The sequence below is a fragment of the Acomys minous genome (genome assembly GCF_964271855.1).
Source record: "Acomys minous genome assembly, chromosome: 12".
NCBI classification, from domain to species: Eukaryota; Metazoa; Chordata; class Mammalia; order Rodentia; family Muridae; genus Acomys; species Acomys minous.
In genome coordinates, this window is record NC_140493.1 from 92,074,759 (window position 1) to 92,146,024 (window position 71,266).

Here is a 71,266-nt window from a genome sequence, read left to right on the forward strand (position 1 = left end):
ACTCTTCAGAATAGCCTGCTGAGTATAGAAATCCATTGATCTACATGTGGTCCACTTGATTCTTCAAAAGAGAAGAATGGTGAGAACACTCAAGAACATGAACTTGGAGAGCAGGCTATCCAGGAACAGGTGTCTATGGCAGCAGGTTCTTGCAGTAGGTTGCCTAGCAACAGCCAGAGTGGCAGCAGTTGGACCCACAACAGCAGGGTGAGCAGCAGCTGGGGCGGCAGCAGGTGGTCCTGCAGCAGGTGGTCTGGCAGCAGCATGGCTGGCAACAGCATGGCTGGCAGCAGCATGGGCCACAACAGCACTGCATGGTGTCAGAGACTGGAGGGTTGGTCTGGGTTGTCAAGGAGGTGGGTTGAATGGTTTGGAGGCCTCCATTCCCAGATGTGCTTTTATACCCTGCTGATGGGAGTCTGTCCTCACATGCAGCATTCCTACATCCTGATGCTTTGCTAGTAATTCAATTATCAAATGAGGCTAGAGTCTCCACCTGGGTCATTATTTGAGGTGAATACAAAACATACCTTCCTACAAGTGATGTGTTCGTAATCAATGCTAATGGACTTGGAGGCCTATCAGAAGTACTTTCCTGTGTTATTTTATAGCATGGGTGCAGTCAGCTGATCTTCTCTAGGCTTACATCCTATGCTTCTGAGTCGGTTTGGTGGCCTATCTTCCCTCCCTTTAGGAGTGTTGTCATGTCTCATTAGTCTTATGGCTCACACGTAATGGTTCATGCGGGAATAGAGATTTGAATGGGAAAGGCCATTGGCATGAGAACACAGAGGCCTTCAGGACCTTTCCCTGTCCAGAGTGGCCACTCCCAATGCCAATGCTGTGTGTTATAGCTCTGTTGGTGTAGTGGTAATGAGGAGATTGTAGAGAGACAGAATCCACGTGAGGCCTGTTAATCCTAAAATGTGATCCCAGGCGAAGCTGAAGGAACATGGCAGGCTACTGGAGATGACTTCAGACATTCATTTTCCTACTATGTGAATGATATACAATCTGGATGTAGACAAGGTTTTCAGTCAGCTGAGTGAATTGTAAAAACTAATAAGTCACAAAGAAAGTCTCGAAGTTCTTGATCAATGAATAGACCCAGTGAATCTATCAGGTGTCTCTCTATCAGAAGTATAACCTGGCCAATTCCTCTCAAGGAGATGATATTTGTCTACTTCCCCTATTTGAAATGCATGATATCATGTCCCTAACTTTACAACAGATAAAAGTCATTTGAATGAGGAATGACCATGGCCACTTGGTTTCCCTAATTTCTGTGAAACAAAGAGGTAGAGACCTATCTGTATGATGTACTTGTGGAGGAAGACATGGCACACAAATCTATCAGAGTATCTCAGGACTGTCCCACCTCTGTTATGCTAAAGAGTCCAGGCAAGGAAACCAGTGCACTCTCTGTGCCCTGCAGTGTTTGCCATCAATGAACAAACAATGCATCTCCAAGGAATTGTCATTTCTCAAGAGCATTAACCAGACACTTGCTTCAACATGAGATGACATTATATCTTTGGAAGGATCTGTCCTCTTAGCTCTGAAGTCTGCTATACAGCCTCATTAAACAAGATCTCTCCAGTACTAGAGTTCGATGTTTAAAAGACTTTATTACAAACATATTGCAAGCACAGAAAATCTGGGCATGGTATCCAGTGGGGCTTCTAAAAAACACCATCCCGAACACAGACAATTCAAGAATATGTTAATGACCAGTCTTTGAATCCTTGGTGATGGGTGTTTGCACAGGATGTGTTTGCATGCTGGAGAATGGTTTGAACCCACTATACCTTATGTTGGCCACTAGGTATGTGCAAGTCCTGCTCACAGAACCCATGTCTTATTCTCAAAATTGCACATAAATCTCCCTCAAGTTCTTTGCACCCTCACAACTAGACTCTGTACACTATTATACTCAGTTGAGTACACAAACACACACATGGGCACACACACACACACACACACACACACACACACACACACACGCACGCACAGACATTTTAGAAATGGATCTAGGACAAGGTTGACCTCCTCTCCCTAAAGGACAATACTCTAATACCAGAATTTAAGCTGTTCAATAATGAGGGACAATCCTAGGCAAGTCTCTCTCTCTCTCTCTCTCTCTCTCTCTCTCTCTCTCTCTCTCTCTCTCTCTCTCTCTCATCCACAATGTAAATCAAGTTTCTGAGGACATGGTGTTTGGCTTTCCACATGAGGAGTCTCTACTACTATTCTGCCCTGAATGTATATTTTCCTTGCTATCCTCACACCAAGCATTGGGTGATCAGAGTTGGTGTTTAAAATACGTAGATAAATAACCCAAAGTCTTCCATTGGTGCATGTGATATGAGGATGAAAAGGGGGAGATCCAAGATGGCAGCGAGCAGTGTGGACTGTGTTTAGAAGCTCCAGTAAACAATTCAGGGAACTGCACAGATTTCTGAACCAGGAACACCGAGGTCCCCACACCACTGCAACAGGAGTGCTCCATGGTTTGAAGGGAACAAGGTGCAGAGGACCTGTGTGCCCCTGCACAAAAAAGGAGCATGGATTTTCTCAGATCAGAGCAGCAGCGGCGGCAGCAGCGGCAGCAGCAGCAGCAGCAATGGTTGAGGTTTGCAGCTCGGAACCTTCCGGCAGAGGTGATTGGAGTGGTGGCTGGTGGGAGTTGCTGCAGGAGAGGGGAGTCTGGGCAGGATTTGGGTCGCTCAGTTTCCTGAGACCCAAACTGGACTCAGCAGATAGTTCAGCCCCTGAATCCCAAGTTCAGCTCAGTGTGCAGTTCCTCATGGAGATGCTAGCTCACCTCAGCACGCAGTTCTGCCTGAGGAGCAAGCTCAGCTCAGCCACAGTTCCCCTGCTGTGATGCAGGCTGAGCTCAGCTTGCAGTTCCTTCCGAGGTGCTAGCTCAGCGCAGCAAGCAGTTCTGCCCAAGACACTAGCTCAGCTCAGCATGCAGTTCTGCTGCTCTGATGCAGGCTGAGGTCAGCATGCAGATTCGGCCCAGAGTCCCTAACTGGACTTGCCGGACAAGTTGGTCCCAGAGACTCTAGCTGAGCTTTGCACACAATCACGGCCTTGAGACTCTGGCTGGACTCTCCACGCAGTTTGGGCCCAGAATCCTGGGATGAATTTAGCACACAGTGTGGGTCCAGAGTCCCTGGCTGAGCTCGATATGCAATTCCACCCTGGAGCCTCTGGTGGAGCTCAGTGTGCAGTTTGGGGCCAGAATCCCTAACTGTGCTTGGAGTACAGGTTGGGTCCAGAGACTCTAGCTGAGCTTTTGGCATAGTCCCAGCTCTAAGACTCTGGTTGGACACGGTGCACAGTTTGAATCCAGAATTCCTGGCTGAGCTTGGTGGACAGTTCGGGCCCTGAGATGATAACTGAACATGACACATGCTTTGTCACAAAGCCCCTAGCTGAGCTTGGTGCACAGTTCCAGCCCAAAAACTCTGGCTGGACTCTGTGTGCATTTTGGGACCACAGTCCCTAGCTGAGCTCGGCAGACGGTTCAGGCCCTGAGAATCTAGCTGAGCTCAGAGCATGGTTAGGGCCCAGTGTTCCTGGGTGGACTTGGCAGGGGACCCAGAAGGCTGTGGATACTTTGGCCTGACCCAACGCTCATTCAGAGACCCAAAGAGATTGCAGGACCCACAGCACAGGGGAGCTGAGGATCATTGGCTGTGAGAGTCCAAAACGACAGGGCTAACCTCCTGCCATCCACACCAGTGAAGCATCAGAGCTTCTGGCCTACAGAAATGATGAGAAAACAAGTGAATCTATCATCAGACTTCCTCCACCCAACTCTGGAAGCTACCCAACAAAAACAGAGATGGCAAGATGTCTAATGGACAGCATAAAAGCATACGCAAAAAAAAAAACAAACAATATGGCATCTCCAGTTTCCAGCTATCCCAAAGAAAACAACCCAAGGAACTCAAACACAATGGAAATACAAGAAAATGACATCAAATCCTTGGTAATGAGGTTGATAATGGAGGAACAAATAGAATTTGTAATCAAATGCAGGAAGACGCAGCCAAACAAATGAGAGACCGTGGCATTGTGGCTCTACCTTGTTCCTGGGGTCATTGGTCATTGGTCATTGGTCTTTGGTTTGCACAAACAAGGGAGACAAAGTGATAAAATGTGATTCAGACGACCCACAATTAGGATTGAATAATCTAGGGAGACACTTCCACAGATAGCTCAACTTTATTCTGGGTGAACAGGGTCTGTACAGCCCTTGAAGCATGGGTCAGGGTTTCACAGGATAGGTGTACATTATTGGTTGAGGCTAGCTATTCCAGGATACTTTATTTTAATTTGGCAGCATGGACCACTCATATGGATGGGGACACAATAACTAATTATCCTGTGTGAACAAGGAGAGTGATAGCAGCGAACAGTGCCAAAGGTCATATTTCAGATAAGGTTAGAGACAGTTATGCATAAAGATTCCCTCCAGATCAGATGAGACAGAGACTTGGAGTTCCAGCTGAGAAGATGGTGTCCTCTAACTTGGGCTGAGGTCAGGATTCATGGACATAGAAGTTTGCAACCTCAGTCATCCGTTTCCTCCAACATGACATCCTGGATTTTTTTGCATCCTTGGGAGTACACGCGGGACTGGGGATTGATATTAAATCTACACTGGAGGAAAGGACCTTGGAAGTGGTTGAAGTGCAATAAAGAAAGACCTGAGAGTGCAAAGCTGCTCTACCTGACATAGAAATAATAATAGATTATCCCAGGGAGCTGAGAGGTTCCAATCCTCTCACAATTTGGGAGACAGTACATAGTAACACAACTGCATTCATGGAGAAGGGAAGAAAACTAGATGCTGTTTTAATGCCCCTCTTAGCTTGAGTTTTATGTTCTAATGGTTTAAACTCTCCCCCAGAAGACTTCCTCTATGGTAAGAACATAGCATCGAGGGGTGATTATGTGCAAGCTCCTTATATCACAAACTCCCACATGCACATTTCTATTCCTGAGATGAGACCTCATCACAAAAACACTGAAGAGCAGAAGTCATTTATTGGGGCTTACAGATTCAGAGGATTAGAAGGTGTGTCCCTGTGGTGGTGGCAGTGGATGCACGCAGCCGAGCATGGCTCTGGAGCAAGGACTGAGGCTGCAAATCTGAGCCATCTCTATGAGGCAGGGCACCAATTGAGACTGTCCTGGACTTCTGAAATCCCAAAGCCTGTCTCAAAAATATACTCAATTAGTGCAATCCTTCCTCTTAATCATTCCCAGACAATTCCAGCACTTGAGATCAAGGCTTCCCACATATGTCTGTTCTGGCACGTTGTTCATTCAAATGAAAGAAGTGGTGTTGTGGGAAAGGCTGTACAGTTCTACTTCGAAAGGAGAGATGTAAGAGTTTCACATATTTAGGGCAACTAAATAAGGAGAAATGGCTGGTAGTGGTGGCACATGCCTTTAATCCCATCACTCAGGAGGCAGAGGCAGGTGGATCACTGTTGAGTTCAAGGCTAGCCTGGTCTACAAAGTAAGTCCAGGACATCCAAGGCTACACAGAAAAACCCTGTTTCAAAAAACCAAAACACCAAGCCAAAACAAAAAGGAGAAATGAAGATTCATAACACTCATAGCTGTGTGTTTGTTCCAAGGTCACATTTATTTAAGAATTACAAGATTTCCACTTCTCAAAATCATCACAAATGTCATAAGGTTTCATAGTTCCCAGATGAGTTTTTCCAGTGCAGAGAAACATTCTGGGATGTGTAGGAAACAACTGGAAACTAAGTTGTGGGGCAGCATATTTGTTTCACCAAAGAATATTAGTTAGAACAGACTCCTTGCAACAGCCTACAGGTTATAAGCAACAATTTATCTACATGAGGTCTATTTGATGCTTTAGGACAGAAGAGTGGGAAAGAACACTCAAGATCATGAACTAGTAGAGCAGTCCGGTCTTAAGCAGGTGGATCCATGGCAGCTGGTCTTGCCGCAATTTGTCTAGCATCATCCAGATTAGCAGCATTTGGACCCACAGCAGCAAGGTTGGCAGCAGCAGGGGCAGCAGCAGGTGGTCCTGCAGCACGTGGTCCTGCAGCAGGTGTTCTGGCAGCAGCATGGCTGGCAACAGCATGGCTGGCAATAGCACTGCATGGTGTGAGAGGCTGGAGAGGTCTGGGTTGTCAAGAAGGTGAGTTGAATGGTTTGGAAGCCTCCATTCCTAAACGTGCTTTTATACCCAGCTGAGGGGACTCTGTCCTCACGTGCAGCATTCCTACCTCCTGGTGGTTTGTTAGGCATTCAATTATCAAATGAAGTGAGAGTCTCTGCCTGAGTCAATGTTCAAGGTGAGTGTAAATCATGCCTTCCCAATATGATGTATTTTGAACCAATGGCAATGGCCATTGAGACTTAGGGGAAGTGCTTTCCAGTGTTGTTTCCTTCCAAGAAAGTAGTCAGGTGATAATCTCTAGGCTCATACTCTGTGCTTCAGAGTCTGTTTTGTGGCTCTGTTTTTCCTTCTTTTGGGAGTGTCCATTCTCATTTGTCCTAATGGTGTCATGTGGGTACTGAGAATGTGAATGAGAAAAGCTATTGACATCAGAACACAAAGGTCTTCAGGACCTTTCCCATTCCTGTTTAGCTGCTCTTAATGCACCAGAGTGTATATGTAGCTCTACTGGGATTGTGGTAATGACAAGACAGTAGAGAAACTGAATCAATGTGAGATCTGTTGTTAACCATGAGAATCTGTCCCTACTTATGCTGAGGGAATATGACAGGATAGGATCGATAACTACAGACATTCATTTTCTCTTTCACCACCACCTCCATACAAATGACATACAATCTTGGCATAGGCCAGACTTTTAGTCTGTTGAGTAAGGATAAAAATGAAATCACAATTAAAGCCCTGAAGATCCTTGATCAATGAGTAAACCGGGTGTAATTTTAGTGTGACCTTCCTGCAGAAGTATAAAGTAGCCATTTCCTCTCAGATATGTGCCATATCTCCTCTAGTTCCTCCATTTGCAATGCATTACATCATGATTCTAACCTTAATATATTTAAAGACTATTGCCTAAAGGAGTTGTCCTGAGCACATGGTTTTCCTCAGTTCTGTGAAACGAGAAGCTACAGAGCCATGTGTAAGAAGCACTTTCTGAGGAAGACATGGTAGGCAAATCTGTTAGAGAATCTCAGAACTGTCCCACCCCTGTCATGCTGAAGGGTCCAGCCAAGGGTAACCAGAATGTTCTCTGTGGATTGCAATATCTACCATCAACAAACCAACACTGGATCTTCAAGGGCTTATCAAATCTCAAGGGCATTAACCAGATACATCCTTTGAAGTGTGATGACATTATGTCTCTGAAAGGATCTGTCTGCTTAGCTCAGAAGTCTGCTATCCAGCAACGTTAAACGAGATCTCTCCAGTACTGGAGTTCACTTTTTAAAAGACCTAAGTACAGACAAAGATGAGGCATGGAAAATCTGAAATGGTATTCAATGTGCCCCCTCAAATCCTGCATTCTAAGCACAGGTGATTCAACAGAGTGTTGACATCCTGCCTTTGAGTCTTTGGTGATGGATTTTTTGGACAGGATATTTTTGGGTGCTGGAGAGTGGGTTGTACCCATTTAAGTTTATGCAGGTCTCCCCAAACATGAACCCGTATCTGTTTCTCAAAAGTTCCTGTGACTGTCTTTTAAGTTCTCTAGACCCTCACATTTGGACTCTACACATGTTTATACCCATGTGGGTAAACACACACACACACACACACACAGAGAGAGAGAGAGAGAGAGAGAGAGAGAGAGAGAGAGAGAGAGAGAGAGAGAGAGACAACCATTTTTGAAGATAGACATGACACCATGACACCATTTGTGGCACGTTTGACCTCCTGTCCCTGAAGTACAATACTCTAATACCAGAACCTAAGGTGTCCAATGAAGAGGGAAACTCCTGAGTGCCTCTCTCTCTCTCTCTCTCTCTCTCTCTCTCTCTCTCTCTCTCTCTGATTCACATGTAAACCAAGGTTCTGAGAACATGGCTGTCTGGCTTTGCATGTGAGGAGTCTTTATTGCTATTCTGCATGTCCCCCTGAATGGATATTTTCCTTGCTCTCCTCACACCAGGCACTGGGTTATCAGAAGGATAGGGTTTTAAAAATCTGGATAGATAACACAAAGCCTTCCATTGGTGTATGTGATGTGATGGTGAAAAGGGATATTCTGTCATTTGAATTCATATTCCCAATGAAAATATTTCTAATTAAGAAGTACAAGGTAGCAAAAACAAGTTGCTCTAAGTATATTGTGGACATACTTTAAGATAGAAAGATGGCCAGTGCTCTTCCACTATATGAATGGACAGAAAATTCAGATGTGGAAATTTGGGGCTATGGCTCTTTAAAAATAATGGGTTGAATGGCACTAATGCATAAATGAAGAACATGGCTTGGTGGGTCTCCCTCTTTCCTTTGGTCATTGACCACTGATGCTATTAACTTGGAAGCAGAAGCAATGAGCTGGTGAGTCCTATGGGTCACAAGTAGGATGGAATGCCAAATGGACCCACTTCAGCAAGATAGCTCAACTTTATTCAGGGGGAGCAAAAGCTATATAGTCCTTGGGGGATGGGGGTAGGTGTTCAAAGGATGGGTATACATCATTGGTGAGGCTAGAGTTTCCAGGGATGCTTTATTTGATTTTGGAAGCCAAGTCCTTATGATTGGGAACACTGTACCTAACTATTCTTTAGGCTCAGGAGGGGCATGATAGCAGGGAGCTGTGCCAGAAGGCTATTTCTAGTTATGGTTAGAGGCATCTATGCCTAAAGACACTCTCCAGAAGGGGTCAGGCCAAGAGCCCCAGGGCCAGGTGTGGGGAGGGAGTACACCATCTAGTGCTGAGGTCAGAAAGGCTTTGTGGACATAGAGAACTGCAACCTCCAACAGCAGGCTCCTCCAATATGGCCCCATGGATTTTTGCATTCTTGGGAGTACACACAGGACTGAGGGTTGATGTTACATCTACCCAGGAGAGAGGACTTTGGATATGGTTGAAGGGGGATTAGGAAGAACTTAAGATCAGGAAGGCACTTTACTGAACAGAAGCCAGTATACCAAAGAGGCCAACCCGGGAGGCCACAGTGCTCCAAGCCTCTCACAACTTGAGATGATGGTAGTGACAAGACTGTAGAGAAACAGAATCCATGTGGGACCGTTTAAATAAAGAACTCATTTCAACCAAAACAAGTGGATGGATGGAATATCACAGTGATGGCCACAAGAATTAGCTATGAATCCACGTGATAGCCACATAGTCTAGGCTCACAACTAAATCTCAGTTACGAGATTAGATGTAGAACACAGACATAGGAATGGCACCTTTACATCCTTTAAGACACAGTAGCAGAGGGGTAGCCAGATTGGGGCAAGCCTCTAAAAGTATAAACTCAATGTTGTGCCTGGGACTGTGTCACATCTCCCCTCTTCCACAACATATTTCAATGGGATTTTAACCTCTAGATGACTACAGAGCTCTGTACTGAATGTTATACTGACGAATTGGTTCAGGTCAGATTTACTCTAGAAGATAGCTGCTTAACCTGACAGTGGTTATTATGGGCTGCTCCATGGGTAATATTTTTGAATTGTTCAGTGTAGATAAAGCATGGAATTCTTTTTACAATACATTGGCTGGAATATAGAGGCTAATAGGGAATTCCTAGTAAGGTACATCTCTTCATGACATTTAACGAGTTATCTGTATAGTTACAATTCTATATTAGTTTATATCTTTTTGTGGTGGCCTTCAGTGTCTTTGGAGCATCACTATGGATCCCTAAATATTTACAACTGGTGTAAACAAAACAAGTAGGCAGCAAATTATTTGGGTCATTGAAAACAGGGCCCTAGGATATGCTCTTCAACCTCATACTATACCATTCAAGCACAGATAATCTGGTAATATGATACCATCATCCTCTAAATCCATAGCTGAATTAGGGTTTCAAACTTGGCTTGCTTTTTAGAGTACACAGAAGCTTTAGTTTTCCCACAAAATCCTCGCGGGCATCTCAAATGTATTTGTACTGGTTCCAGAGTATCTGCTCCCTTCTCATTGAATCACCCGAGACCTGTCTTTACATGTACACAAGCCTACACACATGCACAGGCATGCACACATAGTTTAAATAAAAATATATGACACCTTCTAAATAGTTATAACTGGTTTTAGGTACAGATATACTCTGAGCCACTAGCCATTGATCTGTCTTGCCCTCTAGTTATCAGAATACATTAATGTTGAAAACTAAATTGTCAAAAATAAGGGAGGTTTGCTCAACTCCCTTCTCAGTTATTTATTTTGGAGGATGGGTGCTTCTTTGTATAAACTCAGGCTCTATAGATTTGGAGATCTTGGTTTAGGAGGTGATAAGACTCCAGGAGAAGTTCTGTGTGTTTCCTTGGATCAAAAGCTATCATTACTACCACCATGCTATATGCTGGATGTCAGTGGACATTTCTGGTTGTCTAGTCAAAGAAAGGGGATTTTTCAAATGTGACTCACCTCATCTCCATGAGAAAGCTGGAACACTGATGTGTATCAAGGGTGAGATACCACATAAGCATTAGATGGCACACTGCTATAGCCTTGGTGCTTTTGAGTCAGTTTTCTATTGTACAAGGGGAAGTAGCAGGGCATATGGTCCAGTTTGAACTTAGAAGTCAAGAGATCAGAAGTCTCCAGGTGTAAGTGTGCCAGCTGTATTGGCTTCCTTTCTTGTTGCTGTAATAAAATAACCAGAATCTCTCATGGAGTGGGAGGTTCACTTAAGTGTAGTCCTTCAATTCAGGGAAGTCGTGACAGTGGGAACTTGAAGTGGATGTTCATACTGTCAACAGCACAGAATGAGTGTGAGCTATCAGCTACTTTACACCATCTGGGGAATGGTCTTTCCCACAGCTAACTTGAGTCTCCCCAAGTCAATTAACCCAAGGCATGTCCAGAGGTTAAGTCATTCGTCATTGGGTATCCCAATAAGGCTCATCTCCTAGGTAATTCAAGAACCCATCAAGTTGACAATTGACATTAAACATCACAGTGGCCCTTCAAGGCAAGTAACCCAGAACGGCAGACATGTGGCCACTGGCACACCTACGATACTTTCTCTGGTCATGTTGATAAACCAGACAAAATAAAGAGAATTAGAGAAGCAGGAAGGTATGATGGATGATGACACTATACACAAGGACTTTAAACCCTAAAATTTCCTCATTCTTCAGCTAGTGTGAGTGTACAGGGCAGCTAGCACAAACTGGATATGCTGCTCTCTAGATCACCGCCATCAGGCATAGGTGCCACTTCCTGAAGGCATGCCTGTCCTTCCTGCGCCTATTCCTCCCTCCCTGAGTAGCTACCAGCAATGACAACTGAGAAGGCTGCAAAGGTCCTGCTCTTTTGCCTCTAATGGAGGAAGAGCTGTGGTCTCGCTCATACTTACTCTGCGTCTTCCTCCTGGGTCAAACGAAGCAGAGGCCACCTAGCAAGCATCTTAGCCCCTGCTCTCCTACTCCATCATCCTTTATTCAGTGAATCACTGGTTTCACCCTTATCGATCATTTGCACAAAAATCCCTGCCTTAGGTTATTCTTTGAATAATTACAGCTTACCCTTATACAACGTTTCCGTCAATGAATGCCAGGCTTGCATTTCTTCACACTCAGACCCCTTTAGCCCATAGCATTAACCGGTAAAACTTTAGCCTGTTTCACTGACTGCTTCAGGCCAGTCATCACTTAAACAGTGTCCATATGCATACAAAGCCTTTGCCACAGCATTTCTCCCATGCTTCAGACACACGGACACCAAAACTTGATGGCAAAACCCTATGGCCGATGCCACCACCGTACACATTGACCACAAGTTATGGATTAAGGGTTAAGTTCCTTGTTAGGATTAATCTTCCTCCCTCCTGGATGTCTTCAGGGTATTGCAAAGTGTAATGCCAGCTGCTGGGGGGGGGGGGAAGTAATCTTGCTCAGCTGTGAATTTTAATAATGACCAGGGGGTTTGTCCACATGGGTAATAATTCCATGCTTTTAATGGATGTAACCAACCACGTCCAGCTTGAAATAAACTCTTACCTCACTGAGTTGATTTGGGATATTGTGTTCATCACAGCAGCAGAAACCAAACTAGAATACACTGGATCTCCACGTTGTGTGAAAAATATCAAGTGGCAGCAACGTTGAGGTGAGCAGGAGAGTCTTGGGATATACGTTCTAAGCAGTAGACACAATACAGACAGTTACAATGTCACTTGTGTGGGAAATAATCCCAGTGTTTTGGGGGAATTAGAGAAGCCAATAGCGAGAGCTACATTCAGTACGAGATCCCAGGAAGCATCAATGGTCTAAGCTTCTCAAGATCTCGGGGACATTGGGAGGCCAAAGGCATTCTAGGGGAAGGGAGAAGGAACACCTTCTCACCCACTCTCTCACTGCTCCACACAGAGGCTTTGACTCCTAGGTAGGCCTCCTCTTTTGTCAGAGAAAGTCATCAGGAAGTGGGTTTATATGTTCATGGTCTATGGACCCATCTTTCTGTGTTGGGGACAGAACGCAGAGGGAACAGGGTGAGCAAACTAGAAATTACTGCTACAATTCGCTTGTTATTCACAGATGTGCTAACTCGAGGTTGAGCTGTGGGGATGACCACATGAGAAGAAGGAGAAATAAGGAAACATGGTGTCTTTATATCTGCAAACGCAAATTCTATATTTATTTAGCAAGTATGAAAGTCTCCATTTTTAACAAAATGTTCTATTGGGATATGGGTCCACAGATTCCAGAGAAAACACAAACTTGTTTCATGTTGTAAAGTTGCTAAGCAGGTGGCAGCAGAAAAAGCATATTTGAAGGCCAAAACCCAGTATCACTTGGAACAGAGGTTTTGATTGGCCTCTTGGGGTTCAGCTCACACATGGTCTACATCAGGAAAGGTGGATGATGAAGGACAGGAGACTGTGGGTGACAGTGCTCAGCAGCAAGAACCACTAGAGCATGCTGGGCGGCAGCAAGTGGTTCTGCAGCAGGTGGTCTGGCAACAGGTGGGGCGGCAGCAGCTAGAGATGCAGCATTGGGGCCTACAGCAGCTGGACACACAGCAGCTGGGGCGGCAGCAGCTGGAGATGCAGCAAGAGGGTCTGCAGCAGCTGGGGCGGCAACAGCTGGAGATGCAGCAAGAGGGTCTGCAGCAGCTGGGGCGGCAGCAACTAGGGCGGCAGCAGGAAGGCCTGTAGCAGCTAGAAATGCAACAGCTGGGCCGACAGCAACTAGATCCACAGCAGCTGGAACTGCTACAGCAGGGGCGGCAGCAGCTGGAGATGCAGCACTGGGGCCTGCAGCAGCTGGACACACAGCAGCTGGGCCTGCAGCAGGTGGGCTGGCAGCACACAGACTGGCAGCACTGAGGCCTGCAACAGCTGGGTCTGCAACAGCTGGACACACAGCAGCTGGGCCTGCAGCAGGTGGTCCTGCAGCAGGTGGTCTGGCAGCAGCTGGGCTGGCAGCAGCCTTGGCCACAGCCCTCCTCAGAGCAGACAGAGCCACAACAAGAGTTGACCATGGTGTTGGAGGTGGAGGTTCTGGGTGGGTTTACAAGAAGGTGGATTGGAAGGTTTGGAAGTGGGAGTCTCCCTGCAGACATCCCCTTTTATACCTTGCTGAGGGGCTACTGTCCTTACATGCAGCATTCTTTCCTTGTTATTGTTTATGTTAATAAATAGGTGATTATCAAATTATGCATGTTTCTTTTCCTGGATAAATTATCAAGGTAGATGGGAAACACAGTTTCTCTTCCTGTTAAAATTCCTTGTCAGCTCTCGCTGAGCCATCACCTAAATGCCTTTCTTGTCTTAATTTCTTCCAAACAACTGTCACGTGACATCATGTGTTTATTCACTATATGATTCATTCCCATGGTGGATGGCTCTACTGTCTGTCTACCCTTAGATAATCATGACTATTAACATCTCATAATTGTTCCTGGTAACACAGGAGAGAAAAGGTTTGTCACTTGACGGCTCATCCACAATGCATGAGGTGGGTCCTAAGGATTAGAATATCAAGTCACAGGTGACTGTGACTCCTACATTGCCTGGGCCATTATCAAAGTGAAAAAATGGGGAAATGTTGATGTTTATCCACCCTCCTTTTTGCCAGATAACCTCTAACAGTCATTTATAGGGCCTCTCTTTACAGTGGGTTACAGACCTCTACCGGCTTACAAAGCTCAGGTTTCCCAGCTCTGCCTGTGGGATCATTTCTCTGTTTTTGTCAAGCTATCTTTCTGGCTTAACAGAGCATTTTCAGTCATACCCTGACTATTCCAAGATGTGCTTTCCAACAACAGTTGACAGTCAAGTGCCATTGCCTCTTATTCTAACTTAAACCCGAATGTCCTGCTTTCAGCTGATTTCTGAGCCACATAGCCTCCTGTTTCATATTTCAAATGGTGGACTAGAATCCCTTCTTGATGTTCATTTACACATGTGGATATGTGTATATACACACACTTGTGGGTATATATCCCACATACTTACATATGTGATATATATGTAATATGTACATCTGTACATATGCAATAGGTATATATATCACATATATGAATAAAAGGAAATTGGTATGTATCTATTGTGGGACACAGTAAATGCTTAAAAAGCACAAAACAACCATCCAATTAACTAGGTGAGTAATGTTTCAAAAATGAGGGATATTTCAGTCCCTCTGCTATCCTCTGCTGGTCAAGAAACAGACAGACAGAGGTTAACTGTGTGATAACATCATTAAATTTCTTAATTAGGATATTTTAAAACATTAATTTACATATTTTTGCTTTTTTCAATTTTTAATTTATTATAATTTGTTTACATTACATCCACTTCTTATCCCATTCTTATCTTCCCATTCCTATTCTCCTTCTGCCCTCTTCGCCCCCAGACCTCTGACAGGGGGTCCCTCCCCCCCCTCGCACCATCCGATCTCAGCCTATCAGGTCTCATCAGAACAGCCTGCATCCCCTTCCTCTGTGTACCCTCAAGGCGGACCCACCAAGGGGCAGGGAACAAATTGGGGGCTCCAGAGTTCATGCCAGAGGCAGTCTGTGCCCCCCTCCCCCAACCCTCACCAAAGGAGCTGTCCGTGGGCTATATCTGAACACAGGGTCTAGGTTCTCTGCTCACAGTGTCCTTGGTTGATGCATCATTTTGTGCTGGCCCCACTGGGTCCAGATTCACTACCCTTGATGCTTTCCTTGTGGAGTTCCTGATCCCTCTGGGTCCTTCCATCCCCCCAACTCTTCCAGACAAACTCTCAGTACTTTACCCAGAGTCCAGTTGCAGTCCCAGTATCTGTTCTGATCCTCAGATCTGTGGAGTCTTTGAGAGGACATCTATGTTGGACTAATATCCACTTAAAATATCCACTTATAAGCATATACCACGCGTGCCTTTCTGGTTCTGGGTTACCTCACTCAGGATGATCTTTTCTAGTTCCATCCATTTCCTGCAAATTTCAAGATTTCCTTGTTTTTAATAGCTGTATAGTATTCCATTGTGTAAATGTACCACAGTTTGTTTGTTTTTCTATCCATTCTTTGGTTGAGAGACACATAGGTTGTTCTAGATTCTGGCTATTATGAATAAAGCTGCTATGAACATTGTTGAGCAAATGTCCTTATTGTATGGTGGAGCATCTTTCAGGTAACTGCAGGAGTGGTATAGCTGAGTCTTGAGGTAGCACTATTCCTAATTTTCTAAGAAAGTGCCAGATTGATTTCCAAGTGGTTGTGCAAGTTTGCACTCCCACCAACAATGGAGGAGTGCTCCCCTTTCTCCATATCCTAGCCAGCATGTGCTGCCACTTGAGTTTTTGATATTAGCCATTCTGATAGGTGTAAGATGGAATCTCAGAGCCATTTTGATTTGCATTTCCCTGATGACTAAGAACGTTGAGCACTTCTTTAAGTGTTTCTCGGCCATTTGATGTCCCTCTGGTGAGAATTATCTGTATCTCATTCTTTAATCACTTTACAACCCGATCCCAGTCCTCAGTCTCTTCTCCTTCCACTTCCACCCTCATGTCTTCTCCCCCACTACTCCCCCATTTTTCTTTTCATAGAAAGGGTGGCCCTCAATGGATACCAACCCACCTTGGCACCTCAAGTCACAGCAGGACTAAGCACATCTTCTCCCACTGAGGCCAGACAAGGCAGCCCAGCTAGGGGAAAGGGATCAAAAGGCAGGCAACAGAGTCAGAAACAGCTCCTACTCCCATTATTAGGGGACCCACATGATGACCAGGATGCACATCTGTTACACATGCGTAGAGGGCCTAGGTCTGGCCCATGCAAGCTCTTCTATTGGTGGTTCAATCTCCTTTATCCCCCATGGGTCTAGGTTAGTTTACTCTGTAGGTCCTCTTGTGGTGTCCTTGACCCCTCCAGCTCCCTCAAGCCTTCCTCCCGCTCTTCCACAAAACTCCCAGAGCCCAGCCTATTGTCTATGGGTCTCTGCATCTGTTTCCATCAGCTGCTGGATGAAGCCCTTCAGAAGTCAAGTTATGCTTGGTTCCTGTCTGCAAGCACAGCAGAGTGTCATTAATAGTGACCAGGGTTGGTTCTCTCCCATTGGGTAGGGTCTCAAGTTAGGCCAGTCATTGGCTTGCCATTCCCTCAGTCTCTTTTCTGTCTTTATTCCTACACTTCTTGTAGGAAAGACAAATTTTGGGTCGAGGGTTTTATGGGTGGGTTAGTGTTGCCTTCCCTCCACTGGAAGTCCCACCTGGCTGCGGGAGGTGGCAACTTCAGGCTCCATGTCAAAACACTGTTAGGGATCTCAGCTAGGGTCACCCCAATAGACTCCTGGGGGCATTCCCTTGTGCCAGAGATACTCCCCCACTGATTTCAGCTCTCTCTCCAATTCCGTCCCTTTCCACTGCCCCCACCGCCCACCCCTGCTCCTCCCCACACCTGATCCCTGCCCTCATTATCCTCCCCACCCCTCCTCCCACACATCTCCCTCCCTCCGTCTATTTCATATGTCTATTTTTTTCCTCTTCTGCATGAGATTCAAACATCTCCCTTTGGATTTTGGGGGTCTGTGAGTTGTAGCATGGTTATCTTGTACCTTATGGCTGATGTTCACATATAAGTGAATACATACCCTGTATGTCTTTCTGGGTATGGGTTACCTCACTTAAGATGATCTTTTCTAGTTCCATCCATTTGCCCGCAATATGCATGATGTCTTTGTTTTCTAATAGCGGAGTAGTATTCCACTGTGTAAACGTGCCACATTTTCTCTATCCATTCTCTGGTTGAGGGACACTGAGGTTGCCTCCAGTTTCTGGGTATTATGAATAAAGTTGCTATGACCATAATTGAACATGTGTCCTTGCGATATGGTGGAGCATCTTTTGGGTATATGTCCAGGAGTGGTTTAGCTGGGTCTTGACACAGATATATTCCCAGTTTTCTGAGAAACCTCCGGATTGATTTCTGGGGGGCGGAAAAAAAGACCCAAGATAGCTAAAACAATTCTTTACAGTAAGAGAACTTCTGGAGGTATCACCATCCCTGACTTCAAGCTGTACTACAGAACAATAGTAATAAAAGCCACATGGTATTGACATAAAAACAGACGGGTTGATCAGTGGATTGAAGACCCACATATAAACCCACATACCAACTAACACCTTCTTTCTGACAAAGAAGTCAAAACCATACAATGGAAAAAAGAAAGCATCTTCAACAAATGGTGCTTGTTTAACTGGATGTATGCACGTAGAATAATGCCAATAATCCATATTTATCACCCTGCACAAAACTAAAATCCAAGCAGATCAAAGGCTTCAACATAAAACCAGATACACAAAATCTATAAGAAGAGAGAGTGGAGAACAGCCTTGAACTCGTTGGCACAGGAGACAACTTCCTGAACAGCTCAGACTCTAAGATCAACAGTTAATAAATGGAACTTCATGAAACCAAAAAGCTTCTCTAAGGCAAAGAACACTATCAACAGAACAAAATGACAGCCTACAGACTGGGAGAAGATCTTCACCACCCTTACATCTGACAAAGGACTAAAATCTAAAATAGGTAAAGAACTCAAGAAATTAGAATCATTTAATGTCCAAGCCCTTTGCCATAACATTAGTTCACTTAGCAAATACATAGTCTACAGGCTTTTTCTTTTCTTCATAGGCTCATATTTGTAAAGCTTGAAAAGATGAAGGATTTAAATAACTATATATCCTGAATGAGATTAATCTGATCCTCTCTGGATTGCTGCAGCGACAAGGACACCTCTTCTTCCACATGGACATGCGTAGGAAGATTTCTTGATTACTAGAGAGGAGTTTTTGAGCCTGGTCCAAACTGGCACATCTACAGCATGACTCCTGTACCTGAGGCTCAGTGATCGTTGCTGAACAGGGAGTGGAAAGATTGTTACAGCCACAGCATCAGGGACTCTGTATGACTGTGACTCCCAGGAAGGTCAAAAGCTCCACCCATAAATCTCACCAGCATGGGTTGTTTTAAAAGAATAAACCACCAAAGAGAAGGGACAGTACTATATACCTTTTCCTAAAATTTACCTGCTATAAAACAAAATGGATAACTAACATCAGGGCTAGATACACAAATTACGTGGTAGCTATCTGAGCTGTCTTTCTTCTATTATGCATAGCTCAGCTTCCTAGACTCTGTGTTGTGACATACAGGGGTCACATAACTGATAGGGCATTCTCTGGGTATGCAACCCACTCCTAGGGCAGGCCCTGTGCCCACCACTAAAAGGCTAACACAAAAAAATAAGCTCAATAGCATTTGGGGGTGTTTCTTGTCTCATAATGCTTTGTCAGGGTAGTTTTTTCATTATGTTTTTCTTTCCTTTGTCCCTCTATAGGTATTTTGCATATATATTATGGTTTCTAGTATTATGGTTTGTGTTTTTATAGAAAATGTAGTGTGTGCAAATCTCTCTCTTCTCTCTCTCTCTCCTTCTCTCTCTCTCTCTCTCTCTCTCTCTCTCTCTCTCTCTCTCTCTCCTCTCTCTCTCTCTCTCTCTCTCTCTCTCTCTCTCTCTCTGTCTCTCTCTCTCTCTCTCTCTCACACACACACACACACACACACACACACTTTTTTCTTGTGCTTTTTCTGTGGCTGTTTTTCTCCTGTTCGTTTGCACCATCCTATTTCATATTTTATCTTATTTTATTTATATTATTTTTTAGGTTTCTGCTTATATTATTGTCAGAGAGAGTGAAAGAAAGAAAGAAAGAGTAGATTTGAATGGGTAGGGAGCTGGGGAAGAGAGGAGGAGTTAGAGAAGGGAAAACCATAATTGGAATATATTGTATGAAAACATACATTTTTCAATTAAAACAAAATTCCTGCTTCAGGTTTTGCTTTTAGTGACTCTTAACATAACCCCCTTTAAAAGTTAGGGTGCTTCCCTATTAATTTGATTTTCTTACAGATTGTCAATTAAATTTATAAACACCCTGTAGCCCAAGCACTTGATTTGTTTACTCTCAGTGTCCTACCCTGACAGCTTAGATGTAAACTTCCTTAGACACAGCATTTGTAGCCACCACAACTGTCACCATCTTCCCACTCCCTGACCACCAGCTGGACACAGATAAGAAAATGCTGACAGCAGAGCAGAAAGACAAAACTAAGCAAATAGTCTTTCCAATAAAGACTGCTTTAACTGTTCCCTACACTTCTTCTTTCCTTCCTTCCTTCCTTCCTTCCTTCCTTTCCTTTCCTTTCCTTTCCTTTCTGGCAAATTTTAGGGTTGTTTTACAAATGCCCAAAGGACATTTCATTGAAGTTTAAGGAAATCCACAGAGTGTTAGGTGGGAGTTGGTATTTTATTTGGAGGGGACAATATGATGTTGTGTTAATGGGTTTGATTTACTTGGGATTTTTTTCTTAGTTTTGTTGTTGTTGTTGTTGTTGTTGCTGTTGTGTTGTTGTTGTTGTTATTGTTGTTGTGTTGTTGTTGTTGTGTTGTTGTTATTGTTGTTATTGTTGTGTTGTTGTTGTTGTTGTTGTCATTGAATTAGTTGTAGGATGCATCACACACAGCCTCTAGCTGCCTAGTAGAGGTGGGGTAACAGTAACAGCACAGGACAACATAAGAATAGATGAGTATGTAGATCTGTGTAACTGTGGATCCAGAAATAAACCCACACCTTCTGAGCTTTAAAAAAGTTGCTATGAACATATGGAGAGGGGGTCCCTTTAGCAACTTGTGTTAGGAAAAGCAGGATATCCACATGTAAAAGACTGAAACAAACCCTTGCCCTTTCCTCTAGAAAAATACTAACTCAACATGGATAAATTCAAAATTTGAAAAGTTGAAACCACCAGAGGAAAATTATAAGAAGAAAACTTCAAGATGATGATAAGAACTGATGGACCGGGTGGGCCTCATCAAAAAAGACACAACAGGATGAAGAGATAGTCTTGAAGATGAAAAATCTTTACCTGCTGTTCATTTCCCAGAAGATCAATATCCAGAATATTTAAAAAACTCAAAATACTGAAAAGAAATGAAAAATATCAATCAATAGTCAATGTGTTCAGAAGACTGACAGCTCAGTGAGGCAAAAATCAAGGCCAGATCGTCACACCATCAAACTCTCTGCATGATATTAGACTTTTGTGGGAGGGAAGGGGCACTAGGGTTGGAAATGTGAGCCTTAGACGGCTTGTCCTTGAGACCTGCCTTTACACAGGGGGCCGAGACAAAGTAGCTTGCAAGGAAAGTGACTCAGGAAGCACTGGGGTGAACTTAGGGGGTGACGTAAGTCAGCGCAAACACCTCCAGACTCAGCCGGACCCACTTCGTCCCACGGAAGACCCAGAGAAAGCTGTGCGATGCACGGCCACTTAACTGAGTGAGCAAGGGCTTGTGCTCACCCAGTCCCCCTCACTGCGTGAACTCTGTGCCTAGGACCTTCAGCTCTCCTCTCTACTGCTGCTGCCTCAACCAAAGGAAATTCTTGCTATACAGCCCCATACACTTTTTTTTTCTTTGAGAACATCTTCCTCTCTGGGCAGGGAAGAGCAAAGGGGACAGGGCTGGCCACCTGAGTTCACGTGCTCTCTCTGTACTTAGAAATCAGCCTCAGAACTTGACAGATGAAGAAAATGATCTTACAGGAAAAATAAGGAGACATGATATATACATCTATATGTACACCTGCAAATTTTTGGTTTATTTAATACATAAGAGAATTTTCATTTTTAAAGAACATGGTAAAGAACAAGTATTTCTTTGGGAGAAGGAGCAAATTTTACAGGTTTCAGAGAAAATGTAAACTTGTGGTCATTTTAGAGAAAGATAATAAACAGGCAAGAGTAGGGACAGTATTTTGGAGGCTGAAATCAATCTCAGCTGGAACAAAGGCTTTACAAAACAATTGGTCTACATCAGGAAAGGTGGGTAATGAAGAGCAGGAGACTGTGGGTGAGAGTGCTCAGCAGCAAGAACCACTAGAGCATGCTGGGCGGCAGCAGGTGGGGCGGCAGCAGCTGGGGCGGCAGCAGCTGGAGATGCAGCACTGGGGCCTGCAACAGCTGGACACACAGCAGCTGGGTCTGCAGCAGCTGGTCTGGCAACAGCTGGGGCGGCAGCAGCTAGAAATGCAGCAGCTGGGTCTGCAGCAGCTGGTTCCACAACAGCTGGAACTGCTACAGCAGGGGCGGCAGCAGCTGGACACACAGCAGCTGGGCCTGCAGCAGCTTGGGCGACAGCAGCTGGGCTGGCAGCACACAGACTGGCAGCACTGGGGCCGGCAGCAGCTGGACACACAGCAGCTGGGGCGGCAGCAAGAAGGCCTGCAGCAGCTAGAAATGCAACAGGTGGGGCGGCAGCAGCTAGAGATACAACAGCTGGGGCGGCAGCAGCTAGGCTGGCAGCACTGGGGCCTGCAGCAGCTGGACACACAGCAGCTGGGCCTGCAGCAAGTGGTCCTGCAGCAGGTGGTCTGGCAGCAGCTGGGCTGGCAGCAGCCTTGGCCACAGCCCTCCTCAGAGCAGACAGAGCCACAACAGGAGTTGACCATGGTGTCGGAGGTGGAGGTTCTGGGTGGATTCACAAGAAGGTGGGTTGGAAGGTTTGGAAGTGGGAGTCTCCCTGCAGACATCCCCTTTTATACCCTGCTGAGGGGCTGTTGTCCTCACATACAGTATTCGTTCCTTGTTATTGTTTATGTTAATAAACAGGTGATTATCAAATTAGGTTTCTTTTCCTGGCTAAACTATTCAGGTAGATGGAAAACACATCGGGTTTTTTTTTCCTGGTGTTAAGATTCATCATCAGGTCTTGCTGAACCATCTCCCAAGTGTCTTTCTTGCTTTAGTGGATTCCAAACAATTGTCACATGACATTGTGTGTCTAGTCACTGTATGTTTCAGCCTCATAGCAATGGCTCTACTGTCTACCCTTAGATAACCATTGGTATTACATGATTGTTCCTCGTGACCCAGGAGAATACAAATTTATTATGCTGTTGGCTCACACATAAGGGGTCAGGCTGGCACAGGTTTGACCACAAAAACCCCAAATGATATGAAAACTGAAAGCCTATTAAGCCATATCTCCTATTCAATGTGAACTAAGTGATGAAATGTTAATTTTTTTCAGAAACAAAACCTCTATCTAATGTTCAGTTTTAATACCTCTTAGGGGAAATGGGCTGCAGCTCAGTTATTCCTCAAAGTCCAGGTGCCTTATCCCTGCCGTGTGGGCTTCTTGTCCTGTGTCTGCTAGGCAGTCCTTCCTACGTTAGTAGCAACTCCTGACCCAAGCTCTTTCTTTTCTATCATGTAACTTTAGTTAGATGAACAACTTTAGTTTGTCTTATTCTATTTGGCCCCAGACCTTCTGTGCCTGTGGAGTTCCTTGCCCCCGTAGCTTCACCTTAGTCTACTCAGGTAAGTGGACCTTTAGGTCTTCCTGTGGAAAAAAAATGTAAAAAAATGAGTAATTGCTTTAAAACTCAGATGTCTACATGAAAAGTTAACAGTTTATATTGGGGACACATTAATGGGTTAAGGGGTGCAAAATTCCCACCCAGGTAGCCAGGTGACTGGGGTTTCTAAAAATTAAGAATGCCACCAGTCCATTATTCATGGTCTGTTGGTATAGAAACAGGCAGAGGCTTGCTGTAGCTATGTGATGACATAATTAAATGTCTTAATTAGGACCATTTAATGACCAAGCACATTGTAATATTCTTTTATCACACTTACTTGCTTAGCGTGCATTTGATTTACTTGGGTTTTCATTGGCTTGAAGTTGTAAATTAGATGATATGTATACTTTAAACAATGATACACGTAGGAAGTTTGTTGTTGTTTGTTTGTTTCACTGTTATTAGAGGGACCACAGATGAAATAAAGGTATTGCTTAAAGACTGTGTTAATTAGTAAGAAAGTTTTTATTTCCATTTAGGAAGATGAAGAAGGCTCTTTCCCCATAGCTAAATAGATAGTAAGTTCTCACTGCATAGAGAGCTTACATAGGCAGAATCACAAACCTTTGGCCAGCACAAGTCCTTAGTGGCTGCAAGATTGAACCCCCTGAAACCAATACACACACACACACACACACACACACACACACACACACACACACACATATATATATATATATATATATATATATATATATATATATATTCAATAGTGGTTATTTAACTAATAGAAAGCAATTGTCTGTGGCTTAGAACCACTGATCTTTGAACACTGTAGATTGAAAGTCTAATAGTCCTCTTTATTATTTTAGGTCACTCCAGAACTCACAGGACCCAAGCCACATCAATGAGAGTGGAACAATAGGGAATTGAGCTTGGTATGAAATGACTGCATGTGGAACACTGGCTCCCATGATCACATGTATCATTTGACCTCGGGGGTGGGGGAGAATCACTATTATTAATTCCAAATTGCTTTTATATTACTTTTCTTAGCCATGATGCTACCTCATTGGGTGCCTGTCTCCAACAAATGCAGTTTAATTACACAGTAAGTTTGTGGATGTTACATAAAGATAATTTTCCTAAGCACATTTATTTTTATTCCTTTGCCAGCTGGAGCAGGCAATTTTGAAAGAAACCACCAACTGTTGTCGGTTTTCTAGTGTTTAAGATGTATGTAATTTCTTGTCCTCAAGCCCCTTGCTTCTAATCAACAGCATATAGAAACATTCACTGGTGAGATGACGGGAGGTTTGTCGCTTTCCTGTCTGTAGTCCTCTCTGTCCTCCAGGTTTTTACTCCATCCTTGGCTTTTTTTTCATGAACTCATACTAAGTGGGAGAGATTCCTGAAGTGGAAAAAAGCAGACAAAAACAAAACAAAAAACCCTGAGATCAGCCTGAGTTCACCACCTGGCCAGCACTGGGTCTCCCACTCCATCTGCTTCCAAGGATCAAATACTCTTAGCCACCACATAAGTGATCATGGAATCCAATTTTTTTCAGTTGACTCCTTGCACATGACCCCAGTGACAACCTTGTAACACACTAGGAAGTCTGACTGCACCTGACTCTTGAAGCACAGAAACTGTGAAATAATGAGTGTGTTGTGGGTTGGTTGCTACATTTTGAGTAAATATAAGAGATACAGATTATTAATCAATATTTATCTGGTCCCACACAACTCATAGAAAGGTGAAGAAGGGGGTCAAACTCTACAGAGAAATGGGTATGTTGGAATAAGTGTATTCATATGTCCAGAAGACCCAATAGGTGGTTTCCTTGGTGGCATGGAGACACTGCTAGCTAAGATGATATGGGAAAAGCAGGCAGTAAGGTGACCAGTGTCACAGAGAAACTCAGTACAGCCATGTCACTAAAGCTGGAACATTGACAATAAATACTACAGTAGACTGCAGCTCTCCAGGGGTGAACAGACAAGATCCCAGACAGCCTTGGTGAACATCATAATTATCAGAGTTAATGTAGGACAATGTGGAGTACTGTAACTCAAGGGGTTATATAGGGACCATTAAGTGATTTTGGAGTTACTCATAATTCAAGATAGACAACCAAAACTGGCATGGCCACAAATATAGGCTCTAGGGTTCTACATGTATGTGTAACTAACCCTATATATTTTGCTAATCTCTGGACCATCAATTGAAACATTATAATCTTGCCAACAAAAAAGCCACAACGTCCATGTGTGTGTGTGTGTGTGTGTGTGTGTGTGTGTGTGTGTGTGTGTGTGTGTACATGTACATATATACAGATGTGATGCATGGTTATCTATGCGGAAGAAATCGGGATGTCCATATATCTGTATGGTGTTGGATAGCCAAAGAGAATGGACAGTGACAGCTGCATGTGAAAATGCCTGCATGGCCTCCATTAGAATCCAGTAGTGAGAGCAGGAAAATATGTGTGTGTTACTTCAAGCCACTCTTGTGGTTGGTCCATTGGGTCCCACACACACCTGATGTGAAACCCAACCCATTGGTTCCCTGAGATATGAAATATAAGCTCTCAAAGCATAAAAGGGGATGTGAAACCTTTGGTAATTGCTCTTCACCATTCCTACTACCACGCCGTGCAACCTAGTGTGATAACGGGATATCTTGGTTGTCTGATTGGCTAGATTGAAAAAAAAAGCTAAAGGACAAGCCTCTGGACACACCTGTGGGGTGGGGAGGACTACATTAGATGTCAGACACACGGGGGCAGTCCTGGTGTTTTTAGTTGTAATTTCAATTGCCAGTGGAGAAATACAACAGCCACAAACCAATAAGGATATTGTAGCCAAGTCTTCTGAACTCTCGGGTTGTAACTTTGGTAGCTCTATGAGGCAAGTGGCATAACACAGCAGGTGCCCACTAACCGATAGTTTGAAGATAACTTTCTATCGTAATTTTGATTAGCGAGTTGGTGAGTGCAGAGCAAAGGCGGTAAATGTGTGAAGGAGGTGGCAGGGTGGCCTACTCGGGTCATCTTTGAGCGGTGTCAGAGTGACTCACACTGTTCTCCTCCTTATTCCTCAGTAGTTGTGTTTAGCTGTAGATTCCATCTGGAGGTGTCTGCCTTGTGGCCATAGGTACTGAAAGCTTTTGGCCATAACCTTCAACACAGCGCCTTTGTAGTTTTCTCAAAAACTAGTAGAACTCTCAAATGATCCCTCTATCTATGCTACCCCTGGATGTGCACAGAGTGGCACTGAGGGCGACACACCTGTTTATAGAGTTGCTGCTTAGAATAGTCAAGCCCTAAAATAAGCTCAGTGTGCGTCTTCGGATGAGTGAGTGATGAAAACGGCACATGCACACAATGGAGGCCATTGTCACCCATCAGGAAGGATTAAATCCTTGCAGGAAAAAAGAATGGAACACCATGTTAAGTAAAAGAAATGTGGCTCAGGAGGAGACTCATCAAATGTCTCATCTGCGAAACTGACTCAGAAAAGGCTGAAGAAGATGGAGAACTGAGATGAGAAAGGATTAGGGTCTGCAGGAGGGCAGCGATGGGGTGAGTGTCAGGGACGGTAAGCCAGCCGACCAGAGAAAGGATTGCTTTCTATACATATGAAAGTGCCATAAGGAGACCCACTCTATTGTTTAACTATTAAATACTAAATAAAAACATTCTGGCATTAAAAACAGTAACCACAAAAAGACTTAAGGTGTCTAGTGTAACACAATTGTACAAATATTAGGCTAAAGCTGTAGCTATAGGTTCATGAGATAGACAAATATTGGGCTGAAGCTGTAGCTACAGGTTCATGAGATAGATCACTGCAGTGAGCAGCAATTCTGGGATTAGGAGTAACCCACCCTGTCTCAGTGTCAGGTGACACATGATTAGGGATGCAGAATTCTTGGGTTGCTTCCGCAGTAAGGCTATCTAGATATGGTGGAGTGCAGCAGCGGACATGAAGTAGTTACTTGGGCTATGGTCTCAGGAAGTATTTAAACTAGAAATATTACACCAGGCAAAGAGGAAGCCAATGGAAAACTCAAGGAGCGGAGCACCCTGGGAGACAACTAGCTCCCATGACACCCAGGGCCTCAGGGAACGCCACCATGACACACTTCATCTAGGAAGGAAGTGAGGGAGAGAGCACGTGATCACAACTCAACTTCACTGCTTGAGCTCTGTGCACAGTGGTGTTTACTATCTTTCCTACAGGGCCACTCTTCAACTAGAGATGGTCGAGGAGATGTGTGTGCTTGCCCTAGGAGACCTTCTATATAGGAAGATGAACACAGGTGGAACAGAGCAGACACACCTGGAATCGTCTGCTGTGGTCTTCCCGTTGTAAGAGATGAGCCAAAATATTGACAAATGAGGATGGCAACTCAAGAGATGAGACATACGTACACTTGTATGCTTGCAAAACTACAGTTTATTCAGGATGTAGGCGGGGAGGGATCAGTTTTTGAAAACTGAAGAGAACAAAGTGTGAGGATAAGATAACCTTAACATATTTTATAGAAAAATCAATCTTGTGTTCATTTGAAAAAGACAGTGTGTTTGGAGGGTTGAAAATCAGTTAAGAGAGAGGCTTTACAGGGTGTGGGACTCTTGGGGTTCAGCTTATATATGGTCTACATCAGGTGGGTGATGAAGAACAGGAGACTGGTGAGTGAGAGTGCTCTCAGCAGCAAGAACCACTACAGCATGCTGGGCGGCAGCAGGTGGTCCTGCAACAGGTGGTCTGGCAACAGGTGGGGCGGCAGCAGCTGGAGATACAGCACTGGGGTCTGCAGCAGCTGGGGCGACAGCAGCTGGTCTGGCAACAGGTGGGGCGGCAGCAGCTGGAGATGCAGCACTGAGGTCTGCAGCAGCTGGATACACAGCAGCTGGGACGGCAGCAGCTGGTCTGGCAACAGCTGGGGCGGCAGCAGCTGGAGATGCAGCACTGAGGTCTGCAGCAGCTGGACACACAGCAGCTGGGGCGGCAGCAGGTGGGCTGGCAGCACACTGACTGACAGCAGCTGGGTCTGCAACAGCTGGACACACAGCAGCTGGGGCGGCAGCAAGAAGGCCTGCAGCAGCTAGAAATGCAACAGGAAGGACGGCAGCAGGTGGACTGGCAGCACACAGACTGACAGCACTGGGGCCTGCAGCAACTGGGTCTGCAGCAACTGGACACACAGCAGCTGGGCCTGCAGCAGCTGGACACACAGCAGCAGCTGGGCTGGCAGCAGCCTTGGCCACAGCCCTCCTCAGAGCAGACAGAGCCACAACAGGAGTTGACCATGGTGTCGGAGCTGGAGATTCTAGGTGGGTTTACAAGAAGGTGCGTTGGAAGGTTTGGAAGTGGGAGTCTCCCTGCCCACATGCCCTTTTATACCCTGCTGAGGGGCTGTTGTCCTCACATGCAGTATTCGTTCCTTGTTATTGTTTATGGTAATAAATAGATGATTAACAAATTATGCAAGTTTATTTTCCTGGATAAATTATCAAGGTAGATGTAAAACAGTTTCCTCTTCCTGATGTGTTAGGGCTCATTGTCAGCTCTTGAGAAGCTATCTGCTAGGTGTCTTATAAGCTTTAGTTCCTTCTAGAAGAGTTTCCACAATACACTATATGTCTTGTCACTCTGTCCTTAAGTCTCATACTACACAGCACAACTGTCCACTCTTAGGTAATTATGATTCCTGCAGATCTTTTCTCATGACCAAGGAGGATAAAGCTGAATTAGTTTGATGGCTCATCGTGCGTGATTCAGACAGGGCAAGGTAGGTCTCCAGACCTCCCATACAGACTGGGATAGAGTTTCTAGATTTTTTTAAAACTGAAAATGGAATAATCTCCAGTGGTAAGCTGGATGGTAAAATGTTGAGTTTCATTCACTTTTTTTCTAACAAAAAACAAAAATCTAAAACTAATTTTCATGTCACTAAGGAGAGAGTGACATTTGACGGCACAGCTGAGCTATATCATAAAATGCATGCATGTCCCTGAGCTGTGCCCTTTGACCTTATGTCTTTGCCATCTGTCTTCGGGCTTTAACTGATCCTGCCAACCACATTGTCTCTGTTTCGAGACTTTGGAATCCCTATTAGATAACATGCCATTGCCTCTTAATCTAGATCAGTGGTTCTCAACCTGTGTACCATGATCCCTTGGAGGTTGCCTTCCACAGGGGTCTCCTAAGACTATCAGAAAACACAGATATTTGCATTATTGTTCATAATATTATCAAACTTGCAGTTATGAAGTAGCAATGAAACAATTTTATGGAGGGGGAGGTGGTCACCACACCACGAGAAACTGTAATAAAGGGGCCACAGCATTAGAAGGTTGGCAAGATGTTAGTTAGCTTGTCCCCAACTTTTCTGTGTCTGTCACAGCCCTGCCTGGGACTTTTAGATATACAAGACTCTCCTGCTCCTTGGTTAGAATGGTGGCTGGACTGCTCCTTTCAGCTTTTCTTTTAAGAATGATATAACAAGAAAAGGACTGAAAGCTGGTACTTCGATGAGGAGATTTTAGCTTGTGTCTGCTCATACTGTGGTCAGAGTACAGACTTCAAGGGAGCAAAGCCCCCACCCCACTGGCCAGGTGATTAGAGCTTCAGGTAAGGAGGTGTGCTGCCTCCTCTGCTTCCCAGAGACCAGCTGGAGATGACGTCATCCTTAGGATCCTTAAAAGACAAGTCCCTCTGCAAGACTTTCATCTCACCGGCTTGCGAAGCAAACTCGTCAATCTCGAGCGTTTACTTGAGGCTTCTCTCTGTAGTGCTGAAGAAAGAGAAAGACGTAAAAACTTAGCTATCCATAGTAGTAAAATGCTTGCTCGATTTGCTGCATCATAGACACAGAGTGAAAAATACAGACACGGTTGGTTCTTAGAGAAGAGGTTTCTCTGTAGAACCAGGATAATGAAGGCATCTCCTCGGGGCTGGGGTTTAGCTCAGTTGTAGAACACTTGCCTAGCAAATACAAGGGCCTGTGATCAAGCCCAACACTGAAAACTACGTGTGAGAACAAAGCCAGCCGCCCCCCACCCACAGCTGAAACAGTGAGTCCATTCCAAGGTCTGAGGTAGATCGTGTGTGTCGAGCATTTATAAAACTCTTCAGTTTATTCCAGTGCCCAACAAAGCTTGAAATCCCTCTCCTTAAATCTTCCACAACACATTGCTGATTCTGTTCAGAAGAGAACATGCCAAATCAGGTACATACCACCAAGTGGCATCTAAAATTACAGAGGATGTGTCCCCTGAACTGGACACATTGAGCTCTGAGTATTGGAGACCAGCAGAGTCACAAGCACTGAGAATGGGACTGAAGCCCAGTGGGAAGTTGCTATAGATGGCACACTGGTGTATTAAAGAGGAAACCCCACCCTGAGAGACATCACTCAACATACCTGTTGCTAAAATGTACTGGGAGTCTAAGCAAGCAGACCAGACAATTGATGATGCCCAGTGTGCTGCACCAGACTCATGCAGCTTCCACCTAGGCTGTACTTGCATTATGTAAGTGAGGTTTACTGTCTCTTGACCTTAAACTTTTTTTTTCTTTTTTTATTAATTAATTCTTGTTACATCTCAATGGTTATCCCATCCCTTGTATCCTCCCATTCTTCCCTCCCTCCCATTTTCCCCTTATTCCCCTCCCCTATGACTGCTCCTGAGGGGGACTTCCTCCCCCTGTATATGTTCATAGGGTATCAAGTCTCTTCTTGGTAACCTGCTGTCCTTCCTCTGAGTGCCACCAGGTCTCCCCCTCCAGGGGACATGGTCAAAGGTGAGGCACCAGAGTATGTGTGAAAGTCATATCCCACTCTCCACTCTACTGTGGAGAATGTTCTGACCATTGGCTAGATATGGGTAGGGGTTTAAAGTTTTACGGCCTGTATTGTCCTTGGCTGGTGCCTTAGTTTGAGCGGGACCCCTGGGCCCAAATCTGCCTATCATAATGTTCTACTTGTAGGTTTCTAGGACCCTCTGGATCCTTCTACTTTGCCATTCTCCCATGCTTCTCTCATCTAGAGTCCCACTAGAATGTCCTCCCCTCTGTCTCAGTTTCCTGATAAGTGAAGGCTTTCGTGGGACATGCCCCTTGGGCTAATATGCAGATATAAGTGAGTATATACCATTTGAGTCTTTCTGCTTCTGGGTTAACTCACTCATTATGATCATTTCTAGCTCAATCCATTTATCCACAAATTTCAGTAATTCCTTGTTTTTAATAGCTGAATAGTATTCCATTTGACTTTAAACTTTAAACTTCTCTTTCCAAAATAATTTTTAAATTGTATTTATTTATTAACTTTCCATCCCTATCTCAGCCCCCTTCCCTCCTCTCCTCCAGGTCCCACTCTCCTTCTCTTGTTCCCTTTCCTCCACTCCCTTTCTCCTCAGAAAAGGAGAGTCCAACAACAACAACAACAACAACAACAACAACAACAACAACAACAACCTGACTGGCACATGAAGTTGCATCAAGACTAAACCAGTCTACTTTCACTGAAGCCAAACAAGGCAGCCCAGTAAGGGGAAAGTGATCCAAAAGCAGGTGACAGAGCCCATGCCAGAGATTGTCCCTGCTCCACTTGCTAGGGGACTCACATGAACACCAAGCTGCCCATCAGCTAAATGTGTGTAGGGGCCTTGGCCCAATCTATGCATGGCTCTTTGATAGTGGTTCAGTCCCTGTAAGCCCCCTTGGTCTTCAGTTAGTTAACTCTGTTGGCCTTCTTGTAAAGTTCTTGTCACCTCTGGGTCCCTATATCCTTCCCCCAACTCTTCCACAAGACTCCTTGAGCTCCGTGTAATGTTTGGCTGTGAGTCTCAGTATCTGTTCCATCCCCTGTTGGGTAGAGCCTCTCAGAGGACAGCTACACCAGGCTCTTCTCTGCAACCATAGCAGAATATCATTACTAGTGTCATGGGCTGGCTCTCTCCCATGGGAGGGTCTCAAGTTGGGCCAGTCATTGTCTGACCATCCCCTTAATCTCTGTTCCATCTTTATCACTGCATACCTTGTAGGCAGGGTAAATCTGGCATTGAAGGTTTTGTGGTAAGGTTGGTGTCCTTTCCCTCCAGTGGAAGTCCTGCCTGCCTATAGGAGATGGCCACCTCAGTCTCCATATTCTCTGCTGCTAGGAGTCTCAGCTAAGGTCACCCCATATCCTTCTAGGAACCTACCCGGTCATAGCATCTCCAGCCTGTCCCAGATGCCCCTTATTGGTTTCTATCTCACCTCCCACCCCCACTCTCCACCCTCCCAACCTGATCCCCATTCTCGCTCTCCTTCCCATCCCTTCTTCCATCCCATTACCTCTCTTCATCCACTTTGGATGTCTACTTTCCCTTCTGAGGAAGATTCAAGCATGCTCCCTTGGGCCCACCTTGTTTGGGTCTGTGGATTGTAGCATGGTTATCCTGTAGTTTATGGCTAATATCCACTTGTAAGTGGACATTACACCACTATGTAAGTGAGTACATAGCATGTGTGTCTTTTTGGAGTCTGGGTTTCCTCACTCAGGATAATATTCTCCAGTTCTATCCATTTGTCCAATTGCCTGAAAATTGCATGGTTTTTTTTTTTGTGTGTGTTAATAGCTAAAGTAGCATCCCATTGCGTAAATGTACCACATTTTTTTATCCATTCTTTGGTTGAGGGACAGCTGGGTTGTTTCCAGATTCTGGCTATTACCAATAAAGCTGCTATGAGCATAGTTGAACAGGTATCCTTGTGGTATAGTGCAGTGTCTTTGGGTAAATGCCCAGGAGTGGTATAGCTGGGTCTTGAGGTAGAACTATCCCCAATTTTCTGAGAAACCTCTAGATTGGTTTCCAAAGTGGTTGTACAAGTTTGCCCTCCCACCAGCAATGGAGGAGTGCTCCCCTTCCTCTACATCCTCACCAGCATGTGCTGTCACCTGAGTTTTTCATCTTAGCCGTTCTGACAAGAGTAAAATGGAATCTCAGAGTCGCTTTGATTTGCATTTCCCTGATGACTAAGGACATTGAGAATTTCTTTAAGTGTTTCTTGGCCATTAGAGATTCCTCTGTTAAGAATTCTCAGTTTAGCTCTGTGTCCCATTTTTGATTGGGTTATTTGGTTAGGTACTGTTTAATTTCTTAAGTTCTTTAGGGTTGGTGAAGCTATTTTCCCAATCTTCAGGCTGCCATTTTGTTCTATTGATAGTGTCCTTTGCCTTACAAAAGATTTTCAATTTCATGATGTCCCATGTATTGTTGATCTTAGTATCTAAGTTGCTGATATTCTGTTTAGGAAGTTGTCTCTTGTACCAATGAGTTCAAGGCTATTCCCCACTTTTTCTTCTATTAGATTTAGTGTATCTGGTTTTATGTTGAAGTCTTTAATCCACTCAGACTTGAGTTTTGTGCAGGGTGATAAATATGGATCTATTTGCATACTTCTAAATGCAGACATCCAGTTAGACCAGTACCATTTATTGAACATGCTTTCTTTATTCAATCGTATGGTTTTGTCTCCTTTGTCAAAAATCAAGTGTCCGTAGGAATGTGGGTTTATTTTTGAGTCTTTGATTCAATTCCATTGATAAACCTGTCTGTGTTTATGACAATACCATGCAGTTTTTATTTCTGTTGCTTTGTATTATAGTTTGAAATCAGAGAGGGTTATACCTCCAGAACCTCTTTTATTGTACAAAATTATTTTAGCTATCCTGGATTTTTTTTCCATATGAACTTGAGAATTTCTTTTTCAAGGTCTGTAAAGAATTGTGTTAAAATTTTTATGGGAATTGCATTAAATCTGTAGATTGCTTTTGGCAAGATGGCCATTTTTACTCTGCTAATCCTACTGATCCATGAGCATAAAATATCTTTCCATCTTCTGATATCTTCTTCAATTTCTTTCTTCAGCAACTTGAAGTTTTTGTCATACACACCTTTCACTTTCTTTGTTAGAGTTACACCATGATATTTTACATTGTTTTTGGCTATTGTGAAGGGTGTTGCTTCCTTAATTTCTTTCTTAGTCCATTTATCATTTGTATAAAGGAAGGCTACTGATTTTTTTTTTGGAGTTAATTTTGTATCCAGCCATTTTGCTGAAGGTGTTTATCATCTGTAGGAGTTCTCTGGTAGAGGTTTGGGAGTCACATATTAAATTTCTCTTTTCATCTTTTTTAGAATATCATAATGGGAAAAAAAAGCCAGTTAGAAAAACAGTGCAGTTAGAATGCAGAGAAGACAAATGTATTTGACATCTAGGTGCTAGATGGTGTCTTTCAGAAACCTGGCACAGGCTGAGAGTCTATCTTGTCAATCACCATGTTAGTACATACAACTATTTTTTTTCACAAAATTTTGGTATGAGTCTTGTCTATAGCTCACCTGGATAATTAGGTGAGTAACCGTGTCTTATTTATGACATCGTGTTCTGACTACAGTAAGTATATCTGGTGGAAAGTCACATACTTCCAATACAATTAACTTCCTTATAATTAAAAACAGAGCTCCTTTAAGTACTAATGAATATACATTGAATGGGTGGACAGATGCATATGCGATGAATGAAAGCGTTTCAGTTCAATCTTTATTGTTATAAAAACGCATATACACTAGAAATGTGTAAGTGTCCATTTGCAACACAGTAGCTCTTAAGGAAGTATAGCCTAAGGCCAAGTCAAAAGAGACATTTCATCCCCAAGAATGGCTGTATGTGATGACCACATCTCTACTCACATAACCCAACAGAATCATTGCATTGTTGCTTTGATTTTCCTTCCTTCCTTTCTTTTTTGGAGGGGTGGAGGATTTGTTATTGGAATTAAAAAATTCTTCTCCTATTACAATACATCCCCATGACAGTCTCCCCCACCTCCTCTCCTCTTGGCCCATCCTCCTTTTTCCCTCTCCCCCACATCCACTCTTCCTCTGTTTTCTTTCAGAAAAGAGCAGGCCTCCCAGGGCTATCAACTGAACAGAGCATAACAAGATACAGTAAGACTTGGTACAAACCCTCATATCAAGACTGGATGAGGCAACCCAGTAGAAGGAAAAGGGTCCCAAGAGTAGGCAAAAGAGTCAGAGACACCCCTCATTCCCACTCTCAGGGGTATCACAAAAATCCCAAGCTAAACAACTACAAGAGATATGCAGACGACCTAGTGGGGACCCAGGTAGGCTCTGTGATTGCTACTTCAGCCTTTGTAAGCCCCTAAGAGCCCTGCTTAGTTCATTCTGTGGCTCGTGTTCTCCTGGTGTCCTCGACAACTATGGCTCGTATAATCGTTCCTCCCCTTTTTGCACAGAGTTCCCTGAGCTCTGCCTAATATTTGGCTGTGGGTCTCTTAGCCCTCTAATAGATATCTGTAAACAGTGTAGTTTGGCTTCATAGAAATTTTGTGAGCATTGCATAGAATATCAATATTTTCATTCTCTCCGCCCCCCTTGCTTGATATTATATTCTACCTGGGAACAGAGTTCTCTTAAAATGGGCCTCAGTTCTTTCTACCTGCTGTTCTCTGGCTGTGAGCCACCTACTGCTAACCAACAGCACATGGCAACCATCGAGAATGAGGTGAGCAAAACTGTGGCTTTCTTCTTGGTGACCAACTCTTCACAGAAGGTCCCTTCATAAGGACACAGACATCACAGCCTGTCTGTACCTGGCTCCACAGAAACGGATGACAAATGTGGTGTGTTTTAGCTGTTGCACGCTCAGGAAGGAAAGCATGACTGTTGATTGTTACTCTCGATTCACTTGGTCTCTCATGACCCATAAAGGAGGAACGAAGAATCAAAAGGTGCAGAGAAGTAGATATGCTAGACTGTTCCTACTCATGAGGCTCAGATACCCAGTGGAATGACTGTTTCCTGCGTGATCCAGTAAACACTCAGCTTACCTTACCAAGGCAGTAAGGGGCAGTTGAGGATGATTTAAGCAAGAAAAATAAAGAGATACAAAGCCATTTTATTTATGTACCTTCAAACTTTCGATTTATTTAGGATGTAAGAAATTTGTTTTCTTTTTTAAATATGGCACAGAACAAATTACTGCAAAAGTTTACAAAGGTAAAAGAAGGCTCAAATGTGTGTTCATGTTAGACAAATTCCAAGCTGATGAGAGTTGGGAAATATATTTGTTGTCCCAATCAATCTCAGTTGTGGTAGAGGCTTTATAACGGGTCTCTTGGGATTCAGAACACAGATGGTCTATATTAGGACTCCTGTGTGATGAAGGACAGGAGACTGTGGGTGATAGTGCTCAGCAGCAAGAACCACTAGAGCATGCTGGGCGGCAGCAGGTGGTTCTGCAGCAGGTGGTCTGGCAACAGGTGGGCCGGCAGCAGCTGGAGATGCAGCACTGGGGCCTGCAACAGCTGGACACACAGCAGCTGGGGCGGCAGCAGCTGGTCTGGCAACAGGTGGGGCGGCAGCAGCTAGAAATGCAGCAGCTGGGTCTGCAGCAGCTGGTCCCACAACAGCTGGAACTGCTACAGCAGGGGCGGCAGCAACTGGACACACAGCAGCTGGGCCTGCAGCAGCTTGGGCGACAGCAGCTGGGCTGGCAGCACACAGACTGGCAGCACTGGGGCCTGCAGCAGCTGGACACACAGCAGCTGGGGCAGCAGCAAGAAGGCCTGCAGCAGCTAGATGTGCAACAAGTGGGGCGGCAGCAACTAGAGATACAACAGCTGGGGCGGCAGCAGCTAGGCCGGCAGCACTGGGGCCTGCAACAGCTGGACACACAGCAGCTGGGCCTGCAGCAGCTGGGCCTGCAGCAGGTGGTCTGGCAGCAGCTGGGCTGACAGCAGCCTTGGCCACAGCCCTCCTCAGAGCAGACAGAGCCACAACAGGAGTTGACCATGGTGTCGGAGGTGGAGGTTCTGGGTGGATTCACAAGAAAGTGTGTTGGAAGGTTTGGAAGTGGGAGTCTCCCTGTCTACATGCCCTTTTATACCCTGCTGAGGGGCTGATGTCCTCACAATAAGCATTCTTTCTTTGTTATTGTTTATATTACTATAGATGATTATCAAATTAGGCAAGTTTCTTTTCCTGGTTAAATTTTCAAGGTGGACGAAAAACAAGAGTTCCTTTTCCTGGTTCCCTGTCCACTGTTGCTAAGCCACCAGTTAAGTGCCTTTCCTGTTACAGTTTGCTCCAGGGGAGCTGTCACTTGACATCATTCATCTTGGTTCTCTTTACTTTCTTCTCCTTTTCTGTGACCCACTGTATCTGTCGGACAGAATGGTGATGATGCAGTTCTATGAAAGTATCTCTTATAGCCTAAGAAACCGGGACTTCTGATGGATGTACGCAAATTCATGCACAGACTTAAATATACAAAAAACCAGGACAACCAGGAAGAGAACCCATTTCTCAAAAACACCTACCAAAAAAAAAAGGATACAAAGACAAATAAAAGCATCAATGAAAGGCATTTTGTTTATCACAGAGACTTCTACAGGGATTTAAGGAGACATTTAAGAAAGACATTTCCTCTTGCCTTTAAAATCAGAATATGCTACTTGCTAAGATCTATTTTTATGGCTTCAGGGAGTGTGACGCAATACTCAGTTTTCTTTCAGGCCTGTTTTTATTGCAGGGGCGTGGGGGTGTGCATATGTGTGCGAGTATGCATGTGTATGCAGGTGTCTGTAGAAGCCAGTAGAGGACATCAGAACTGGAGTTAAAGGAAAGTTCTGAGTCCTCTGACACGCCTGATCCTTGAACCAAACTCTGCTTGCTGTAAGCACAGCAACTGCTGAGCCATCTTTGCAGTCCCAAAAGACAACATACATTCTTTTCATAGACTATAGATAAATAACGCCCTTCACTGAGCCAGTGGCTCCCACGGATGACCACATGGTGAAACCACCCTGAGGGATGTTGCAAGCTGGCCGATTCTTGGTTTCTGCCCAGAACCATCCCTATTTAATTGGTCTGGAGTAGAGCCTGGAGCTCAGAAGATTCCCAGCCTTCTCAGATTCTCTCAAGAGGTGTTGACGTTTGAGACCCACCTCCTTCAATTCTCTGTATTACGTGCATCTGTGTCCATTTCAATTAAGTATATAGGTTGCAAAATAATAAAATTTAGCGAACGGTATTTGAATAATAGGGAAATCATCCTGAATTATAAACAGCGAAGTTTAAGCATTCGTAACACTCTTTATGGTTGGAAGCTACTCTATTAACAACACCGGCAGATTCATGTGGGTGAGAGAAACTGCTCCAGCTTGACCCACAGTGAAAAGTCACTGTAGCTAGACCTTCCACAGAGTGACCTTACAGAGGAAACCCAGAAGTGAGGACATCATCGTCCCACATAACTGTAAGTTCTATCCACAAGATGTTTAAGTAGAATTCATAATGAATGTCTGGACCACATTTACAAACACCTCCTTCATCACACAGAGTAGACTGTAGTGAATAATTTTTTTTCCTGTTATAGAATTTTCCTCCTCTTGAGCTGTTTAGCTTTCTGTCTTTTATGATGACATAATAAAAGAGCTCAGTTAAGCACTGTGGAAATGAGAATGGGCAAGGTTGGCACGTGCAAATGCCGTCCATCCCAAGAACCAGGCCAGTTTCTACTGAAAACATAAGTAACTGAATGCCTGGTGTCAATAGATACTTCATTTAGGGGTGTGTGTGTGTGTGTGTGTGTGTGTGTGTGTGTGTGTGTGTGTGTGTGTGTGTTTTCGAGACAGGGTTTCTCCGTGTAGCCTTTGCTTTCCTGGACTTGCCTTGTAGACCAGGCTGGCCTCGAACTCATCAGTAGGTACTTAAAATGCACAGTAAGCAAACCAGACTTCTCTCATTGGGCATCACTTGTGCTACATAAATGCATAGCCCATTATATTTAATAAATACTTCCTATGTGTCCTATATGTAGCTAAGATATACCGTCAGTAGGCAGGTTTCAGTCTGACTTTTTTCTCCATTTATATCTTTATCTAAATAGAGACACAAATAGTTAGTTTTAAACCTTATTTTGCATTTCATCTAGGTTGCTTTATGTTAAAAATCAAGTTTCAGTTGTGTTTTCAGAATATATATTAAATGGGTTTTTTTTTGTTGTGCCTGTTGTGAAATGATAGATATATTCAGATCAGTTTGTGAAGTAATAACGATGTCCACATATTGTTGATTTAATTTCACTTTGGTTCTGTTCATCTTTGTATGTTATTTATCTATACCCAGTTTTAAGTGTTTGGTTGTAGGAGGCACAGAGGTCTTTGTGCTCACAAATAGGGGGCACCTGAAATATTAAACACACAGTGTTGTTCCTTCAGCAGAAGGGATGGGTAGCCTGGAACCAACCAAAAACGATGAGAGCAGATGTGGGTATTACTAGCCTACTGACCATTGCACTACCTGTGTGGCCTGGACCACACCAGATCCTCCGCCTTATCATGAGCTTGTTTTTCTTAGTCCGTCTATAGAGCCTAGTTTTATGGGAGCTGTCACTTGTAGTCAATCTACAGAACTCATCTTTATGGACAATGTCACATGGTCTTTAGAAAGAGTTTCTATGTAGTCAAGTTCAATTTTTATTAAGATTACTTTCTTCCTTGTGTGTGATTTGCTGTACACAAGGAATTGAGTTAATTGTCACCAGGAAGGTTTTCACCAATTTGTGCTTAAATTTGTCTAAAATAAACTATTTAGTCATGCTGAACCAAACTGCCCTGTTGCCTCCCACAGATTGTTACTCTGTTGGCCATGGTGGTCACAGCAATCCCCACATTTGGAATAATTTTAAAAAGCACGGGTATACTGGACTGTATATGAAATATTCATGTGTAATATAGAAAATAATTATTAAGCCAGTGTCTACCCCCGTCCCCCAAGCCCAGTGGAGAGTCTTTATTTCCTCAAGTAAAATTCCTAGATGTCTTTCTTGGCTATATCTCCTTCCCTCCCTCTACCACAGAGTCACGATTCCAACTTTTAAGGTAGTCTTTTTTATTTCTTCAAAATTCAGTCACCTAGGTTTGCATTTTTAAACAATAAAGTTTAGTCTTACTGTTTTTGGTTTTTGTTTTTAGTATTCTGCAGTGGAATGCCACTCTTTGCATTTTGAATTTCAGTTCTCTCGTTCAGTGTTCTATACTTTCTTGGATAGACAACCTCACAGGTGACCTCGGTTATGCTCACTTCATGGGATATGTGACTGATGCTCTTTGAGTGTGCAGAGTGGCCACTCAATGCTATGTGTTACAGTCTGGGTGTTGTAACACAGAGGGACAACATCAGGAGGTGTTCTGAATCCTTAAGAGAAAGAACCACAGGAGAAGTTTATAGATTCATAGGCATGCCCTTCACTGGGGTTTGTCTTGGTTGGGGATTTCTGTTGCTGTGATAAACACCATAGCCAAAAGCAAACTGGGGAGGAAAGGGTCCATATCTGTCACTGAGACAAGTCAGGGCAGGATTCCAGCAGGACAGGAAGTGATGCAGAAAGCCATGGAGGAGTGCCACTCACTGGCTTGTTCCTCGTGGCTTTCTCACCATGCTTTCTTACAGAACTCAGGACCACAGGCACAAGAGTAGTACCAAGTAAGCTGAGCTCGAACACCTACCTCCATCGTTAATCAAGAAAATCCCCCACCAGGTTTTAAAGTCACTTCCTCTTGCTGGTAAACTCTTTCTTGCAGGCTCTTTCCTCTGTCACTGGCTTTGATTAATTCGGCTGCAATATGGGAAAGATTCGTGTGGCAAAAAATAAAAATAAATAAATAAATAAAAGGCTGGAGACAACCTTCACACAATACCCACAATGGTGCTGAGGCTCTCATCCCAATGGTGTCAAGGAAGAAGGCGTCCTCAGCTATCACAGAAGTGAGTTTAAAACTGGATTCTTTCAGAAGAGACGCTGGTGCCAACCAGCATCTTTGCTGAAGCATATGACATGCTAGGACACCAGCCATTCAACGATGCTGCTTCTGAGCCCTCACTCACAGGCCCTGAGAGTTTGTAGTGATCAGTGCTTAGGCTGCCAAGTTTTGAAGTTGCGTAATGACACATGACTAGCGCAAAGAACGCCAAGGAAAAGAAGCAACCAAAGGTAGAGGAGACATAGGTATGCTAGAACACACTCCTTCTGAACAGCCACAAGCCCAGCAAACACATTTTGCTTCTGGGTGGTCCAAGGGATGCTCTGCTTACTAAGGTGATTAGAATGACACAGTTAAGGGGGCACCAGCATTGTGGGGGAAATTCAGAGTAGAAGCAGTCTACTCATGCTGTCGTTTTTTTGTAGAAGCATTGCTGCAGAATGTAGGTCTATAGGAGTAATGGCAATGATAAGATGACAAAGGAATCCAGGTAGAATCATTTAGCCCTGAGAATTAATATGGCTATAATTATGGGATGGGTAACCACCTAGTTATTGCAACTGGAGCAGGAATGAAATGTAACTTCCCCAGCAATCGGTGAATTTTGAAGGAGAATCTGCTGTTACCAATTGTAGGACAGAGGAACACAAACTTGGAATATCTGTTATTGTACGCTTTACAGATATATGCATATTATTTCATATGTGCATATATGTTTATGATTTCATTAGCATACATTAATGGAATAAAGTAATGGATTTCATCATGACATTCTACATAGTATATAATATACTTCAGTTATACCTCTCTCTAAATCTCTTTCATCGTCCTTCTACCCTTTCCTAAAGGCCCTCTTCCATTTTCATGTACACAGTTCTTATGCGTATGGAAGGAACTGTGATGGTTGTCTTTGTGCGACTGTCTTGTGTGAAGATTATTAAAAGATCTCTCATTTTTTTTAACTACAGACACTCATGGTTATAAACGTTAGTACTTACTGCTTTTGCTGGAGACCCTAGGTTCTAAGAAGTTGTGTTCTTATTTTATTTGATTTTAGAAATTTGACAGTTTCCTTGCTGATTTATCTGAGAACTGGTGACTCAAAAGCATATTATTTAATCTCTTTATGTCTGTATAGTTTGTGTAATCTCTTTCACTGCTGCTTTCTGATTTCATTTCATTGTGATCTGATAAGATACAAGAACATTTTTTTTAATTTTTATATTTGTTAAGAATTGATTTATGATCTTAAATGTGTTTTGGAAAAGGTTTCAGAGGATCCCTGGAACACATAGGGCGTATAACAAAACATCCTTAGACTCTTCTTCCATCTGCCTGATCTAATAGTATAGATTAGCCCGAAAGCTTTATGGTCCTTTTCGGAGAGGCGTCTAGATGACCAACAGACCGACCAAGTAGTGCACTGAAATCTTTCCCTATTACTATGTCTGGACCGATATATCCATTTGTATCAGTGGTGTTCGTTTTATGAAATGGGGTACGCAGCTTGAATCTTACGGAACGCTCTCTAACACGTACATGTGCATCCTGAAAGAACTGAGGAAAGCTATAGGAAAGTTGCACCAATGGAAAGGTATGGCTTCTCCTCCAAGTTCCAATTCAGTTAAACTTCTCAGGCCCATGGCCCATCAGTTGAAAAAGAAGACGGTCCTCTGAGAAATAGAATCGAAACAAATACGTACAACAGTAACCCTTTGGCCTATTTCTAAAACCTCCTGTAGCAACTCAGAGGCAAGTGAACTGCCCACACATTTGGGTGCTATTGAGCCTCAGATCAGAGCCGACACTGAAAACAGCATCCCAAAAATGCCACCAAAGCCTCCATTGGGACCCAGTGGTGATAATTAGAAAAATAAATGGAGTCTTGGTCAATGCGGCTCTCATAGTCTGTCCACTCAGTCTACATGCGCCTCATATGACCATTTACCCATATCCACAGGCATAAGGTATCGCACATTCTTTCCCTGGGCTGTGGAATGGGAGCTGTTGGAACAGAGAAGACCACACAAAGCCCCCAGGATGGCCTAACATCCACCATGCCCATCCTCCATGAGAGCTAGTCAATAAAACTCACAGATTAAAGATTCTTCAAATACATCCGTGCGAGGTAAATCCCATCAGGTTGGTCCATCAGTAGAATTCACCAGGACAGTCTCCACTAAGAAAATTTTGTCATAACAAAGGGCAATGGAGGACCATAAAGCCAATTAAATAACAGATCCAATTGTGGCTATCTTGAAATATATAAAATGCTGGTGACGTAAGCTAATAGTGTGTGGTATGGAATGCAAACGGGGCCCTAATGATTTCAAGGTAAGGGAAGACAATTCTGGGCCACATAGAGCCAATAGAAATATAAATTCTCTGCAATAACCTCGGGTCCTGCTCCTTGTTGCAATATAGTCTGAAAGGACACAGGTCTTCTGAATACCTGATGTTGGCTCACAGTGACTGACTGCTATCAAGGTGAAGTAGGGGCCCCACAAAGAGAGGAGAGTAGCATATTTAGCATCGATGGCCCAATGAGCAGTTCTGCCTATTTTAATTTGAGTGCAATGTGTAAACGGCAGAGAAGAAAAGCTATAGTTAAATTGGAATATAGAACCACTGGCTCAGAACTCTCAGGATGTGGACCCAAGTGGCTCTCCAAAGCTGGCATCTGATACGGCCACTATAACTTTCTCTAGTTATTCCGACTAATGAGCTGGAGTAACTAGAAGAAAGAGGCGCATGGGTGGATATAGGATGCTCTACTCAGATGCCCTTTATCCTAATGGCCCTCACCTTTTAAGCGAGTACGCACACGCAACGCCGGTGGCTCACACTGCTCCTTTGCTGTGTGCTGTGTTCTCACGGGGAGGGCGGAGGGTAATTGTTTTTATATACGCTTGCAACTTTATACATGTCTGCCCTACCTGCTCCTCTCCTCCTACGCTGAGTGGCCTGAGATGGTGATAACCAAGTGGCCGTGCGAAGAAAAGTCCAGGCACTAACCTAACCCTGTCAGATGATGTCAGCCGGGTTGGTGTTTACGGAAGGCACACTTCATTTCTACCACTGTAATCTTTTTCCTGGAAGCTTCTTCCAGGTTCCTCTGGAGGGCGTCTCCTTGCTAATGTTTCCTGCAGTCGTTCCTGTTTGAGGTTCTCCCCTCTCTAAACGCAACAACGCACACATTTCTTGCAGCGGCAGCCCCTTCAACTCAGCTGGCCGCAGCAGCGAGCCGCCCGCCGATATCCCCTTAAGTTACATGCACAAGCACAGAGGTGTGAACTCTCCTGCCTAAAGCCTGGTCTTTGTAGGAGACTTTCTGCAGGAAAGACCCAGGTACCTGCTCTAAATATCCATATTTGTGCTTCCAAATGAAGATTTCTGCAGGCAAGGAGCTGGCGCGCAGGCCGCTGCTTCCCACGGTCTTTTTGTTTTTAGAGATGAACTACAGAAAAGCCGATACGAGGCAAAAAAAGAAAGGAAAAGAAAGACAAAAATGCCTTTATACGGTTGCAAAATACACATTTATTTAAGTTGTAGAGATGACTCCATTTGAGGAAACAGGGCAGATACCAAGTATTTCCGTGAGGGTCACATAATAGTTTCAAGGAACTTAAAGGAAATTCAAAGTTGTGTTCCTATGGGAGAGAGTACAGGAGTGGGAGATAGGATGTGTGTGGAGGCCAAAACCAGCATCCTAGTCAACTGGAATTAAGAGTTTACATCTCTAGTCTTAGGATTCAGCTCACAGGTGGTCTGCATAAGGGAGGACGGTTGGTGAAGGATGGGAGGCCGTGGGTCAGCGCCCTCAGCAACAAGAACAACTGGAGCAAGCTGGGCGACAGCAGGTGGTCTGGCAGCACTGGGGCCTGCAGCAGCTGGACACACAGCAGCTGGGCCTGCAGCAGCTTGGACGACAGCAGGTGGGCTGGCAGCACACAGACTGGCAGCACTGGGGCCTGCAACAGCTGGACACACAGCAGCTGGGCCTGCAGCAGCTGGACACACAGCAGCTGGGCCTGCAGCAGCTGGGCCTGCAGCAGCTGGACACACAGCAGCTGGGCTGGCAGCACACAGACTGGCAGCACTGGGGCCTGCAGCAGCTGGACACACAGCAGCTGGGCCTGCAGCAGGTGGTTCCACAACAGCTGGAACTGCTACAGCAGGGGCGGCAGCAGCTGGACACACAGCAGCTGGGCCTGCAGCAGCTTGGACGACAGCAGCTGGGCTGGCAGCACACAGACTGGCAGCACTGGGGCCTGCAGCAGCTGGACACACAGCAGCTGGGCCTGCAGCAGGTGGTCCTGCAGCAGGTGGGCTGGCAGCAGCTGGGCTGGCAGCAGCCTTGGCCACAGCCCTCCTCAGAGCAGACAGAGCCACAACAGGAGTTGACCATAGTGTCGGAGGTGGAGGTTCTGGGTGGATTCACAAGAAGGTGGGTTGGAAGGTTTGGAAGTGGGATTCTCCCTGCAGACATCCCCTTTTATACCCTGCTGAGGGGCTGTTGTCCTCACAATAAGCATTCTTTCCTTGTTGTTGTTTGTGTTGATAAATATTCCGTGATTATAAAATTAAGCAAGATTGTTTTCCTGGTTACATTTTCAAGTCGGATAGGAAGCACAACTTCTCTTCCTGGTGTGTTAGAATGCACCTGTCACACTTCCTGAATTACCTTTCTAACTCTTCATCATCAAAGGGCCCCATCACATGACATTTTGCCTCTAGATATTATTTACTTCAGTCTCAGTTCACTTGGCGTAGCTTGTCTATCCTGGTGTGACAATGATTCTTCTTGCATATAAATGTTTCTGATCACCCACATGAATGAATTCACTGAACAGCCTGATTGCCCATTTGTTACATGTCAGATTATCAAAAAAATAAAATAAAATACTGAATGCGAAAAACAGGGCACTGGCTTATGCCCTGCCGGCTGTGATTGACTGCCCAGTGTTTAGACTTTCTCATGAGAAACACAGCACCATTTTCAGACACAATAGTAAGACATGAAATTGTGATGTTTTCTTTTTGCCAAGCACGAACACCTCATACTTATTTTTAGGACATCTCAGGGGAAGTTGGCTGTCAAGTCCAGCTTTACCATGAGATCCAGGTCCCTCAGCTCGCTGCTGTGGAGCTGATTATCATTGCTGAGTACTGGCTTTCTGACTTCTGTGGGCCACATTGACCCAGTTCCCGTTTTTGTAGGGTAATCTTGCCTGCCCTCCCCCCCCCACCACCATGATGGCTCACTGTGTGCTTGCCTGCTGTTCTGACTTGGAGCCTGCCATGTTGGGCTGGGCCTGCAAAGCCCCAGTGCTTCTCTGCTTTATTGTCTGAGTTTTCTGTCAGCATTTATTCTCTAGTTCTATTGTCCACAAACAGGAGATGAGAGGGTACAGATTTCTGACTCAGAGGACTTCTGCCAGTGTCTTTTCACTGTGAAAACACAGTATACACTGAAAGACTGAAAACATATGCCTAACATATGCTAGCTGCTGACTCTGGAAAACAGGAACTACTGACAGCCTCTTATGCGCTTCCATCTCTGGAGCCAAGGCGGGCTGAGGAAAGAGATCCTGGCTTCCAGGTTCCAGGCACATTTCACTTTAGGGCACTCTAGACAACAACATCTGTGTTAGGCTTCTCTCTCTCTCTCTCTCTCTCTCTCTCTCTCTCTCTCTCTCTCTCTCTCTCTCTCTCTCTGTGTGTGTGTGTGTGTGTGTGTGTGTGTGTGTGTGTGTGTGTGTGTGTCATAATGGCCACACCTATTTTCAGTCTGGTGTCAATTTTCCCATAAACTTTATTCTTCTAAATGTCTAGGGGTTGTGACTCTAGGAAAGAGTAACTGCTGAATGCAGAATCATTTTTTACAAATGCTTGAGCCATACTTGCATGAGAGAAAACACTAACAGGGGTGGTGGAGTATTTCAGGGGCAGTGTCAAATCCCAAACAAGCAAACTAACTCACCAGGCTACCACCATGAAAGTGACCAATATTAGAGGGATTGAATGCATCTATATTTCTTGAAAGGAATTTTTTAAAATAACCTGCAGTCCCTGAGGTTGGGCTGAGCCTCATCAACTTTTAACCAGTCCCACCCCACCCCCACAAAAAAATAGATCAAATTATCACATTACTCTTGAGTTACTACTGGACATAGCAGGGCATACATGCAATCTCAGCTCTGAGGAGATTGAAAGACATCTATAAGCTTGAGGCAAACCTAGGCTACAGCATCAATTTGTGGCTAACCTGGGCTGCATAGGAAGAACACTAGAAAAGAAAAATGGTTGAGACCTATTGGTATAGAAATAACCACTGTGCATTTCAAAGAGGTTGGTGTGGTTTATAAAAACAAATTTTCAGGTATTTCATGCTAACGTGAGTTCGGTGTTAACTCACATTGCCAACCATCTGCAGACATTAAACCCTGGGACACTGAAGCCCCTGTGCACAAACACTCGTGCATTCATGGACGTGTGGCGTTTACTTTGCAGAAGAAATAATTCCCCTCTGCTCTAAGCAGTCAGAACCCACCGGCACCTGCACTGTTTAAGTCCAGAGACTATAACAGTGGAAATTAATGTGGTATATAGAGATTAAACTTAATGTGGTAATGAGCTTTGGAAACTGAGCCCCAAGAAGAGAAAGTAGAGTAAATGATGGCATGCAGCTTGTAGTATGTGTGAGGGACTTGCCCCAAATGACTGAGAGGTATTGCTAGAGGATAAGTGGGCGTCTCAGGGAAAAGCTTGTGACTCACCCTGTGAGGTTGGGCTTGTGGGATGGGTTGCCCTCTCAGGAGGGACTTAAGCATGAGTTAATGTTGCTAAGGAAGAATCAAGAACCAAATGATAATGCAATGACGTCGAGAATCCATTCTGCCCTCTGGCAATTACAAGCCCAGTTGAATCATGATGCTCTTCCCAGGCTCCTTTGTGCTTGGCCTATTTCTGCTCATCTTGGTCCTTATTGCAAGATTTGTGTAGCCAGGGTAATAGCCTGAGCTGCTGACTGGACCTCTTTAGGAGACTTGTCTGGTATCCTGAGCCTGCATTGTGTCCCAGCTCTAAAGAATGTGGCTCTACAGACAGTTCTTAGGAAAGATTTCTCCTTTTCCCTTTGTTATAGGAGTGTTGGGCAGTTAGTCTGGGGCTGTGTGTACAACTGCTAATTTCTGGGCCCCAAGATCTGGTTACAATCCAGACGAGTACATTCTTGCATACACTGAATGATGTTATATAAACTTTGCTCCCCAATATTCTTTGGTTGGTTAAGAAAGATGCTGGACAGTCTGTAACTGAACAGGAGAGAAGTAGGTGGAATTTTAGTTCCCAGGCTTGGGGTCTCAGGTAGGGACTACAAGGGAGGAGGAGAGGAGGAGGAGGGGAAGGAGGAAGAGGAGGAGGAGGAAGGAGGAGGAGGAGGAAGAAGGAGAAGGAGGAGAAGAAGAAGGAGAAGGAGGAGAGAAAGAATATGGCCTGATGGAGCAGATCCAACCCAGACAGGATGACATATTGACAAGTACCTTGGGGAGTGCTACTGGGAGCTATCCATAGGTCTCCTCCAGTCAATTATTGGGGAACTACCTGGGTCATAGAAAAGCCCAATAGAATTTAACAAATGTTCTACAACACAGGAAGGACGAAAGAACTCCGAGTTGTTGTGGAGCAAAGACCCTTGTGATCACACTATTGTACCCAAGGGGTAGTCTAATAGCCACAGAAGGTCTTGTGTTTTAGGAAAGGAATAGCCCTTGAGCAGCCCTGATGACTGGGTGGCGACACATGACTTAGTGGAGAACAAAATATTTCTAACACTCCTGTTCGGTTCCCTTCCCCGACCCAAATATCAGTTTTCCACTTGAGATTCTCATTCATGTTGCCAACCACCTGCTCCTCTCCTGCCTAAAGTTTTCATCGTGTCCAGATCAGACCTGCCCCTCTTCACGTCTGTCTCCTGTGTCTATCTCCCACCCAGATGCTGTAGCAGGGCATCCTCAGCTCCCTGGCTTGTGATCGTTCCTTCTTTATGCGTCCCCCAGAGAAGCTCAATCTCAAACCATAAGCCTCACCCAGGACCATGCCTGATGATACCCTGAGGCATGGGGAGTGACTAAACAGATTTTCTCTCTCCAGCTCCAGCCTGCCATGCAGGAGTCACTGTCATACCAAGTCCCCACATTTGGATTTAAGATTGTGAGACTAATGGGCTTATCCCAGGGCTAGGATTGCCAGGCAGCCTCCCCCCCCCCACCAGAGGTGAGTGACCAATCAATTTTGCTTTCTGTTGCTATAAGAAACTCCAATGCCAAAAGCATCTTTGGGAGACAAGAGTTTATTTTAAGCGTACAGGTTACAGCCCATCACCAAAGGCAGGATCTCAAAGGCAAAGCTCAAGAAGAAACTTCAGGAATGTTACTCACTGGCTTGCTTCCAGGTTCACATGCAACTACTTTTCTTATATCTCCCTGGACACAACTACAGGGGGTTAGCCCAGACCACAGTGGCTTTCCACTTCAATCAACAGTTAAGAACATGCCACACAGGCATGCCCACAGCCCAGTCCATAGGAGGCAATTCATCCAATGAGGTCCTCTCCATGAAGGTGCATCAAGTTGACAACCAAGGTAAGCCTGACTCACACTGGCTTACCATGTGCATGAGGCTTTGGCACCCCTCCTTCGAGGAGCTGGGTACAGCTTCAACACATCTCTCTGTGTAGCGTTTCTGTTTCTCCAGCCAAATGCTGGATTCAGAAAGGTAGATACCACGTGTTTTCTATTATAGTGCTTTTATGTAGTGCACTTGCTTAGCATATACAGAGTTTAAAATATAGATCTAAGTATCTTACATCTAGATAATGTGTTTACATCTACACACACACACACACACACACACACACACACACACACACACCATGAATGTAGAAGGAGAACTATTTGGGGAGAGGAAAGTGACACCCCAAGAGTAAGTAATAGAGGAAATGGTAATGCAGGGTTAGTGTGGTTGGAGAATAATAAATGTACATGGATGACGTTTGAAAAGAAAGAATGAAACTCCACATTGTTCTGTGTTTGTAAATATTTTTCTGTAAATGACATGATTTTTTTGGCTATTTTTTGGTTGAATAATATCCATTGTGTGTGTGTGTATATATATATATATATATTTAGGCTGATTCCATCATATTGACCAATGAGAATAGCTTTGCCATAATTATGCATGTACAGATATCTCTTTTGCATACTGATTCAGTATGGAGTAATCTAACAGCATTGTGTGGTTATATATTTTCGGGTTTTGGTAAATCTGCTATGCTGATATCTATAACAGCTCCACTCACTTTCCTCCTAAGCTATAGTGAAGGCTCCTCCCCTCCCCAAATACTCACCAGCATTTGTTGCTTGCTTTCTTCAAGGCAGCCATTCTGAAGGGGGTGAGGAAGCTCAGCCCAGTTTGGATTTGTATTTCCCTGATGCATAAAGACATTTTGTGTTTTAAATGCACATTAGTCAACCATTTGTACTTCTTTTAAGATGTGACTGTTCAGTTCATTTGTCCGTTTCTGGTTGGACTATTTGTTCTTTCAATGGCATACTTCCTTAGCTCATTGTGAAAACTGGATATCAATCCTTTCTCAAATGACTCTTCTTTTCTGTGAGACTAAATTATAGCTTGAATTTTAAAATCTTATTTATAAAAGCCAATTTAATTTTTCAAGTCTAAGACAACCCCTCACCAATGCTGTGTCCTTCTGTGTCATGGAAAAGAAAGAGAGAGAAATATGGACAAAGGAGAAGTTGAAGTACAAGTAGTCAATAAACATGTGAAAAAATGTTACATGAAGATTCCATACTCTAGACAGAATGACTGTCATGAAGAAAACAAACATAGGGCTGAAGGAAGGTACAACTCAGTGGTAGAATGTCAGCCTAGTATGTATAAGGTCTGGGGTGTGATCATCTGCACAAATAAAAGGGGGAGAACAAAGGAGGGAAAGGAAGAAAGAAGAAAATGGGGAGAGAGAGAGAGAGAGAAAGAGGAAAGGAAGAAAGGAGGAAGGGAGGAAGGAAGGGAGACTGGAAGACAGGCAAAAGGAATAGAAAGTACAGTAACAATAAGTGCTGGTGAAGACACAGGGAAAGACAAACTTTAGATATTTCTGGTAGGGAATGTAGATTGATTCAGCCCCTATAGAAGTCTGTAAGGAGATGCCTCAAGGATTGAAAGCAGACCCACCATGTGATTCCAGCTATCCAGTTCTGGTGTGTACACAGAGGAGACTAAGGTAGCACACCATGGAGACTCACATACGTATTCACACACGTATTCATTGCAGTGCTATTTACAATAACCAAGCTGTTAATCAGACCAGGCTCCTATGAATAAAGAAAATGTGGTATATAAACACAACAGAGTTTATATACCTTGTAAAAGAATGAAATTATGTTATTGGATGGGAAATAGCCACATTAAGTAACATATGTCTGATTGCATATTTTCTTTTTTCTGTGGTCCTGGATTATATATAGACAAATTAGTGTATTGTGTATATTTGACATGAAAGTGGAAGAAGAGAGTGAAGGAAAAGGAGGTAGGAGGATATAGGGTTGGGATGAATATGACGAAAATGCATGCTACACTTGAAAGAGATTGTCTTTTTGAAACCTAGTACTATGTGTAATGAATATGAACCAAAACAAAGCAAATGAGAATAAGAAGAACGAGAGGTAAGCACGTTTTATGCCTTTGAGGGTTGAAAGTTTTATTATAAGATGTCAGGCAAGCCACATAAAAATAATTTGCATGGGGGGGGCAACATTAGAAAGAAAAAAATCTAGAAACAAACCATTTAACAACTTGTATTTGGAAACAGAGCAAGGAATTCAAAATCAATTTGAAGAACAGTTTGACAATAACTCCGAAGTAGATCAAAAATTATTTTTAAAAGAGAATAGATAATAACCAACAGTATGCATTTCCAAATCATTCCATGATCCTATTTGCTATAACAGCGGTACATCACATATCCTGTTGAATAGATGCATAGACTGAAGGATTAAGGCAAGAGAGCTGATCCAGGTCAGGACACTCAGCAACAAGAACCACCACAGCAGCTAGGTCTGCAACAGCTGGACACACAGCAGGTGGGGCGGCAGCAGCACACAGACTGGCAGCAGCTGGGCCTGCAACAGCTGGACACACAGCAGGTGGGTTTGCAACAACTGGACACACAGCAGCAGCTAGGGCAGCAGCAGGAAGGCCTGCAACAGCTGGAAATGCAGCAGCTGGGGCGGCAGCAGCTGGGCCTGCAGCAGGTGGACTGGCAGCACACAGACTGGCAGCACTGGGGTTTGCAGCAGCTGGGGCGGCAGCAGCTGGGCTGGCAGCATACAGACTGGCAGCACTGTGGCCTGCAGCAGCTGGGTCTGCAACAACTAGACACACAGCAGCTGGGCTGGCAACAGGTGGGCCTGCAGCAGGTGGGCTGGTAGCAGCTGGGCTGGCAACAGGTGGGCCTGCAGCAGGTGGGCTGGCAGCAGGTGGTTTGGCAGCAGCTGGGCTGGCAACAGGTGGTCCTGCAGCAGCTGGGCTGGCAGCAGCCTTGGCTACAGCCCTCCTCAGAGCTGACAGAGCCACAACAGGAGCTGACCATGGTGTCTGGGATGTAGATTGGAGATGGATTTCCGAAAGAATGTATGACTTGAATCTGGGAATGTCCGTTCCCTGGATCCCCTTTTATACCCTGCTGGGGTCATTCCTTCCTTGTTGTTGTTAATCCTACTAAGTAAATAAACATCAAACTGGGCAATTATGTTTTCTACATTTGATGGAAAACACTGTCTTGCTTTCCCACAGGAGTTAAGGCTTATCCATTGACTTCCTGAAACACACTTAGCGCAATCATCATGGTTCAGGTACTGACTAAGTATTTCAAATTAATTGTGCCGATGCTCGCTCCATCCGGTCTCTCCTCCTGAATCATTTTTTTTTAATTTAAACACATTTTTATTGAAAAATAAAATAATTCATATTACATCTCATTTGCTATCCCTTCCCGTGCATCCTCCCTCCCTCCTGTCCTGAATTATTTTTATCTTCCCACCCCTGTGCTCATTGTGTGCATTTAAAATCCTTCAGCTTCTTCCATGGTCCAGGTGTGGCTCTGTCCTGACTGTAGCTCACACAGTGCCTACAATATTTTTAGGGTTCTCTAAGGAAAAGAGACCTAATAGGTCCTATGAGATATCCTGAAGTCTCAAGAGCATTCAAAGGCAAGTTAAACTATATAGTGTGGTCCATTTTAACCATAAACAGTCAGTGAGCGACAACAAGGAAACCCCACGACAATCAAACTGTCCCCACCCCATTTCCTGGACTTGAGAAGGCTCACAGCTTTTCTGGTTTTGGAAAGTCTGTATATTTAACAGGCGGGCTGTGCATAGGCCTTTGTACAGGACTGCGTAGGCCTCACAAAAGTAAGCACAGCTGTTTCTTCCAGTTCATGGGTGCAACAGCCCTGCCACGCCCAGAGGCTGGCACTGCACAGCATTCCTTTCCGTCCTCCAGATAATGCATTCTGTCTGTCTGTCCACTCTTATGGTGTCCCTTGAGCCTCGGAGCAGGGTGAGAAAAGCATAGATGTTTCAGCTAGGGCCGAGCACTCACAGAAGGGCTCCTGATGCTCTTGACCCACAGCTATAGAGTCATGGTTGTTGTTGGTTTTTTTTTTTTTTTTGATGGGTGACCGTTACTAGGTTACACATGCCCCAGTGGATGGTCCACATCCCTGAGTAGAGAAGCAGCACCAACTGGACCCAGAGGGGAAAAAAGAGGAGATTTGTTGGGGGTGAAGAAGACTTAGGGGGAAGGAGTAAGGGGAATATAATGAAGAAACAATGTATCTATGCATGAAATCTTCAAAGAATAGTTTTTTGAAAGTCAGTATTTTTCTGGAGTGGACATTGGAATCAACATTGAAGTCAGTAACAAAGCTTATATTACTAAGCATATTTATATCCATATTTTTCATTATATTTACATCTATATAAAATACAATATGCAACGAACATGGATTATTTTGAACATGTATAGGGAGAGATTGATGCAGGTGTTACTAGTTATAGAGTTATTAATAATGGGTTTCTTATAATTTTTTTTTCATTTTTATCTTATTATAGTGGCTCAACTTTCATCTGATTGCTTTTCCTCTCAAATTTTTTACAAGACAACTGTTTTCTTTGTAAACCAGAAAAATTTTAAAGAATGTAAATTTGCATTTTTTAAAAAAATGTAATTATGTTTTATAATCTTTGCCATGACCTTCTAAGGCTGGAGGTTTGGGCATCCCAGGCCAACCCGATGGTCAGCCAGCAGTACCAGTTCAGGCATACCAGTTGAGATGCTGAAGAAGTTTGTTGGGTGAGTAGCCATTGACCCAAGTGCCCTAGGAGTCATCCTCAAAGTCACATCCCTGTGACCCAGCAAGAGACAGTTAAGAACACAGGTGGCTTCAAGGCCGAGCAAGTTCTACAGCTAAGTCTGATGGCCATTCTGATTAATCGACGACCTTAAATTACCGTGTTGTAAATATTTTGAATCTTGCTCTTGTCATAAAATTCTGACTTCCACTGGCGCATTTCATGAGACGGCATTCTCCTAAGGCACATACAGGCCTTGAGCCTGCTGGGAGATTGGAAAGCAACGCCTTGTCAGAGGGAATGGGCTTGCTCCAAACCAGGAGAGTACACGACAGGGCCTTAATCGGGAGGGCTGACTCAGAAAAGTCTGGGGAAGAGCCTAGAAATCGTGCCTCTGTTCTTTATTTTCTCTGTGACATCCCAGCCCACAGCTAGAGTTTCCATACCCCAGAATAAGTTGCCAAAGGAGAGATGGAGGTGTAGCCACTATGTGACTTTAAAGATGGAAGCACAGGTAAGTGGCACAAAGTGGAATGGGTGGACCTGGGAGCCAGAGGGGCAGGGAGTTTGAAAGACCTCAGGAAAACATACTTTAATACAGTATTTTTATTGGTGCCCTGAGAATGTGCTTTTGGATGCGATGTACTTTGATCGTCTTCATCTCCCTCCCCTCCACATAACTGCTCCGAATTCCACCTCTACCCTCCTAATTTCGTGCCCCCTTCTCGTTAACCCACTGACTCCGTTTGTGCTGCCCACACACTCGAGGGTGTGAGGCCGTCCACTGGCACATGGTTGACCTACTAGGAGCCACACACTTCAAGAAAACTGACCGTCCCTCAGCTACCACAGCTCCTCACCTTAGGAGTGAGGGGCTCATGAGCCCCTCGCTGCTCCATGCTGGTATGTTGACTGGCCTAATCTTGTGTAGGTCTAGGGCAAACAACCACAGCCACTATGAGTTCCTGAGTGAAGGGGAAACTCAGGTGTCTGGAAGATACCTCTCCCCAATACTCTTTTTCCTGCCTCACAGGAGGTACAAAATCATCTACCCGACCTCTCTCCAGCAAGGAGTTGGTCTACCAGCTGAATTCCTCAATATTTATAGCTCTCACAGAGAGACTGACTCCAAAGTCATCTATCTCTGGGAAGGGCGGGGGTTGGTTTTTATCAGTGCTCTATGGCAATGAGATGGCTTTAAACAACACGCAGGTAGGCACTTGCTGCTGTAATTCACTGGTACCCCACCCTCAATGCAGCTTTCCCATGGAGGGGTTGACTGTAGCCTCTCAGTGCTGATGCTCCAGAGCCAAGCCTTTAACTAGCTTCCATCTGGGAACCAGCAGTACATGTAATTATGGGCCTGGTCCCTACCCCCACGAAACCAAGTCTACAACCTTCCCCTGGAAAGGAGTTTGACCACACATCAAGCACTCCAGCTTTTATAGCTCCCATCAAAGGGACTAGCTCCTAAATACAAGAGTCCTCAGGGACCATAGGGATCAAAGAGGCAATTTTAAGGAGGCTCCAGAGCAGTGCTTATTTCTCTACTTTCAGTGTACACCTGGCAGATAAAACTACCCAGTTCCTGTTGCTCTCTGGAATGGGCTTGGCTTCCTATTAGGTGTGAGCCCCCAAATTTCTCAGCTATTCTCCATGTGTCAGAATTTTAGTTAACCTTTTAGCCTTGGAATGGACGGAGTTGATAATTACCACAACTTCGAAAGCCTAAACAGCAGGTGGGTAGACATTTCCCACAATTCCCCACGCAGGCTTTCCCCAGCAATAAATCCCAACCGCCCCCCCTCCCAAGCCCCAGCTAATCTGCCTGCCTCTGCCTGCTGATGGGAGTGTAGTGCATGGTTATGTAAAAGACTTAACTATCCCATTGCAAGGGGCAGGAGTGAAAGAGAGTGAAGATGCCATGAGGTCCTCCACCCAGCTTTGTGCTGAGTGGGTTCAGGATAAAAGCCAGTTCCCAGCTTGTCACTGAGGAATCAAGGAAACAGACCACACAGAGAGCAAGCCAACTCTCCAGCTTCTTGAATGACAAGGCTCTGCCTCATATCTTGGGTCAGTTTCCTGGGGAACTAGTTAGAATGAGACAGTGATTTGAACAAGAGCAAAGACTGAGAGGCGCTCAGAGTCTCTGGCCCAAGGAGGCCAATCTCGAAAGTCTGGACCACCAGAGCTGGGAGGGGGGAAGGCACGTTCATATGCAGAAATCAATGGGAAGATTTTATTGAAATGCAGAAGAGAGGTAATATGTCCTGAACAAAATAGCAAGACAAATGGGCAGACAAGTATGAAGGTTGCAGGACCCAGGTGTTTCAAATAACTAACTAAATTCCAATATGTTGAGAAAAGTACGTGAAAAGTCTCATGATTGGTTCGAGGGTGTTTGTTTGTTTGTCTGTTTTTGTCAACTTGACACAACTGAGTCATCTGGAAAGAGGAACCTCAATAGAGAAAATGCCTGGGGTGCATTTTCTTGATTGATGATTGATGTGGGGTGGCCCAGCTCTCTGTAGGCAGTGTCACCCCTAGGTAGATCATCCTGAGAGATAATAGAAAGCAGGCTGAGGAAGCCATACGGAGCAAGAGCAAGCCAGTAAGCAGCACTCCTCCATGGCCTCTGCATCAGCTCCTGCCTCCAGGTTCCTAACTTGAGTTCTTACCCTGTCTTCCCTCAGTGATGTTTTTTTTTGTTTGTTTGTTTGTTTTTGTTTTTGTTTTTGTTTTTGTTTGTCCTGGTGTTTTATCGCAGAGATAGAAAGCAAACTAGGACCAAAGGCATGTAATGGAAGAGGAGGAGCTAGGGCAGAGGGTTCACGTAGGCAAAGGAAATTGTTATCAGCTTAGAAACCCTGCACTTACTATGAGACGGCTACCAGTACCACCACAAATACCGACAGGGATTACACCATAGGTATAGAGATGAGTGAACACCTATCAAAATCCCCAAAGAAAATAACACAGAACAAAACCGAAAAGAAACATAAAATACAGCATGGGAGACAGAGCAAAAAAGAAAAAGAAAAAGGAAAAAAAATGGGCAAAGCATACCATCTTTTTTTCTGAACTTAATGGATTAGAAGTTAATACTGATAAGGAAGAGTGGGGTCGCTAACAGGTGTGTGGGAGTGATCACATTCTTGGCAAAGGGCCAAGTCAAGAAGAAAGTTTAGGCTGCTGTTTTGTTTCTCCTTCTTTATTTAAGAGCCCTCTTCGAGTGTAGAGACCAAAATAGCAATGCCAACACTAATGGGATGCTGAGAAAGAAGTCATAAGAGAAAAAGCCATACATGCCTACATCAAAAAGGAAAAAGAAGCCAGGCATGGGGCTATGCGTTCCTGTCATCTTTGTCCTGCAGAAGGTAAAGCAAGTCTGAGACCAGTCCGGATGACACAGGGATGCTATACCTCAAAATAAAAACAGTAAACAAACAAACAAACTACAAAAAGGCAAACAGAATCAGAAGCAGAGGAGAAGGAGAAAACAAAGCCAAAGAAAACTTTAGAATCTTAAAGTGAGACTATTGGATAGGAATTTTGTTTGTTCGTCGTTTTTTCTGAGACACAATCTGGTCTGGTTTGGCCTTAAACTTGGGTCCTTCTGCTTCAGCCTCCTGAGTGCGGAGATTGCAGATGTGCATACCACAGCTAACTATTGGGCTACAGGTCTGCCTCTCCATTTTTAGTGACTATTGCCATGTGGCCCTCCAAAGAAGCCGTCAGTTGAAACGATCGTCACCAACACAGACCATCCAGACCCTGCACATTGTCCTCAGCCCTGCGATTGATCGCAGCCTTGACTATGATCAATTTACGTCTAGAGTCACATTTACTTAGTTGCAAGTTCACTTAACTTCCTTTCTTACGTCTATTAGCTATTCGTATCTGTTATCTTGTCTTGAGCAAACCTCTCGCAACTGCTCTATGTTTTTTAAGGTGCACATGATTTTAAATTAGTGTGTACTCACATGCACACACACACATACACACACACACACACACACACACACACACATACACACATATGCGAGGAGTGGACAGAGGCATTTTTTTTCTGATTATCAGGTAACCTACCAGGCAAGTCATGAAATATTGCCCCAACATACAATATTTCCAGGAATGTGTAATACTCTTAGAATTCAAGTACTTTTGTGGGAGTGAAAATGAGCCGCTGACTGCAGTCTTCGACATTCAAGACATGGTTTCAGTAGGAATGGAGATGGGACCCACCAGAGCCCAGCAGCTCGCAGTCCCGTTCACGATAGCAGGCACGTGTTTGCAGATGCACTGTTGAGCCAGAAGTGACCGTGGAGCGCCACTGTTGAGCCTGGTAAGAGTCATAAACTGGAACCCTGTAGAACTGCCATAGCCGACAAAAGGAATGGCACTAGAAAGCCCCCTGTCTTAGCTGCAGACACTATGCAAGAGTGACACTACGCTACTTGCTCTTTATGACTTGTGCCATAGTCTCTCCTCCAGCAAACCCTCTGATGCTGCCCTCCATACCAGCCCCCCCTCAAACCACCCTAACGCCATGGCAACATGCTTGTGTGTTTCATATCAGTGGGAGTACTTGTTTTGTATACTTTCCTGGGATAGATTAATAAAATTGTGTATGTCAAAGATGTATATGTTGCTTTGATATATGTATACACGGTGTAGTTACTACCACAGCAAACTAATGACCGTCTTCATCACCTCACACGAACTATTACCATTTTGTGCTGAGAATGTTTGAGCTCTACTGTCTTAGCAGGTTTCATTCTTATGATGCTGTGACTACAGTTATTGTTGCTTTTCCAGAACTTACTCACCATGCAAAACTAAAACTTCGTAGGCTTTGGTGAATCGCTCCCCATATCCCACATCTCCACGCCTCTAGGCGACCACCGTTTTGCCCCATCTGCTTCAATAGGTTGACTACTTTCAGTGAGGTGTGAGATCATGCACTATTTGCATTTCCATTTCTGACTTACTTTACTCCCTCAATGACCCAGTTTACTTCTCGTTGTCACAAATGCCAGGATTTCCTCTCCCTTCTCTTTGAAAGTACCACGATGTTATCTTGGTTACTAATTTCTTTCATAAGAATATGACCAATTATCTTGGACTTTTTCTGGCTCTTGTGCTTATAAGCTATACATATTAGACTTGATTTCGTTTGTCTCTTTAAATCAGTAATTATATTTTATACTTCTCTCGTAGAACGCACTCCTCTTTTCACCAGTGTTACTACCATAGTCTATCTGGCATAGGTCTTCCTATCAAATCCAATTCCCAGATTGTACACGGAATTATATAAAGAAGATAGGAACTGGATATTGGGCAACATATGCACTTTCCACAGCCCAAGATTGCTGGTCTGTCCATAGTCAAAACCAGTGAGAAGGAAGTTACTCTTTTTAAAAAATAAGCTTGAAGTTAAAGTGGGAAATCTTGCATACAGGGAAAAACTAATGACTTGTCAATTTTCTTTAATACAGAATTTTATTAACACATGAAACTTCTATTCTCTTTATTTAGATCACAGAAATGCAAAATTTTCCCCATATAAAAATAAATAGATGCTGAGAATAAATATTACAAATGTTGACGATACCAGTAAAGCATTTATAGGGACACAGCCTACAGTAAATAATTCCATTAAAACATTAGTTATGTACAATAACAGCAGCCTGCTCCAGTGATCTAGTGTGACACACTGGGTCATCTGACAAAATGCCATGGCCATAGACATGACAATTCAGGCACTAGCCTGAACAATTGTTTTTAAGTAGTTGCTTGATGGCATCACTATTGAGGTGAATAGATGCAGTAATGGGTCAGAACAAGACCAAGTGTGGTAGACAATAATAGTCAGGTAACATGTTGGTCAGCCTGAGGGAATGAAATTCCACAAGATGATCCGCAGGAAAGTGGGTGACAGTCAGTGGTCTTGCAAAAGACAGAACAGCAGCAACTAGATGTACAACAGCTAGGATGAAGGAAGCTGGACAGACAGCATCTGGGGCAACAACAGCTAGATACACGGCAGCTGGGGCAACAACAGCTAGACACACTGCACCTGGGGCGACAACAGCTGGGAACACTGCAGCTGGGGTGGTAACAGATGGACACACTGCAGCTGGGGCAGCAACAGCTTGACATATAACAGCTGGGATGGCAGCAACTGAGGCAGCAATGACTTGATAAACAACAGATGGGCCTACAGCCACTGGTCACACAACATCTGGGTGACAGCAGCTCAATACACAACAGCTAAGCTGGCAGCAAGTGGTCCTGTAGCAGGTGGTCCTATAGCAGGAAGTCCCGTAACAGGTGGTCCTGTAACAGGTGGTCCTGTAGCAGGTGGTCCTGTAGCAGGTGGTCCTGTAACAGGTGGTCCTGTAACAGGTGGTCCTGTAACAGGTGGTCCTGTAGCAGGAGGTCCTATAGCAGGTGGTCCTGTAGCAGGTGGTCCTGTAGCAGGTGGTCCTGTAGCAGGTGGCCCTGTAGCAGGTGGTCCTGTAGCAGGTGGCCCTATAGCAGGTGGTCCTGTAGCAGGAGGTCCTATAGCAGGTGGTCCTGTAGCAGGTAGTCTGGCAGCAGCTGCTTTTCTGGCAGCAGCCTTGGCCACAGCCCTGATCAGAGAAGACAGAGCCACAATGGCTGAAGCTGAAATTTTGGCCTGGGTCTTGAAGAGAATAGGTTTTCTGAATTTGGGAGTCTTTTTTATACCTCTTACACAGCCCCCCATCAAGAGGCATCTTTAGTTTTATGGGTTATGTTAACAGATAAGACGTTATAAAACTGGGTAACTATAGACACTTGCTTTCAAAATGATGTTTTCAAATCAACCACGTCCCTTCCTTGTGTGCATCATATAATTTCTCTTCCAATTGGTGGTGGGGAACCAACAATTTGTGACTGGGTGTCACTATTTTCCCCTCATCCATGGCTCAGTCTAGGCACATACTGCAAGGTCCCATTTTATAGGACACACAGCAGATGAGAATGCATTTGCAAAAACTAATAGACGTGAAGTCACTCCCGTTGTAGCATAATGGAACATGGGTTTGTACAGAGGACCAGTCAATGTGCTGTGAGTGACTCCTGAGCAAGAAGGAAAGGCATGGCTCTAGGTGAGGGCTGGGGGTTAGGGAGTTGAGGAATGAAATTCCACCTAATGTATGTTGGCGTGTTTCCTTCCAATGTTTGCTTGTTGGACAGGTGGTATCACCCTACAAATCAAAGCTTTACTTTTTGAAATAACCAATTGACACAGAGCATTCAGTAGTACAACACGGCAGCCTATATTTTTAAAGACTTCCCAAGTTCTTCTGGGGAGATGCCCAGGAAGGGCAATGACTTTATCTCCTGATGCCTATTCAGTTCTGCCAGTAAGAACATGTTCTGGCTGGGCAGTGGCAGCACACACCTTTAATCCCAGCCCTCGGCAAGCAGAAGCAAGCATATTTCTGAGTTTGAGGCCAGCCTAGTCTACAGAGAGCTCCCGGACAGCTGGAGCTGCATCTAAAAACATCGTCTCAAAAAAAAAAAAAAAAAACAAAAGTCACAACGAAAATTAATATATTCTAACTGGCACCTCTTCCTCTCAGGAAGATGAAATAGAAGTAAGTCTAACAATGGGTTTGCCTACCACAGACAAATGTTGGCAGGGACAAGTTCATTACTATGACAATCAAGCAGAAATCCAACAGCCTTTCTAGCCTCAACTCCTTACTGCCCCGGCCACAAGCCGTGTGACGCTCCGTTCTTAGTGGCTTCTCCATTGGATCTGCCCTTCAGCTCTAAATGCAGGCATGGCTGCCTACCACATCACTACTGATGTTGCTCCTCCACTACTGCTCTCCTTGCCAGAAGGGTAAGCTGCCCCTACTCTAAAATGTCTCTGGTGCCTTACAGGTCTTTCCCATGGGGTAACTACTCTATTGACTTTGTTTTGGTCAAGTATCTTTTTTTCTGGTAGAAGTGGCTTCAAAATAAGTAAAGCCAGTGACGCAGCGTCAAGAGGCATTTTGTTTGTTCCTCTGGACACGGCCAAACCCACCTGAGTTTTGACAGCGTTGGCAGGATCTTAGAATGCCCCAAAAGGACACGCTCAGAACACAGCTTTCAAACACAGCCCAAGGTCTTTCTTCTTGCAACTTTTAAATTGTTTTCTTTATCACATCTTTACCTATTTGTGTGTATAAGTGTTTGTATAGGGAGTGCACACAAGTGTCGTTGCATGTGTGTGGGAGGTGGTGGTGGTACACATACGTGCCACTTCATGTGTGAGGAGGTCAGAGAACTTGTGGGAGTCAGTTACCTCCTTTCTCCTTTCCACCACATGGGTCTCAGGGTTGACAGCATGCACTGTTACCCTTGGAGCCATCTTGCTGGTCCCTTTCATGAAACTTTTTCCTAGCCTGCTATTTAAGCTCTTCCCTCACCCCCTCACCTCCTCATCCCAGAGTTATCACTAGTCTCCGTGCACTCTGCTTCTGACTGAGAGCTTCCTAGGCTACTGACTGAGCACTTCCTTCAGCATGGTGTCCTTAATGTAAAGGTGACTGGGGAGTGAGCAGCGTGGTCCATTTTCTGCCATGTTTGCTTCATGGATGCTTATCTCTGAGCTCATTTTACATTTCATTATAAGAATGCAAAGAATCTCTGCCCTCCTCTACCTCCTCCTCCTCTACCTCCTCTTCTTCCTCCTCCTCTGCCTCCTCCTCCTCTACCTCCTCTTCCTCCTCCTCCTCCTCCTTCCTTTCCCCTTTCCCTATCTTGCTTTTTATCTTTTCATCCTATGAGTTTGTGACTTTCATACTTCCCTAACATTTATTACCTTTTTGCTATTGGTTTTGAGGGGCTTCATTTGTTTGTTTTCTGAGTGTTTGTTTGTTTGTTTGTTTGTTGAGGCAGGGTTTCTCTGTGTAATAGCCCTGGCTGTCCTGGACTCACTTTGTAGACCACAGAGATCTGCCTGCCTCTGCCCCCCACCTCCTCAGAGTGCTGTGATTACAGGCATGTGCCACTGAGCCTGGCTGCATTTATTAGCTTTTAAGTCACCTCATTTATATTTTTAAAAAATTAAATCCTCCCATATCTCTCTTATCTAGATGAGAAGTTGTGCCCAATACATCCCATCTGCTTGGGTTGTACCTTTTATTCCCTAGCCCTTGTTTCGAGCACTAGACTGTGAGTTCCTTGTAGGAAACTACTGGTCTTCACATGTCTTATTATCCTTAGAATTCAGTGGCCCTATGAACCTGCCAATCATCTTATGAATTCAAGAGGTAAGTTATTGTTAATTAAGTAAGGTAGACCATGTTAGCCTGAAATACAGTCCTTTTTACAATATGGGTAGTAGATTATTTGTGCAAAATCAGTTTTCTTTTCTGTTTTGAATTGACAAATAAGTTGTATATATTTATGGGGTACTATGTGACGTTTTTGTATGTGCATGCATGACACACTGTCTACATCCAAGTTAACATATTTACATTCCCAATCATATTATTATTTCTGGCTGGGGAAAACATATAGCATGCTTTGTTCTAGGTGGTTGTGAAAGTAATCATCTGTAGCAACTTTTCCATGAAATTGAACACTAGAACTGTTTCATTTTTAAAGTTCTGTTTTTGTTTGTTTGTTTGTTTTATGTATGTGGTGTTTCGCCTGCATATTTGTCAGTGAACCATGTGTATGCCAGGTGCCTGAGGAGGCCACACAAAGGTGTTGGATACCCTGCTGTGAGCTGCCATGTGGGTGCTGGGAATTGAACCTGTGTCCTCTGGTGGATAAGCAAGAGTACTTAGCCACTGAGCCATACCTCCAGCACTAGAACTCTTTTCTCTAATTGTTTTATTGCATGTTAACCTGATATTCTTCACCTCTGTCCCTCTATTGTCCCCAGCATCTCAGAGCTCCTATAAAATCTCTCCCTCCCTTCCTCCCTCTTCTCCCCCCTCTCTCAGATTCCACCTTTGAGTGACTTCATGTGTATTTTCTTTCTATGTCTGGCTGATTTCACTTCATAACATCTTCCAATTCTATGTCATCACAAATTACAAGACTCCACTCATTTTATGGGTAAAGAGCATTCCATTATGTATAAGGCATTGTATTTACTATTCCGTCAGTTGACAGACACAGACTAATTCTGCTTCCCAGCCAATGTGAATAATGCTGCAATAAACATGAGACTACACAGACCTCTAACATAGTAGCAAAACTAATTTTCTTCATGCTCACAACAATCCAAACATCTTTTCATCTTGGAAGAAATAGTACTAGAAAATGAAATATTTTAAAATAAATGAGAAGATATATATTTCTGATATAAGGCAATATTTATTGAAGAATAGTTAACACAGTCTGGTGAAGGTCAAGAGCAGGGTAATAGTTGGAGACTTGAGGGGTCTGTTTAGCTGCACCAGGCAGGTGAGACACGCATGTTGAGGGGAGATCCTTCAGAAACATGAGTGGTACTCAATGTAGGACTCTCTTCTGCCAGTTTCTTACTGGTGTCAGGACAACAAAAGTAGGAATTCTTTAAGACATGGAAAGGTTAACATGGATGAGAAGGTCAGATCATTGTGATTATGGCTGACTCAGGGTTAGTAGTCAGGTGAAAAATTCAACAAGAGGGACCAGAGCAAGTTGTACGGCAACAAGTGGTCTGGCAGCAGACTGGGCGGCAACAGCTGGACACTCCACAGCTGGGGCGGCAGGTGGTCTGGCAGCAGACTGGGCGGCAACAGCTGGACACTCCACAGCTGGGACGGCAGGTGGTCTGGCAGCAGACTGGGCGGCAGCAGCTGGACACACCACAGCTGGGACGGCAGGTGGTCTGGCAGCAGACTGGGCGGCAGCAGCTGGACACTCCACAGCTGGGGCGGCAGGTGGTCTGACAGCACACTGGGCGGCAGCAGCTGGATTGACAACAGGTGGTCTGGCAATAGCTGGACACTCCACAGCTGGGGCGGCAGGTGGTCTGACAGCACACTGGGCGGCAGCAGGTGGTCTGGCAGCTAGGCCTGCAGCAGCTGGACACACAGCCGCTAGGGCGGCAGCAGGTGGTCCTGCAGCAGGTAGTCTGGCAGCAGCTGGGCTGGCAGCAGCTCTCCTGGCAGGGACTTTGATCACAGCCCTGCTCAGAGCAGACAGAGCCACAACAGGAGTTGACCATGGTGTCAGAGGTGGAGGTATTGAGTAGGTTTTCAAGAGAGTGAGTTTCTCAGATATGTAAGTCTCCTTATTCCCTGTCCTCTTTTATACCCTGATGTTGTTGCCAGGACATTTTATTGTTATTGTTTCTCTCAATAAATAAACAGTTACTAAATTAGTTAATTATGGAAGACTCCATGTAAAGGTTAGATGGAATGCATTATTTTCTTTCACAGGGTCAGAGTTTATCAAATCCAGTCTTTTCTCTTGAGTCACCTCTTCTGTTTCCTTGTGTGTATCATCAAATTTCAAGGATTCCTGTTCTGACTCAGCTGATTGAGAGTTGTGAGTTGACATAGCAAACTAGATCCAATAGTCCATGTGTCATCATGAAGCCTCATAACAGCCCTGTAGTGGGACTGTGTCTATCATATCTAAAGACTTTTGAATAGTCAACTGTTCAAGTGCCAGAAGAAAGTGTGAATGTTGAAGTGTGGATTAAGATTAAGTGAGGACAATGAGTTTGTGACATGGGCATGGGACCATCCCACAGTGATATTTCTCAAGAAGGAAATTTAGAATGTCAACAAATGTGAGAAGGAATGCAACTTTCAATTTATAGAGAATAGTTAGGATAAATGATGTTCACATACATCAGTTTTTCTGAAGACAACACTGTTGATTTTAGACAACCTTCACAGATGGGCTGTGAAGCCAACTTCTCTGAAGAATTGTAATTCTGTATTATTGCACTATATTGTTGGTATTATTACATTGTATTGTTTGTATTCTTTTGTTGTATTGTCTGTATATTGTATTGTATTATTGTACTGTATTAAATTGTAAGTTTGTGTTATTACAAAGGAGCTGTAATAATAGAAATGAGCCTTTTTGTGCAAATTGCACTCAAGTCCTTGGCTGTCTTGAGCCCCTAGTTTCTCCATTTAGTTCTTATGGCATTCGCTGGTAGTGCCGTCTAATTACATTATGTTGGGGTAGAAGGAAAACTGCATATCATTCCTACTGTTGAGAGCCTCACTGTAGTCTGATATCATTAATAAACAGTCTAAGTACATATGAAAACTATGGAAGTGCAATTTTTCAGGCATAAGATGAGATGGGTGGTAAATAGACATGGCATCTGGGTTGATTCTATTCAAATTTTATCTTCATTCTGTGAGAGTCCAAGTCTAGGCTGTCATCATTTTCCCATGTGTTTATGATAGTTATTTTGAACATAGGCTGGGTGCGTATAAAAAACAGGAGAGCTGACCTTTAATGGACAACATATTGGAAAGACGTCATTATCAAGGTCAAAGCAAGTGCATAAGTACTTAACATGCTAACATGATCTAAAACCAAACCTCATGGTCATTTATTTCTTTGGAAATAGCCAGCCTTCTCGGTGCAAAGGAAGAAAAAATGATATAGGGAAATATCTCTCCCACCGTTGGGATAATAATTCATCTGTCATCTTTCAGTTTGTCTTGGCTTCCACAGACTTGCGGGTAAATACATGAATAACTTAAGAGTTAACATTTCAATTTACCTAGTATGATATGGATGTTATATGCAAGTTATTTTCATTGTTCACGTGACAGCGACCCAAACATTTCTCCAAATAAAGTGATGGTCAAATACGCTTAATGGCCACAAATGTTTGTGATATTAATAAAGTAGGTATTTATTGGGACACAGTCATTCTATCCCACATGATTCCTTAAAAACTCCAAGGCATGCCTGGGATAATAATATGAAGTTGGTCAATAAAGTCACATGACACTTCTGTCATCTGTCAGAGTGCCATGGTAATAGGCAGGGAATTTAGCACTAATGTGTTTTATAGTTTAAATAGTTACTGGCAAAAAAAATAATGATTCTTAGACCAGATATGGTACCACACCCTTCTTATGTTGGCACTTAAGAAGTAGAGGCAGGAAGATCAGGAGTTTAAAGCCAGCCTCAGTTAAATACCTTAAGGTACCCTAGGATGCATAAGGCTTTGTCTCAAAGAGCCAAAACAGAATAAACTTTTTTTTAAAAAAAGCTCCTTGATTGTGTGACTGATTGATTGATGGACATAATGATGGCTCAGTTCAGGCACAGATGTAATGGAGAAAACATAAGGAAGGCTGGCGCACAGTGCCAACATGGTAGTTGCTCATGACGGGCAGCAAAAGCAAGAAACTGGGTGACAGTAAGCAGTCTAATAACAGATGTTCAGCCAACATCAGAGGTCCTAGCAGGGGCTTTAGCCACACACAATCCTAGTCAAAGTAGGTGAGGCTACAAGAGGTAACCATGGTATCCTGGGTGTAGGTTCTGTGTGGCTCCCCAGAGACACAAGATGGTCCAATATGGAGATACGCATCCTGCTGCTATGTTAGCATTGTTATGCTTGTAATTGTTTTCTGACTAGACCTTTCCAGACATTCTGGTCATTACACACTGTCTACACAATTACATTTGCTGTTTAAAGAGATGTTTGCATGATGTTCACTGAATCAGCTCTCCATCTCATGATGCATGAGGCCCTTTTAAATTGCAGCATTATTTCATCTGGGGCCTCCTGTGCGCTCTCTCTCTCTCTCTCTCTCTCTCTCTCTCTCTCTCTCTCTCTCTCTGTGTGTGTGTGTGTGTGTGTGTGTGTGTGTGTGTGTGTGTGTGTGATTGCTGTGCTGAGCATAGCTGAGTTCTTCCTCTAACCATTTAACTCTCTGACCCTGAGTGAGACAGGGAAACATAATCCCTTATGTTTGGATAATATTTAAAGATGTAAACATGGATACATCAGACACAGAAGTCAGACCTCAATATATAACAGCAAAATTATATCCATCAGTCCTATTACAAACTACAACTTTTTTAATTTTTTAAAATTTTTTATTAATTCACTCATATTACATCTCAACAGTTATCCCATCCCTTGTATCCTCCCATTCCTCCCTCCCCCCCTCTTTCCCCCTACTCCCCTCCCCTATGACTGTGACTGAAGGGGACCTCCTCCCCCTGTATATGCTCATAGGGTATCAAGTCTCTTCTTGGTAGTCTGCTATCCTTCCTCTGAGTGGCAGCAGGCCTCCCCATCAAGGAGACATGGTCAAATATGGGACACCAGAGTTCCTGTGAAAGGCAGTCCCCACTCTCCACTCAACTGTGGAGAGTGTCTTGTCCATTGGCTAGATCTGGGTAGAGGTTCAATGTTTACTGCATGTATAGTCCTTGGCTGGTGCCATAGTTTGAGCAGAACCCCTGGGCCCAGATCCGCCAGTCCTAATGTTCTTCTTGTAGGTTTCTAGACCCTCTGGATCCTTCTATTTCCCCATTCTCCCATGCTTCTCTCACCTAAAGTCCCAATAGGATGTCCTCCCCTCTGTCCCATTTTCTTGGTAAGTGAAGACTTTCATGGGACATTCCTCTTGGGCTAGTGTCCAGATATAAGTGAGTATATACCATTTGAGTCTTTTGCTTCTGGGTTAATTCACTCATTATGATCATTTCTATTTCAATCCATTTGTCCACAAATTCCTGAAATTCCTTGTTTTTAATAGCTGAGTAATATTCCATAGTATAAATATACCACACTTTCTTTATCCAATCTTCTACTTAGGGACACTTAGGCTGTTTCCATGTTCTGACTATTATGAATAAGGCTGCTATGAACATATGGTTGAGCATATGTTCCTGTTGTGTGCTGGAGCATCTTCTGGGTATATTCCAAGGAGTGGAATAGCTGGGTCTTGAGGAAGCCCTATTCCCAGTTTTCTGAGATAGTGCCAGATAGGTTTCCAAAGTAGTTGTACTAGTTTGCATTCCCATCAGCAGTGAAGGAGTGTTCCTCTCTCCCCACATCCTCGCCAGCATGTGGTGTCACTTGAATTTTTGATCTTAGCAATGCTCGATGTCTTTAGTCATCAGAGAAATGCAAATCAAAATGACTCTGAGATTCCATCTTACAAACTACAAGTTTTAAAGCTAATAAGCATTCAGCCTTCCTTTGTCCTACGCTGAAAACCAGGACATGAAAAACCTAATAGAGAAGATCGCTGAAACATGTCTCTCCTCAGAAGCCCCACCTCCACACATGTCACCAGGACCCAGCCCATGGTGTTCCTCCTACTGCCAGACCAACTACTGCAAAACCCATTCCTTCAGGACCTCCCACTAGAGACCAGTCTGTGTGGCCAGTGCTGCAAAACACACGTGCTGCTAACTTAGATGCCCCTGCAGCTCTCGCTGACTGTGCAGCCGCTGTCAATCTTTCTTCTGACTGATGTCTTCAACTGTTGTGGACCACTCACATCCCCCACAGCAAGCCTGCACCCTAAGCCTTGCTGAGAACAGCACGATGACACTGAGATGTGCTTCCATCGTCTCTCTACAGCATCTGAAAGACCACCGAGGGATATGCTCTGCTTCGCCCTGGTTTTATTCTTCTCTGTCCTTCGGTCAGCCTAATACGTGCTGGTCAGCTCCATGGTCTGAGCCCTGAGAAAGTGATCATCAGCTTTTGTGGGCTGCATTTGGCTCTCTAGAAGAGTCGGTTTCAAAGTCTTTCTAGTACATGCATTATGGTGAGTTAGCTCTGCCAAAACTCTTCTCAAGTTGTTTTCCTACCTGGCCTTTCCTATTAAAATCCATATTGTTTCGTGCTGTGTGGTAAACTTTTTGCTTTGCTGTCTAATCACAGCAGTTCATTCAAAAGGACTTCTGTTAAATTTTACTTTTTAATTTTTACATTTATATACATACATACATCATACATACATACATACATATGCTCATATCTCTCCAACCCCGCCATTCCCCTACCCATTTCTCCCTTCTTCGCTCTCTCCTCTCCCCTACAACTAATCCCCTAGACTATTTTAGGTTATTTTTATGACAATATAAGGTCTAGGAACCACAAGTTAGAAAAAAACATAGTATTTTTCTTTCTGAAACTGCCTTAAATTGTGTGGTATGATTACCTACAGTTGGATCCATTTTTTTTTTTGTAAATGAAATAGCTTAATTTAAATTCCATTGTGTACATATTCCACACTTTCTTTATGCATTTCTGTGTTTGTGGGCATCTATGGTTGGCTCCATAGCTCAGCTATTGTGAACAGTCCTGCATGAACACTGACGTGCAAGTGCCTCTGTGGTTCATGGATTTGATGCCCTGCAGGTAAATACTCAGCTGGTATAGCTAGGCCACATTGATAGATCTTGTTAGCTGTATTTTATGATTATCAGTTTATTACAGTCTTGGAATGACACTACAAGTTAAGCCGAGTGAAAACTATCATTCTTATTTCAATGATGGAAGAACAATTTGCTATGTATCCAGTGACTGGCAGACCAGACCCAGTGCCCCAGTCCTTTTACTCCAGTGTTTTCTAGGAACAGATACATAACACTGGTAAAAGGGAGCAGAAGACAGATGTGTGCTTTGTTTACTATCCCACAGAGTCTACATGACCCTGATTATGGAATTAACATGGTGGACTCATCAGTGGATATACAAAAGGACACTATGCCTCTGCCTCTCTCAGAATCCCTTGGTTGTCAATAGGTCAGGAGATAGGGCTCACGAGTCCCTTCTCTTCCATAGCTGACTTTTAGGAAGATCAACTCTTGTGCATGCTTGCCAGTATACACAACTGCAGTTCATTCTTGCCATAGTTGTGGCGATGAAAACACCAACTAGTAAGTAAGGGAAAGAGGTGTACAGGGGGGTGAGGTAAGAGTGGGAAGGAAATAGAGGAAAGCAGGGGAGAGTGGCCAGAATACATAGTGCATATATAT

At 44.1% G+C, this 71,266-nt stretch overlaps 6 protein-coding genes across 9 annotated transcripts; all 6 read right to left on the reverse strand.

Moving 5' to 3' along the window:
• Positions 1–12,767: 12,767 nt before the first annotated feature.
• On the reverse strand, positions 12,768–13,700 carry LOC311578820 (uncharacterized protein). The gene has a single exon (XM_084748883.1). It carries the CDS (start codon positions 13,644–13,646, stop codon positions 13,059–13,061), a length of 588 nt encoding a protein of 195 aa, XP_084605009.1. The 5' UTR covers positions 13,647–13,700; the 3' UTR covers positions 12,768–13,058.
• Positions 13,701–21,280: 7,580 nt separating this feature from the next.
• Positions 21,281–22,162, reverse strand: LOC311578821 (uncharacterized protein; the record flags this gene model as incomplete). Its single annotated transcript, XM_084748884.1, has 1 exon — positions 21,281–22,162. The coding sequence occupies one exon, from the start codon at positions 22,160–22,162 to the stop codon at positions 21,575–21,577; it is 588 nt and encodes a 195-aa protein (XP_084605010.1). The 3' UTR covers positions 21,281–21,574.
• A 5,296-nt stretch (positions 22,163–27,458) lies between these two features.
• LOC311578816 (uncharacterized protein) lies at positions 27,459–36,895 on the reverse strand (the record flags this gene model as incomplete). 2 transcript variants are annotated; one of them, XM_084748876.1, is made up of 2 exons in its annotated part: positions 27,459–27,970; positions 36,476–36,895. In XM_084748876.1, 2 exons carry the CDS (start codon positions 36,893–36,895, stop codon positions 27,728–27,730), a joined length of 663 nt encoding a protein of 220 aa, XP_084605002.1. In that variant the 3' UTR covers positions 27,459–27,727. The 2 variants fall into 2 exon arrangements, with proteins under 2 accessions (XP_084605002.1, XP_084605003.1); XM_084748877.1 differs by having other exon boundaries at positions 27,459–28,247; positions 36,333–36,895.
• Positions 36,896–44,301: 7,406 nt separating this feature from the next.
• LOC311578819 (uncharacterized protein) lies at positions 44,302–45,325 on the reverse strand. 3 transcript variants are annotated; one of them, XM_084748882.1, is made up of 2 exons: positions 45,140–45,325; positions 44,302–45,079 (listed from the first exon to the last, which is right to left on the reverse strand). In XM_084748882.1, exons 1-2 carry the CDS (start codon positions 45,274–45,276, stop codon positions 44,689–44,691), a joined length of 528 nt encoding a protein of 175 aa, XP_084605008.1. In that variant the 5' UTR covers positions 45,277–45,325; the 3' UTR covers positions 44,302–44,688. The 3 variants fall into 3 exon arrangements, with proteins under 3 accessions (XP_084605008.1, XP_084605007.1, XP_084605006.1); XM_084748881.1 differs by having other exon boundaries at positions 44,302–44,908; positions 44,954–45,325; XM_084748880.1 differs by having other exon boundaries at positions 44,302–45,325.
• A 6,330-nt stretch (positions 45,326–51,655) lies between these two features.
• On the reverse strand, positions 51,656–52,570 carry LOC311578826 (uncharacterized protein). Its single transcript, XM_084748894.1, has one exon. It carries the CDS (start codon positions 52,540–52,542, stop codon positions 51,979–51,981), a length of 564 nt encoding a protein of 187 aa, XP_084605020.1. The 5' UTR covers positions 52,543–52,570; the 3' UTR covers positions 51,656–51,978.
• A 12,053-nt stretch (positions 52,571–64,623) lies between these two features.
• LOC311578828 (uncharacterized protein) lies at positions 64,624–65,564 on the reverse strand. Its single transcript, XM_084748896.1, has one exon. The coding sequence runs from the start codon at positions 65,496–65,498 to the stop codon at positions 64,947–64,949; it is 552 nt and encodes a 183-aa protein (XP_084605022.1). The 5' UTR covers positions 65,499–65,564; the 3' UTR covers positions 64,624–64,946.
• Between the last annotated feature and the right edge of the window lie 5,702 nt (positions 65,565–71,266).

Excerpts from the sequence above, each read along its gene's own strand:
- LOC311578820 (XM_084748883.1), bottom strand. The coding sequence starts at position 13,646 with ATGGTCAACTCTTGTTGTGGCTCTGTCTGCTCTGAGGAGGGCTGTGGC.
- LOC311578819 (XM_084748880.1), bottom strand. The coding sequence starts at position 45,276 with ATGGTCAACTCCTGTTGTGGCTCTGTCTGCTCTGAGGAGGGCTGTGGC.
- LOC311578826 (XM_084748894.1), bottom strand. The coding sequence starts at position 52,542 with ATGGTCAGCTCCTGTTGTGGCTCTGTCAGCTCTGAGGAGGGCTGTAGC.
- LOC311578828 (XM_084748896.1), bottom strand. The coding sequence starts at position 65,498 with ATGGTCAACTCCTGTTGTGGCTCTGTCTGCTCTGAGCAGGGCTGTGAT.